Genomic DNA, 69,939 nt, shown 5'->3' on the forward strand with positions numbered 1-69,939 from the left:
ATGGGTACTTCCCTGACACCAAGGCTAAGGTCGTTGGTACTAAATCTGACCTCCTTCCTCCTATCCTCACTACCTAAATTTAAAAAACCTTGTACACTTGTTATGTTGACAAGATAATAAAATCATATGCAGTTTGTAGTGGGATGTGCATGTGAGATTAGATGAGGTTCCTAGCTAATTGATTGTTGTTTTTAGGAACTTTTTCAGATTTTATGTGTTTTGAGAGGATACTAGTATTGGGTTTGCACTCTTTGGAAATTTTGACACTTCGTTGCTTTCTTGTTGAGCCAATTTTTCTTTTAGTTACTTATGGAGTACTGCATTGCATCAATTTTTTTCACAGAAATTTTCATGAACAAGTTGACTATAGGAAGGTCTTTGGGCGAAATTAAAGCTGGATCGTTTGATTCAAAACCAGGATATCACACGATTATAATCTAAATAAGTAGTCTCGCCTGTTATTGATAAGTCATATCAAAATTTTAGTATAAAATATTACTCCTACTAATTTTAACTAATATCTTCAACTAAACACGAAAAAATTTTAGTTTCAACATTTAATATATCAAAGATAATCTATCTAATTCCTTGAATCAAGGCCTCTCTAGGTGTTACGATATGAATCAGTTCGAGCGCAATGTTGATGCTTGAATGATGTGACACAAGCAACTATTGCAACTAGTGATTTAGGATACAGGCTCAATTAGCGACTAGTTTAAAATTGGTTTGTTACACTGGGTCAAGCAAAGTTTAATGAATCCTGTGACTTCTAGAGTTTCTCTGCACAGGTGTGTATGTGTAAGGTAGTACCTGACATGTATGAGATGCAGAGATATGAAGTTGCATGCAATCAAAAGGAGAAGAAATAAATCAACCAAGTGGCCAAATTGCAAACGATTCCTTTGAAATTTGTCCACTTGGCTGGTTTGTCTCAGTTTCCATTATTACTTGAAATTTGTCCACTTGGCTGGTTTGTCTCAGATTCCATTATTACTTGAAACGTATTTAGAGTGAAACGTGTTTATTTGGCCCTACTAATTATCAACACCTAATAACTAGTATTTGCCTAATCCAATCAATAGTGGCATTCAGCTTCAAATTATTGACACGTACAAACGTACTGTTGTAAATTTGGAAGATTCATATGAAATGAACTAGTGCTATTATATATTTTCGTGTTCTTCTTTTTCTTATCACGGGACAGGGCCTACAAATGTCTTAATACAGTTTTTCTGTTACTTTCAAAGTTGACAGGTGCAAGAGAACAGACAAGATTAAGTGGCTTGGAAGGATGACTTGGAAGATTCAATTGGAAGAACACTACAAATATTATCCACGAAAATTACAAATAAATATTGAACTTCTCTTTTTGCCTTTCCTATCCAAAATATCAAATCACATGCAACGAGAGGTGCACAGCAATCTAAGTATCAACTTTGTCCGTTTCTCAGATCAAAATGAACCGAACGTTCTGATTTTTCCTTCTTTTGGTAATAGTTTCACGGTGGAAAATTTTAAAATTTAAAGTTTATGAATTGTCAAATCAATAAAATTATAAAGACAGTTTAATGTATTATTATACGATAATTTTATTATTATACGAAATTTTAATCTTACATTGCATTTTTATAATAAATTATTTCCATGAATTGAACATGTATACCTTCTTTTTAGGACTCCAAAGCTCAATAATATCAAAGATCTAAAAAAAATTATCAAATTATGTTCAAACGGCAACTAAATTTCTTTCAGCGACACAAGTAGTGATACAATCAAAATTTTTATTAAGAAGGTTCAAACCGTAAAAAAATAAACACATTTATATATATATATATATATAACTTTAATCAAATATGAATAGTATGATTTTTTCTCTCTTCGCTGAACCCTTGTTCCAAGCTAGCTCCACTAACACAAGTGGTTAGTTCTGCTCATGACAGACAGAATTCTTTTCTGACTTGACGGCACACTGCTACAATAAGTACTCCCCCATTTTAATTCACCTCACATTATTTATTTTGATTCTAAATTTATGAGAAAAAAGTTTGAAGTTTGTAGTTTAAAATAAATTCAAATATTTATTTGATGATAAATGATTTTATTCAAAGTAAAAAAAATCAAATTAATTATTTTTAATTATAAATAAATAAATAACATTCTTTTAGAATGAATTAAAAAGAAATATCATACAAATGTGAATGCGGGAGTAGTTGTATCGAAACTAGACGAGCAAAATAATAAAAAGCACTTCCACGTCTCTTATTTTCCCACTGCTTTTAAGATTCTTTAAATCGATTCAATTCAACTTTAAACACATGACTTTGTGGACGGGTAAAACTTATACGCATTTGGTGTATATATCAAGTCAATATATGTATCCCATGTGTTTGAATTTAAAATTTATGTTACTTAATCATGATTAATCAATACGTATTTTACTTAATTTAATTATATAATTATGATAAAAAATATTAATTTAATATATACACCGAATGCTTGTAAATTTTTATTCTCCGGGTACCATAAAAAAACCAACTTTCCATTATAACACAACTTTGACCATCTTTAATTTCCTTCCTTCTCTGCCTTTCTTCTCTTTTTCCCTGCCGTGCGGTGCATTGCTGAAACCAAAAACTTATTCAATTCTAAATCAAACACTTGGAGAAATCCCAGTGAACTATTGTCTCTTCTCGTTTTCTCTCTTTCTCCGCAAGGACGCCGATCTGATGTAATAAAGCTTTCGATATATAATGGGTTTGGTGTATTCTCTTTTTTTTTTTAGAAAAGTAAAAGAAAAATCGAAAGAAATCCAGAATGCCAAGAGTAGTGGAGAATTATTTTACACCTCAAATTACTTGAGAAATTTAATCTACACCAACATACTTACTATACATACAAGTACCTACTTTAACTACTCCTTAACCACCCACTAATTTCTTCTCTCTATATAAAATATTGAGACGCCAGTCAGTCAATTAATATTCTTTTCGATTAGTCAACTTTCTTGAATACATTTTACACCAGTTATCAATCAATATTCTTCTATAATATCTTCTAAGTTTCTATTCAACCCCACAGAATTATACTATGTCAAGTATGTTGAGTTCACAAGGCTTTGTATTGGCGACAGCCATGGCGGTCTCTGCCGGCACCGTGATTTTATTCGATCTTTTCCGGGTCAAGTACTTCCCGTCGATCCATCTTTCCGATCAACAAGACTACCCACATGATGAAAAGCAAATTCTCAAGTCATGTTTATCTTCAGGTACCTACTACTCACTCGCTGTGAAAATTTATCTTCAAATATTTTCGTAATCATACTTTTTTTTAAATCAAATTATGACAATCTGCCTTCAAAATTTTTTCAAGTTCCAAATTTCACTTTCTCTATAAAACTTCAAAAACTCAAATGCTCAAGTTTTAATTTCAAAATCCATGATCAAATCTTGATTTTCTTGTTTAATTTAATCTAACGTTTATTTAGCTGGGAAGAACAAGGAGAGAGCAAGGAAGAAAAAGAAGAGAGTACATTTTGCAGCTGATGTGAAAAGTTCAAGCGGGAATGGGGAGGAATACAGAAGAAAACAGATGAAGAAATGTACAGAAAGCAAAATTAATTCATGTGGGAATGAGATTATGGGGATGCCAGGTAATAGGGTGGCTTTGTATACTGGGATTCTCAAGGATCGGGTTCAAAGAATGGGATTCTCCTATTGATTAATTTGTATTTTCGTCTTCGTCTTCGTCTTCGTCTTCTTGCAATGCAAAATCCGAGGAATTAGTGACAAGAAATTTTACAGGTTTAGCTGGAACGTGTAAATAATATTGTGTGAACATATTTTCTGGAATCTATATTCAGTTCATGAAATTAGGAACTCCTTTCTTACTTGGTATATTTATCTGGAATCTTTTTTTTTTTCCTGAGAAATGGAATCTTCAGTTAGTGGTTATTTTGTACTTTAGTTTTGTTCAACTCCATTTGGTTAGCAAACAAAAATAAAAATGAATAGAATAACAATAATAATTCCTCCCAGGTCCTTAATTAAAGAAAGGGGATAAGTGAGTATTATTAAGTTAAAAAAAATAAAGTATAACTGTATTAGTTGTTTCAATAACTACCAAAATTATTAAATAACTTTGCAAAGTTGTTTGAAGCAAAAATGTTTTAAAAAAAAACTGAAAATTTTTTAATCCCTTTTACCTTATTTTTAAAATTTGAAAGACCTTCACTTAATTGAAAAATTTGTTTGTCCCTTTCAATTCAAGGTCCCATAATTAAGAGTGCATTTGGATTTGAGATGAAATTGAAAGAATTATTATATGGAGTTAAAAGATGAAATAAATTGTGAAACTAACGCTAAAGTGATTAACGGCAAAGAGGAAAGCCTCCGTCGGTGTGTTGATTAAGAGATATATGTACGATTTATTAATCTACCTTCATGAAAATAATTTTATTTTTTAAAACTAATTTATCACTTAATATTTAAAATTTATAGTGAAATTTAATTAAATCTGAATTGACACATGTAAAAGATTTTTAATTGAATTTAATGCATATTATAGTTCACAACACATCATAATTGGCATCAATATGATGAGATACTTAAAATTTTCTTACTTTTGAATGACTTGTGCATAAGGACTAAATTTCACATATATCTTATGTGTTATCTAATTGAACTTGTATTTTAAGTATTTTGCATTGATATTGCTCAACATAAAACATTAAGTTCACATTAACTTTTCGACTTCTTTATATTGTTCGAGTTCATATATATTCGTTTTTATATAATCATTTGTCTTGTGGTTCATTTCCAAAAGAAAAATTATTTAACGAGTTTTAAGAGTTATGTTGCAAGATATATATTTTAAAGCTAATAAATATATCAACGTTGTATTTTAATTTACAGATTTAGAATTATAATTGTGCAAATTATTGAATAAAAAATTAACAATAACAATTAGGATGGGAACAATACTTAACATCATAATAAAAAACTTGCATAAAGAAAGATAACAAATCAAATCTGACAGATTTGTAAAGAGATGGGTATGGAACGGAATATTCTATACTTTTTTTGAAATGATCATTGACTTAAACTATTCACTCTATTGCTTTTGTCGTATTTCATCACTCTATATTTGACTTTAATTTTCATTGCATTTAAATTTAATCACTGTGTACTATTGCAACATCTTAACAATTGTATGTTTAACAATTGATATCAGAGCAATTGTGGTGCTTTCTTAAGAATATTATGCTCTGATACCAATTAATATATATATTATCATTATATAGAAATATGATCAAAGGAACGACCAAGGATATTTTAGGTATTTCATAATTTATTTCTTTTAAATAAAATCAAAAGTAAGTTGCTATTTGTGCAATTGTTCAAATATTTTAGATATTTTTATTTTTCTCTGCCACATATAAAATAATATTCAATTATCTGTCTACCATTAACACCACAAATGCAATGAAAGACTTTTCTAGAAGACATAATTTCTAGACTTGAATTGAATAAATAAGAGCATCCTTTTAACTATATTCAGTTGTTAGTTCAATCCTCTTCAATAAACCTCATAGGTACGTTTCTCGATTTTATTATTTTCTTCATAATTCATTTTCAATCTTTTTCTATTTTCGTAGATATTATTTTTTTGTGGTGTTATAAGTTGGAAAGTGGATTCTTGAATTGAATATTTTCTTTCTAGTTTATTCTACTAATTTCTTTGTGGTATTAGAAGGCATAATATGAGATTCTTGAATACCGATTTATATAATTTTTTTTTACTTATTTTTCTATTGTTACAAGTTGAAATGTGGGATTCTTAAATATCATTTTTTTAAAAAAATTATTCTTCTCATTTATGTGTGTTGTTAGATGTTAGAACATGAGATTTTTGAATGCCCTTTTAATTTATTTTTTGGGGGGCTTATTTTGGTGATTTTTGTGTGTCTTTTATTATTAGAATATGAGATTATTGAATACCCATTTTGTGTTTTTGTTGAAATTCAATTAAATCTGAATTGACGCATATAAAAGATTCTCAATTGAATTTAATGTGTACTATAGTTCACAACACATCATAATTGACACCTATATGATGAATGTCATTCTCATTAATCTTCTGAATGTTTTGAATAATTAATGGAGATACTTGAATTTTTTTTTGCTTTTGGATGACTTGTGCATAAAGTCTAACTTTCACATATGTCTCATGTGTTACCTAATTGAACTTGTATTTCAAATATTTTGCATTGATATAGCTCAACATGAATTCTTTAGATTGTTGAATTTGTTTTCAAACCCCTAGCTTATTTACTTTAGAGACATACGTAAGGTTCACGTATATTCAACCCTTTCAAAAAAAAAATTGAGATAACATTGACTATATTATTGTTGTTGTTTGGTAGTAGTAGTATAATTCACATCACCTTTCCGACTTCTTCATATTGTTCGAGTTCATGTATATTCGTTTTTATATAATCATTTGCATTGTGGTTCATTTCAAAAAAAAAAAAACTATTTAACTAGTTTTAAGAGTTATGTCGCAAGATATATATATTTTAAAACTTAATAAATATATAAACATTGTATTTTAATTTACAGATTTAGAATCATAGTTGTGCAAATTATTGAACAAAAAATTAACAATAGCAGTTAGGATGGGAACAATACTTCACATCACAATAAAGAACATACATAATGAAAGATAATAAATCAAATCTGACAAATTTGTAAAGAGGTGGGCATGGGACAAGATGTTCTATGCTTTTTTTCGAAATGATCATTGACTCAAATTATTCACTCTGTTACTGTAACGTCTTGAGTCTGTACTCCGAATGCTACACGGTGCTTACGACCCCGAAGGACCACAATCTAACCCATGACTGATATCTGCTGTGAGCACTGAATAATAATAATGAAAATAATACGGAAAATAGGCTGAATTGCCAGAAGGTTCAAAATTTTAAATATTGGTAAATAATAACATCTGATAAAACATCTGAATCTAAGGTACTGTCTGAATTAGTCTAGTCTGAAAAGCCTCTAACTGAACTGTCTAAATGTGGAGTTGATGGGACAAGCCCCAAACTAACTCCAACTATTGAAATACTGCTAAACTGAAATACTGAAATAAAAATATATCCTCGATAGATAAGGACTCACTACTGCAATTTGATACTGCTGACTTAATCTGGCTAAACGCGGTCAGAATCCTGAGCGTTCGAATTTATGATATGAGACATCATAACACAAGAGAAAGTATACGTCAGTACGTGGAATTTACTGATATGATAGATGAGGTAAGACTAAATACAGGGGTTTATATGCATGAACAATAACTGACTGAATGATATAGAGTAACTGAATAGGAGAACACATAGATAACTGAAACTGTGTAAATATTGAGTATGCAATACTATACATACATGTGTATACTATATCTGAGCTTAAACTGAAGCTGAGTACTGAGTTCTGATAATAAGTAATAGATAAATCTGAGATTACTGATAATTATATTACTCATAACTGAGTGACTGTATCTGATAGTCCTGATTCTGTAAACTAAATTGAGTTCTGTACTGAGACTAAAACTGAGACTGTAGGAGAAATTGTAGGAAGTAATCATCTAACCGACATGCCCCAAATAAGATAACTGGGGTCCAACCTGTAACCCTAATTAGAAGAGTGTTAGTACCGTACCACGGGTAAAGACAAGCTGAAGAGTTACCCTCATCTGCGAGGTACTCTAATGAGAATGGTGGAACTCTCAACTGGCAGGTTAAAACACCTCATCAACCCTTAATTGGCAGGTTGATGTCTCAACCTATGCTGGCTACGTAGTTCTGGAACGCAAGAACTGCTTCTAAGGATCACACCCTTTTCTGGTAAGTAAGCCCCCGTCCTTGAGTTCACTCGGTGCTGAATCCTACTCCCAACTGAATAGACACTGAACTGATTATACTGAGCTGAACTAGACTAATACAGAGTTTCACTGAGTTCTATAACTGACTGAGTACTACTAATCGTGACACTACTGAAACTATTCTGTAACTACTGTAGCTCTAGGTAAACAACTAGATTTTCAGGTATTGAATACCCCCAGGACATGATCTTGAAAAACATAACAATAGATACTTGTTGATAATATATTCACCTAGGCATTTAGTCAAACACTTGGGATATATGAACTTGTACATGAATGGGGCTATATAATGTGTCATGATTCCACTATTCAATTCACATGAGCATTTTATCAAACACTTGTGGATCATGGATTATTCCACATGATACTGGTCAACACATGAACATCATGAATATCATAGTCAATTGTAAATTCAAGGGTTTATCATGCAATTCATATAATTCATCACACAAACCATTTTAATTTCATGAGACCTACAATTAAATCATGAATTGAAACCCAATTACTATCATGAACGTGAATACAATTAATTACAAGTATGAAAATCATAAATCTGAGATCCCGTATGTTTAAAAAGGTTTCTTGAACTTCATGGGTGGAAGTAACCCATGAATGAACACCTAACATACCTGAGAAGATGAGTTCTTGAAGGAATTCTTGTGTTTGATCTTGATCTTTAAGCTATGATTTTGCCCTTTGAAAGAGAATGTTTTAATTCTTGAGAGAAAGTGAGTAGTAGTGAGATAATAGGTTATTTAGGGGTTTAATTTCGTGTTTATACTGAGTAGGGCCATGAAAAATTCCAAATTACTCCTAGGAAAATTAAAAATTTCATCACTGGATGCCCGATTTTGGTCCTCACCATGACGCGGTGGAATCGCGGTGAGCCATTGGAATGTGGTTGGTACTGTTCATAAAAGGGATGAGTGCGAAAATGACCCTTGGCACAACTCGCCATGATCGCGGAGTCACACTAAAAAAGGACAATTCTGAATATGGACATTGGCGCGACGTACCGTTATCGCGGAGCTCACTGAAAAATGTCAATTTGGAACTGGCACTGCTCCGCAATGCGGACTTATTGCGTCGGCTTGCTGGAAACTGACAATTGCCATTTGCACCCTCTTCGGGACGAACTGATTGCCAAATTGGCACACTATTTTATAAAATATGCTATAACTCTTTACCCGGGTATCAGATTTAGGCGAATTTTATATTATTGAAAAGCTTATTGAATTTCCTACGCAATGATAAGCTCTAAATTGAAAAATACTGAATATTTAGAAAAATTTATATAGGATAACTCATGTACTGAGGGTTAAGTTAAATTAGAGAAATACGGGGTATTACAGTTACTTTTGTCGTATTTCATCACTCTATATTTGACTTTAATTTTTATTGCATTTAAATTTCACCACCGTGTATTAGTGAAACATCTTAACAATTGTTGCCATACCCTATTTTTATCTAAGATCAAAACAAGCACGACATTATGGACTCAAAAAGAATTAATTTGTCCAGAGTAGCCACCTAATTTTTAAGGAAAAATAGAAAACTTATTTATTTGTTTAACAAGTATGACTTTTTTAAATCTACGAAATCAATTTGAGTTCTAGGCACCCTTCAGAATCCACAAATGTGGTTCCCTGCCAGACTTAGGTTTATTAAAAAAGAGAAAGAGAAAAAATCAATGTTTGTAAATATAAATATAAAATATGTATTGAAATAATATAATGTGTGTGCTATTGTAAACAAAAATATATAAATATGCATGTAAAGAAAAGATTGAATAAAGAAAAATTGTTCTAAAGAAAAAGACTACGTAATATTTTAGTATAAAAACGTGAATTATTTGATTAGTTATCTAAATCAATTTAATATAAATTTTAACGGCCTAAATTTGCCTAAACACGTGATGAGGATTGCGTAAAGAATATCCCGCCCAACATCCCCAATTTTTTTTTTCACTATGATAATATTTGTACAAGTATAAGAATATAAAAATATAATACAAAATTTAAAGTCTTCTTTGAAGGTCATTCCCGACGAGTATTCCCAATAATCTGTATAAATACTTGTAATAAAAATGTTAGTAACAAATAAATAATTATCAAAATAAATTGAATAGGTATGTATATATATATGTATTTAAAATATAATTTTTCGTTAAAAGAATGGGCTTAGATAATTTAAAAAAAAAAAATTGTAAAGATCTCATCATTGCCCAAAATATTTATTTTATTACGTATTTGTATACGTAATGTCCGTCTTTTATTTGAAAAGATCTCAAAAATCAACGATTTTTTTTTTCATCGGACAAATATTTAATACTTGAAATAACCAAATTGCGACTAAGAAAATAAAATTCACTAGATCAATCAATCCAAAAGATAATAATATTTAAGTGCTATGTCTAAAATCTATCTTGTACCAGAAATGAGCAATACTAACAATTGTTACTTTTTTTTTTTTTGAAAACAAATTCGTGGCTTTATTGCAAATGAACAATTGTTACTTACTTTGTTTTAGTTAATAGCAACAATCAAAACATCAACATGTCAACTAAAGATAAATAATCACCAATAGCCACATAATCTGACTATGTTAAGAATACCGATTCAATAAAGGCTAAAGAAAAATTTAATAAACTATCCAAATAATCATTAGAAAAAGAAGTAAACTTGAAACAATTAATAGTTTGAACAAAATCTCGAACGGAGCAAACAATTTATGTCTAAGATTTAACAAGTGGTTAGATCTGATTGCGTTGTGTTGTTCTCTGGGCTGACATCGTTTTTGACTGATCTCGATGAAAAAAGAGGGGGAAAGGAGGTTGTGGCGTGGTTGTGGGTGTTCGCGATGGTGGTGCATGGCGTGGGGGTTGTTGGATCATGATTTTGTGGTCGTTTTGGTGATGGTGATGGATGGACGTTGATGTTGTTGTTATGGTGGTTTGGTGGTGAACGAGCTTCGACAGTGATGGCTTACGCGAAAAAACAGTGGATGTGGGAGAATTTTTTGGCTAGATTTGGCTCGTGTTTCCGGCTAGCAATGGCGGAAAGGAATAAAGAGGGAGATGGGAAGAAAGGAAGAATGTGGTGGTGGCCGCCGATCGTCTGTCAAGGTGGCTTACTGAAATTCGATTGTGTCGGTAGTGAGAGGAAAAAAGGAGAAGAGGAGAAGAGAAAAGAGAGATCTGATGTGTGTGTGTTGGTGTGTGCTTTGTGTATTTTGTCTATTTTTAAAGAAGTTTTAAAGAAAGTAAAAGGGAAGTATTAAAAATAGAAAATATAAAAATAAAATTTCAAATCTACTTTTTCCGAACACATCCCTTAAATTATGGATAACAGATAAAGGAAAAGTCAAGTGTCATAATGTTGATAAGAACTTGACTTGACTGATTTGTTGCTCTATGCATTAATATAATTGATTCGATTCAACTTTGTGGGTTGTAATAAATGTACAAAAATATAGGTATTGATATGTAATTACAAAAAAAATGTAAAGAATATTGAAATTATTGAAATATAATTAATTTAAAAATACTGTAAAAAAAATATGACATCATGTCGTGCATGTGTGCGGATGATTGCAAAATATTAAAAGCGATAATGAATTGATAAAAATTCTAAAATAAGAAAAATTATTAATAAGTTATAAAAAAATATGACAACTGATTGATTAAAATTCTAAAATAAGAATGATTATCAACAATTTGTAAAACAATTGTGAGAAAAAAAATTATATTTTGTATCCTTTAAGGATCAGAAAGTCTGAAGACGTTAATTTTAAACACGAAAAATAAAAATTGTGATTGTATGTTTAACAATTGTTGCTTTCTTAAGAATATTACGCTCTGATACCAACTAATATATATATATATATATTACCTTATATATAAATGAAGGTTGGTGTGCTACTATTTTGTCTTACTTAAAGGGTATTTTGGAGAATAATATTTTCAATCAACAATACAGAATATGTGGTAAGTGAATTTCCACATGGTGACTCGCAGAAATCCGATTGTGTCGGTAGTGAGAGGAAAAGAGGAGAAGAGAAGAGAGAGATCTGATGTGTGTGTGTTGTGGTATGTGTTTTGTCTCTTTTTAAAGAAAGTTTTAAAGAAAGTAAAAGAGAAATATTAAAAATAGAAAATAAATAAATAAAATATCAAATTTACTTTTTTCCAACACATTTCTTAAATTATGGATAGTAGGTGAAGAAAAAAGTCAAGTGTCATAATGATGACGAAACCTTAATTTGACTGATTTATTGCACTATGCATTAATATAATTGATCCGACTCAACTTTTGCAGATTGTAATAAATGTACAAAAATATAGGTATTGATATGTAATTACAAAAAAATGTAAAGAATATTAAAATTATTGAAATGTAATTAATTTGAAAATACTGTAAATAATGTGACGTTATGTCGTGCACGTGTGCGAATGATTGTAAAATGTTAAAAACGATAATGAATTGATAAAAAATTTAAAATAAAAAAAATATTAATAAATTAGAACAAATTATGACAACAGATTGATTAAAATCCTAAAGTAAGAATGATTATCAACAATTTGTCAAACAATTATGAGCAAAAAAATATATTTTGTGTCCTTTAAGGATCATAAGAGCTGAAAACGTTAATTTTAGATACGAAGAGCAAAAATTGTGTGTCAACAATTGAATGTTTAACAATTGATATCAGAATATATATATATATATATATATATATATATATAGAGAGAGAGAGAGAGAGAGAGAGAGAGAGAGAGAGAGAGAGAGAAAAGCTGGTTTCGACATGGGTGACTAATGACATAACAAATTTATCTAAGGTAATTTGATCATTTGCTTCAAAAGTTGATAACCACTTGCTGATATTTATTATCTAAGGATAATTTGGTCATTCACTTCAAAAGTTGATAACCACTTGCTGATATTTATTATCTATCAATCACAAATTTGCTATCAAACACTTGACACTCTTTTAACATTAACAAATTTTCTACGACACACATTTCATGTCAAATGTTGAAACGTGGCACAATGTTGGCATTAACAAATTTTCTACTAAATATAAATAATTTTTCTACTAAATATAAATAAAAATAAATACTTCTGGCCAATTCAGGTCTTTAATATTAATGCTTAATCTGTAAAAGAAAATCTCAACTCTTGCGATATTCTCTCTGTCAGGTAAAGAAAAAATCTCAATTCCTGCAATATTCTCTCCGTCGGGTATGTTTACTGATTTCTAATAATCAATAATTTGTTGAATTTTTGATTTAAAGTATTTCATCAGATATACAACTTTCAGTGTTGTGATTATTGCTTCTTTACTTTCTAATTGGGGATTTCCTATTTTAATAGTAGAAGAAAGGAAAATTTCTTATCTGGAGTTTCATTTGAAGACAAAACAGACTTTTTAATCTTTCTCCTTCTGTGATTCTTTATTGTGTGTAATATAGATTTTGTTCTACCGTGCATACAGACTACTCTGTGTTGTGTAATTGTAAGGTACGTTTTTGGTTAGTAGCTTTCATATGAAATTTAATTTCATATATAAATTAAATTGCTTATTTGGGGTTTTATTTGGAATTTTCTGAAGAAGAAAATTCAATTTGGTTAGATTACCCACTTGGGATTTCTGTTCACTGTTGATTTTAATGGAGGAAGAAGATCCGATTTGATATCTAGAGTAAGTTGCTTATTTGGGGTTTTGCTTAGGATTTTCTGATTCTAATTAAAGAAGAAACGTTGATTTGGTTAGATTGCTTACTTGAGATTTCTATGCGCTTTTGATTTTAATGGAAGGAGAAGAAGACCAATTGGTTTTCCAATTTCTACATAGATTAACCAATTTTTCTACTTTATTGATGAGTTCTCTATGAAAATATTGCTTTGTTGTTTGTTCATATTTGTAGATATAGAGATGTCAAAATAGCAGTGACAGAAATTTGGAAAAAGCATGAGCATACACCGGACTTCCAAATAAGAAGAATTTGAACTTTTATTTATTTCAACAAACATTACATTCATCTTATAAAGGCTCTCGGTGAGATAGCCTTTTCCTACATACATTTCTCCTTTGCTAATTCCAATTTTTTTAGAAACGGTTACACATCTGAATCCGCTCTTATCTAGAAGTGAAACAAAAATTAAATTCCTACGTAACTCTAGAACATACAAGACATTATTAAGTGTCAAGACCTTTCCTGAAGTCATTTTCAAACATATTTTTCCTGTTCCTTCTACCTTTGCAGTAGCGGAGTTAGCCATGTAGATCATTTCTTCTACTTGGGCCGGAGCGAATGACGAAAACGACTCTTTGTTGGCACATACATGGCGGATGGCACCAGAATCCATCCACCATTCGCGAATATTCCCCACCAAGTTGCACACAAATCATAGCATTCTTTGTTGGATTCAATCATATTTGCTTGATCCTTTTTCTTGCCTTTCTTCGGAGCACGATAATCTGTGGACTTGTGGCCAATCTTGCCACAATTGAAGCATTTTTCCTTGAATTTCTTCTTGGGTTGATTGCTTCGTTGTTCAGCTTTCTTTCTTTTCTTAGAATTGTTTTGGTCATCTTCTATAATATGTGTTCCATTAATTGTAGAATTCCCTTTAGACCTTCTCTCGGCAGCTTTATTGTCCTCTTCAATACCCAGTCGGACAATAAGATCTTCGACAGTCATATCCTTGATTTTATGCTTCAAGTAGTTTTTGAAGTCTTTCCACAAAGGTAGTAGCTTCAACTATCGCTGCTACTTGAAATGCATCATTCACAATCAAACCTACAAAATAGTTTATGTAAGTATTAAGAACCTTTTTAATTTGTTCAATTAAGGTATTTTTCAAAGATATACCTTCTGCTAGGAGATCATGTATGATGACTTACAACTCTTGCACTTGAGAGACAACTGATTTGCCATCTATCATTTTAAAGTCCAGGAACCGTGCAACAAGAAATTTCTTAATTTCCGCTCCTCTATTTTATATTTTCGTTCAAGTGTCCCTCATAATTACTTCGATGTCTTAGTTCTACTATAGATATTGTAGAGGTCGTCTTGGAGACCACTCAGAATATAATTCCTGCAAAGGAAATGTGAATGTTTCCAAGCTTCTATAATTACGAAACGCTCTTTGTCCGAGGTTCCCTCGTGCACCTCATGAGCGTCTTCGCTAGTGAACCGTTGCAGACACAAAGTGGTGAGGCAAAAGAACATCTTTTGCTGCCATCTTCGGGCTTCTCCGCCGGTGCCATTATAGGCAGAGCATTTGTGTGAATTGATGTGGCCATATTAGTTGCCCCCACAAACGTTGCCGCATCTTACATTTGACTATCGCTTGTCATTTTTTCTGTCACCACAAGACAAAAAATACTTAGTATTTTCAGAATACTACTTATAAAGGTAAGCAACTTTAAACTTTTCTTCTTGTTTCTAGTTGACAATGAAGTTTTTATGACTTCCAATTGTCAACCGAATGATCTTTAACTTGTGATGAAGTTTTTATGACTTCAAATCACTAGTTAAGTTCAGGCGGAGTAGAAAGTTAAAACTTTAATCTCCATAAACAAGCTATACAGATTTTGAAACTTGTTTCCTTAAGATTGTTATTTCCTTCTACGGGTATGCAGAATATGTATATGCAGAACAACAACTTCAACTAGAGTTCAAGTATAAATAAGAACACAATGAAGTATATCAAATACCCCCAACACAAGATCAAAATGACCTTTTCAAGAGGTGCATTTTTTTTTCAAGAAAATAGATGAAACAAAAATGAATAAGGCTAAGTCGTCCAAATTCACGGACTTTCCTTAAGGAAATAATTTCCCTCACTGTACCTGAGATTGCGAATTTTTCCTGCCAGAATAAAATAGCCAAACAAACCAACTGTAGCTGTACTTCAAATAATTGGAATATCGTCGAACTCACTTAACAAATTAACTAATCACATAGAGTATTTGTAAAGACAAGAAGAAAGTTTATTACAGAAAAATTCATATCAAAACCTGTGAATGAAAGCAGGTTTATATAGCCTGTGAGATGCCTCTTCGAAAAGGTGGCATTGGTTCACTTAAATAGTGTGATATTTCTGAAAATTCATGTCTGTTTACCCAAAAAACGTGTCCTTCTCCAAACAGACATACTAGTTCACGAAACAGTACATCAATTTGTTGAACAGACATATCATTTCATTGACCAATTGCATCAGTTCGAAGCAGTGTATCATTTTAGAAAATACTGTTTCGAAATCTGTATGCATGTATAAATGGAGGAATACTGATGCGTTTTCCTTTTGGCATTCGAATTAAATTTACGTGAAATAAACTTTGTCAAAAAAATATATCTCATTGATCCGAGCGAGCGATGATAGTGGCGCAAGACATTTCTTATTTCTTGTCTCACTTAGCATGTGGAGTAAGTGCTTTCTATTAAAAACACTCCATAGTTCCCTTCTCCCACCAATGTGGGAGAATTAGTGAACTTTCCAATTTTGGGAGTACTCCTTCTAAATTGGTGTCTCCTTTCTTCCACCATTTTTCTCTCCATTTTCCATTCACACTTTTTTCATACATATTGAACCCAACAGGTTTGAGATAGAATTATGGAGTTAGCGAATGAAATTATTTTGGCCACACGACCAAATACATGAAAATTCTTTATTTAACTATTATTTTTTGGTAACAGATTTTGGTGGAGGGGTCTGGAAGTGTTAGAACATTCACATTAAATATCATTAGTCTCACAAATATTCATGATTCCAGTGTGAATCTCTAACTTTGTATAGATGAAATGATGAGAGCATGTCGTTAAGAAGAAAATAAAAAGGAAAGGACTCTAAAATTATGTGAAATGTTGTAACGTGTAATCTAATTCATCTCAAAGTATGTTAATCAAACAAGACTTCCTTTATCGTTGACATTCTCCTTCACGCGTGCCATTAATTTCAGGGGGGCTGAAGTTAAGGAAATGGTATGGGGCATCTGACCTCCTTCCAAAAGATGGATCCCTTTCAGAAGAAAATGAGTTTTCTGGTAACTGAAATTAGTAATATTTTCCATGTATTCCTGCTTTAACATATAAGATCAACTATGTATTTTTTTCCTTTTCCAGAATGGAAGAAGATGAAGTCAGGGATGCAGTTTTAGTTACCGATGGAGATAATGAGATTGGCCAGGTTCGTATATGGTAGCATTGGATACCGTACACCGGAATCTTTATAAGTATCATGTTGTTTACAATATGTGCATCTGGAAGCAATGAACATAATTCATCTTATGTCTTCTAAGTTCCACTGGAATGATTTCATAGACTTCAGTCTTAATTTAAGAGTTCTCCGCCTCAATGATTCAATATATAGCTCAATCTATAATCAGTCTCGTTTGACGTAAACTTTACCTATACATGATCTTGAACAGATGGTTATATTGTCTTTGATAATCAAATGAACTCGAATCAAAGCTCTGGTAAAGGATAAGCGGGCTATAAATGAAAGCTTTTGGTTGGTGGCATTCTTATATATTTTTTAAGTATCATTTATTTGGTTGTATTTTAATACTTAATCTTCCTAAGCTGCTATGAAGCCAATAGTAGGTGAGAATATTGAAGATTTTGTATAATCTAAAGTAATTTAATTTGTCTCTTTTTTTCAAGGTCTGTTTGTTACATTATTTTGTGGTGTATAACTTACTATTATAGTTTAGGAGTACAACATATGTGTAAAGATGGCTCACAAATACCATGACAATAAGTTTAGCTTTCAAAAGTGAGTGGCTAACAAGATGCGGATGCACAAGTCTTGTGTGCTTATGAAATGACTGTGCCTCTTGGTTTGGTGGATGAAGTCGCACTTTTTCATGCCAAGGGTGTTGAGATTGAAATTCAGTAGCTAAGTTAATTTTTTGGATCTTATCATTGGGAGTTGTTGCCATTAGTAAATATCTGAGGCCCACAAATTAATGCATTTATACATATTGGGCTTGTTATAATATTAGTAAGGGATCGTTTAGTGTGAGGGATAAGAAAAGATAATTTCGAGATAATTTTTTAGTATCATCTTGTTTGGTTACAAAGTTTGGAATAACTTATCCCAGATACTTCAATGCCATATAAGCTTGGTCAACAGTCAGAGGGGTTTAAAATATTATATTTTGATGGGTTGAGGGGTTCAGATGACAAATGTATAAGTTGGAGTTTCCACTTTACAAACCAGACCAAGTACAAGGATCCACCGAGCTATTTTGCTTATTTATATTTATTGTAATATAATAAATATCTAATATTGCAAATTGTCGTATGACAACATTAACAAAGTTAACTTATAAAAAAAATATGGAATTTAATTTAAATAATTAAAAGACTTGATTCAATAAAGGCAAAATGACCTTCTGAACCCTGTACTATGTCGATTTTGTAAGTTGGACACTTCTACTTACATGTTTGTTATCTGGACTCCTGAACCCACTAAAAAGCAACATTTTAGACCCTTTTTTGGTGAGTGTAATGCACTCTCCCCCACGCCAGTTGCCACGTCTGCCACGTCATCTGCCACGTCATTTAAAAAAAAGTATTACATTAAATTCCAAGTCATTTTTAAAATGCTACATAGTAAATTAAATATTAAAATTAATTTAACTAAATAAAAGAAATTTATAAATTGTAGAATAATTTGAATAATCATGTTTTTATTTTTGCTCACAAAGTAAACATCAAATCCATTACAAATAATTCAAATTCTTCTCCAACTAATTTAAACTTTTAACTATAAATTCATATATACAAACATAAAAATAAATTGATTTTTATATTTGAATATTTTTAACAAATTCACTATTTTTTTTCAATATTCACGATCACTCACTTTCAATTTAAATTTAAATTTTAATCCCCAAAAAAATTAAAAGATTTCAAATTTAAATTTTAATTAAAAAAAAGAATTGAATTGAGAGAAAAAAATAAAAATAAAAAATAAAAAGTGAACGTTGGGGGAGGGGGAGGGGCTGGAAGAGTGTTGGGGTAGGATGTGGAGGCTGGAAAGGGATGGGAGTGGGGTGAGGATGGGGCTGGGAGGGGTGTGGGGCTGGGGCTGGTGAGGTGTGGGCGGGATGAGAACGGGGTTGGGGTGGGGTGGAGGGGATGCGGTAGGGTAGAGTGTAGGGAGTGGGGACGGGCTGGGGTGGGGGTGGGGGTGGGGAAGGGCGGACGGGTGTTGGGGTGGGGTGGGGGGCTGAGGATGGGGTGGGACGGGGCTGGGTGGGGTGTGGGGGTGGGGACGGGCTGGGGTGGGGTGGGAAGGGAAAGAATATTTTTTTAAAATTTTTACAAAATATTTTTAAATTTATTTTTTAATTTTTAAAAATATTTTTAAATTATTTTTAAATTTTTAAAAATATTTTTAAATTAAAAAAGATGGAGGAAAAAAAGGATCCTTTTTCAATTTTTTAAAATTTTTAAATTTTAAAAATATTTTTAAATTTTAAAAATATTTTAAAAATTTTAAAAATATTTTTAAATTTTAAAAAATGAAGGAAAAAAAGGACCCTTTTTAAAAAAATTTAAAATTTTAATATTATTTTATTTTTATTTTTATTATTTTAATGTAAAATTGGTCAAAAATGACCCCCACTCGCACCCCCTGGCGAGTGGCTGCACTCTCTTTGTCCTAATCACTATTTCAATCCCACATAGGCAAGGTCAACGGTCAAAGGGTGCGAAATGTTGTTTTTTGATGGGTTCAAGGGTTCAGATGACAAACATATAAGTAGAAGTATCTAACTTACAAAAACGACATAGTACAGGGGTCCAGAAGGTCATTTTGCCTTCAATAAAATACTTTTATAGATGTTCCTTCATACTATACCATACAAAAGACATTGAAAAGTTACTTTTTGTTTTTTAACTTTAGTAATTTCCTTTACCTGAAAATACATGTTAAGAAATGTATATTGATATTTCTTAAATGTGTATGAAACTTTAATATTTCATGTCAAATTAATTATTTTGTCCTAAATTCTAAAAAAATATTTACTATCCCATTTTTGGTTAAAAAATTCATCATAAAAAACTGTGAAAAAGAATTGCTCTTATTTTTCATTATTTATTATCATTAATATTTGGAGAGTTAAATTATATTTTTAAAAATTAAATTTTCAATCATTTTTTGCTATATATAAAAAATAATTAAGCATGTACTAAGTTAGAATGAAAATATCAAAATACTTTATTTACTTGTTCGTGATAAATTTTTTAGAAAAAATAATAATTTCAAATAAGATTAATAAACATTTCCGCAAAAGAGAAAGAAAATAACTTTGAGATCAGTTTTGAACTTCCTGTAGTTTTTTATAGTATCACTATCATTTTTCCATGACTCATTACTTTTGTAGTATTTAATAGGCCATATAGTTGTTTAAATTTATCAAAATGGATGTAAATTTATACAGTTATTAAAACTTAAATTAGGCATAAAATTGACAAAAACACTTCATGCGAGAATTACCAAAATCTCACATTCTCTCTTTATATACTAATAATATATATAAAGGCCGTCTGTAGGTCTGCTTACCATGATTAAATTGAACTTTGAACAACCGTAACTTTAAAGAGAAAGAATCTGACTTCAATCCTATTGGCTTTCAACTCCCAATTATACCTGAGAATGAAATCAATTAGACTTCCACGAAAATCATACTGAAGAAATAGTTGCATCTCTTTTCTTGAGTTAGAGGGAGAAATCTCAAATTCTTACTTTCTCTTTGCCATGGTTCGCAGCCTAAGCATCAATCTTAAATGATTGTCTCTCAACTCATATTTTCAAGATTGAGCAAGATTGACTTTGATTTCATTCGTTTCAGTGTTTCAATAGAGCCCGTAATCAGTATATTTTATTTAGGATTGACTAATTTTTAGTCTTTACTAGGATGAAATTAAAGTCTTTGTTGAATTTCATCACATCCCTTAGAATGGAGTAAAGGATTGAATTCCTTTAAGTCAGAATTGAAGTATAGCCTTAAGCAATAAACGTAGTCAAGTAATTTCTTACCGATTTTAACTCTCTTGCTGCGCTTCTCAATTTTCAGTCAGAGATGTGTAATATGAGCTAAATGCCTATATTTGCTATTCCTCGAGTCTTTCTAAAGTCCCTCTTAAGAGTAGAGAATCAAGCTAAATCATTAAGAACTCAACATCAGCAAATCAGTCACAGTCAGAAGTAGGAGGTCAGTCTTGATATTATACTAAAAGCCCTATCTTTAATAGAGCAGCCTTGAAGCGGGAGATGGTATAGTAGTCTTAGGGTGAAGTTACCTAGGAGTTACGAAAGTTGAAAATGAAGACTTCGATTGAGTTGCCTATTCCTCATTAGTGTGGCATAATAGCTCGAAACCGATTGGAAGTCGTTGAGTAAGTTCCAATAGAGTTAGGGGTGTGCATCGGTCGGTTCGGTTCGGTTTTACATGTTATTAGTTCGATTTATCAGTTTTTTATTTTTAAATATGCAAAATCAATAACCAGCCAATAAGATATTTTTTATCAGTTTTCTATTTGTCAACTTTTGATCCTTAACGGTTTGATTTTCAGTTTAACCAATAAGAAATACTCATAAAGTAAAAATAGTGACAGCTAACATAAAAAAATTGAATCTTAATTGGCGCCAAACTCCCACACAATGCGTTTTTGTTAATAGGAATCTTCAAACTTGAACTGAATGTTGGTTAAAAAAAACTAAATTCTAGTTGTTGTAAGCTACTGAATACTTTAAGCTTTTCAATACGGCAATACTCGTGCTTTGCATTGTGCCTTTGTTGCCCTAAATAGATTAATACTTTGTGAATCATTGAATTGTGAATAAGTAGTGTGTGTATATATATATATATATACATATATATGATATTATAAATAAGTAATATAATTATTTATATATATAACATAAATTGAGATAAAATAATAATTTAGAATTTCCTTATTGGGTTATCGACGTTGACTCAGCTCATTTTCGATTTCCTGAATTTCTTGTGAAATTTGAAAAAGCCTTTTTGAAACTGCAAGAGTTGTCATACCGCGCTAATAATATAATAATAATTTTTAATTTTATTTTAGAGCCGAAGGCTTATCGAGTTTCTATTTATAGAGTAGAAGTAGAGTAACCCCGCCATGCTTCATGAATTTGATGAGTTTTTCATAGTTGGGTACTATCATGACTCTTTGATGAAAAATCTAACTACCTTGCAAAGCAAATGTTCCCGCAATCGCCCTGTGTGAACAATCTTTGCATAACCAGCTTCAACCGTTATGCCTAATCAATCACTGTTAGGATAAGCGAAATCGAAGAGGTTAGCTAGAAGGTAAGGATAACATGATGAAATAGTTGCGGGTCATTTGGATCATGGGTCAAAACTACTTGGCTAGAGGCCGCTAAATATCATTTGGATGTGCCGCAGCTATATGGGCTTAAGCCTCTTTGATGGTTTGGGCTATTTTGGATGGACTCAGATCCTTTGCATTCTTTCATGTGAGTAGACAACTTTGAATAGATCCTGCGGGATTTCTTGCATAGACTTGGGCTTGTTTTGATGACGGGTAGGCTTGTCATGCTTTCTCCTTTCTGTGGTCTTTCATCGAGTAAAGTGGGCTTGACAAAATGCGAATCACATGCTTATAAAAAGAAGATGGAATCACTTTAAGGGAAAACGATTCAACTACTAACGTAAGTAGTTGTCTATTTCGCGTGTCCTTCCTGTACTGACTTACGGTATACCGCTGTTAGTGAACACTAAGGTTTTTGTGGACTGGCAAAGAGAGCAGTACAGGTAGATAAAAAGAGATGAATCAAGAGGGTTAGGTCTTTTCCTAAGGAAGGACAGAGCTGTCGAGTGAGGACTGACCGATGGGAGTCCATGATGTAGCTGGGTACAAATAACCCAGGAAAAAAAAGACACGTAAAAGCCAGTGGGATAGACGGATTACATGGTTTGTACTGATCAGCTTTGAGTTGTCGAGTAAGGATTGCTCCATCTCTTAATAACGGGGCTTTGTAACCTGGTCTTATTAGATGTTAAACGAGAAAGGGAGTACTCTATGATGTGTGTTGTATTATTGTATTAGCTTATGATCGATCCACACGACGATACCAAAGGACTTTTATTTTCGCTTAGAGGTTTCAAATAGAAGTTCTCTATTTTGCAAAACAAGGCAAGGAAAGTGTCCAATTTCATGTCTTATTATTTTCAACAATTCATACTTGTAGCAACGAAATGTTATATATTTGATAAATGATTGATTACAAATATTTAGGCTATATTTTTTTTCGTATAAATAACATAAATACCAACCCTTTTGGAAGTAATTACACTCTCTCCTACATTTTAATTACTTTACTCTCTCTCCTTATTAAAATATATAATATAACCGACATATACATAACATTCTGTGTATATTTTGGGATTTTTGTAATATGTTCAGGGAGTTGAGATTTTTTGTAATATTGAAAATATAAATTGTGTATTTGTGTAATTTTTAGTTTTTTTTTTTCTCTATCTATAAAGGCCCAGAAATAACTTGTATATATATATATTACAATTTCTTTTCATTTGGGGGTAGAAAAGATGAAGGCAAACTCCTATAGATTTTTGCTTTTTCTTTTTTGATTATCTTTGATTTAATCTTTGTTAATTTTTGTTTTCTAGTTTAATGGTAAAAGAACTTGTTAAATCATGGAGATGCAGGTATATCAAGTGAAATATCTTTAAGGATAGTGTCAAAATTCAAAAATTAATTTTCATTTTTTGGCATAATTTTTAATAGCATATATATTTCATATTTGCTAAAAATGAGGTGGAAGGGGTAAGAAAGAAAAAAATTAGTAACAGGGGCCAGCTGCGAAAAGAAAAAAATGTTTTGATCAATAGGCACTGTGAGAGAGAGAGAGAGAGATTGCTGTGACTTTCTTTTCAGGTAAATTCCTCTACTCTTTCACAGAGGCAATTTTTTTTTCCTCTTGCATGCATTTTATCCCTGCCATTACTTTCTTGCTTTGGTTTTTACATTTCTAGCTACCTTTTCCGGTCAATTAGGGTTCCTAAACGTGTGTCAATTTCTTAAAATTAAATTACTGAGAGGTATTCGAGGCGAAAGCTATTTGGAGGAATCAAGTTATTTAGTCTTTGTGGTAAAATTTGGATATACTCAGGATGTATGACCTGGACCACTTATTTTGTTTACAATTCTGTTATCTGGATTTCTAGAAGCTTGCTTTCCGGAAAACTTCATCAGGTTTTATGTGTTTTAGTTTCCTTATGAAAGAATTGAAAATCGTTATTGATAGAGTGATTCTAGTTATTGGAAAATTGGAATACTTATTTTGCCAGTGTAGTCCTCTTTAGATGAGACCTTATTCTGATAGGAGTATTTCTCAAGTGGAAGTTCCATACGTGCTAGATGATCTTCACTGTCAGTTAGAGCACTGAAGTGTGCAGCATCTCTATAAACATACTTAAGTTCAGGTAGCAAGGAAGAAAGGATGTAGAAAACAATTGAGAATATCAAATTTTGCAGTTAAGTTCTGTTTTACAGGAAAAAAAATGAGTTTATGGACCTTACAGTTTGAGACACTTTGCAAATTAAAGTAAACTTGTTTTTTCGGAATTGTAACTCTGGTGAAGCTAACATACATTCTTGCCAGTCACATATGTGATTTGTTACTAGTCTTTTCATCAAGTTATACAAATCCAACAAGTCTTTCGGCTGTCTCTCTTAAAATATATTTTTTGACTAGTTCTAAATGAGAAAGGGAGTCTTGGAGTAACTGGTAAAGTTGCTGCCATGTGACCAGGAGGTCACGGGTTCAAGCCTTGGAATCAACCTCCGGTAGAAATGCAAGGTAAGGCTGCGTACAATACACCCTTGTGGTGGGGTCACCGCGCATAATGGTAGCTTTAGTGCACCGGGCTGCCCTTTTTTTAGTTCTAAATGATCTTCACCTTTTCTTTCGTGTATTTTAATGTTGTCATTTGACCAGCTCTTAATTATTGCTACTGTAATGTAAACTGCATTTTTTCTGATTTTGAGCTGGTACCTCCATTTAACGGAATCCCTTCTCACGAATTTCATATCAGCAGTCTCATCCCAGCTAACATCTTTTCCAATTTCGTGGATTATCACCAAGGTCTTCTTTCTACCGTTCACTGCTAAAATCCTGCTACATCTACCATGAACATTAAAATTTTGGAAGACGAAGTACGAGTATATCTGATCAATGTTCCTCCATCTCCTACAGATTTTCCCGGTACCTCTTGGAGTGCAAGTCTCAAGCATTTGTAAAAACAATGATGTTGAATCTATGAGCAAATATCTTATGGACTAAGTTCTTGTTCCTCTCTATGAGCTTGCACCAATTATCACCAATTTCCTTGATTTTGAAGGATTCATCTCCAGCCAAAGAAGACAACTCTTTTCAACATGATGGCTTATTTGCGTTGCCACTATCATCACCTTTCTCGTTGTTGTTGTTCCCTTCGTAAGTGAAGCCGGGCAGGCGCTTTAAGAAGGTGCCAGTTGACTACTAGTTGTATTGGATCTTACATCGGTTCTAGCACTTTCTCTTGATTCTATTTTTGAAGATCTTTCCTTGCTCTGAGGAGTGCCCGGTTTAACCAGAATCATCTCGTTAGCTAGCTTTTAGAGTCATCCCGGGATCTTTGGCTTATGCCATGTGCTCCAAACTTGAACTCAACTTCCTTTTTTCACCAACTTCCGCTTCTCGCTTCTCACTCAAGAAACTGGTGAAAGTCTTTTCCCTTTGCTGTCAAGGCTTAACGTACTCAATGATTGTAATAGAACTAATAAAACTTAAGAATGAAATAGGCTAGAACTTATGAGGACAAAGACTGAAAAAACTGTTTGATAGAAGAAAGAGAATGGAAACAGATAGAGTAAGCTGAAAGGAGAAAAAAGAGAAGAAATATTTAATTGGAGTATAACGTCAGGAATGACACAGAAAATGATCGGAGAGATTGATTATTGATAAAAAATTAGGTTAGAGTTGCCAGAGAAGGAGGTTGGTCGACAATTACGTTCTGCAAGGAGAGAACCAGTCTTTGTATTTCACTTGGTTCCGCATTCCTCTATCATATACTTCAAGTTGGTGGGGCTTTTTATAAAGTGTGTTACAAAGTCCCACTCCAATTAGAAGCAGTCAATGATAGCACTGCACCGTTTCCAGGTTACCAGTTTAATATCACAGAGAGTTCAACTTCAGTAAGATCGTTGATAAATGTAAATGTGATGAACAACATCAAAGTCAATCTTGTTTTGGAGGCCTAGTTTTCACCTAATATTACTTCATTTTTTTTCTGTTCAACTAAAGATAATATTTTCCCTATTTTTTTTATTTTTTTCATGTTTAATTGATTCTAACAGTAACAAATATCATTTGTAACAGAGCAGTGGTTGTTTGTAATCCTACAATAAGTCCAAATTAAGTTCCTCACTTCACGAACCAGTGAAAGATCAGAACATCAATATCAGGTGATAATTAAAGCTAAAATATTGGAGGACTTTTGGAGAGCCAGCACGTGTGGCATGGACAAAAGTGTAGGTAAGTCGTTGGTAATCAACTCATCCGTTAGTACATCTACACCGACACATGATGGTTATGCGACTGCAAATCCAAACAACCCTGCTGAATATGTAAATCATGGTAAATTTGATTCTCCATTGTGCATCCATGTTTTTTCTTGTGTTAACTTTGCTGTTAGGCGTACCTCGGTGTTTTGTGGAAAGCACACTTGCTGGTTTATACAAATGGTTGATAAATAGGTTAATTATGTAAGTGAATGAATTTAGATATTTGATCTTATATGGTGAAAGCAATAATAAGGTTTTACTGTTAAATTTGGTCACGTCTGGTTTTGCGCTTGTTTTGGGGCTGTGGAGTATTTTATCTGAACTTTTGAAGAAACTTGTGATATGAAAAAGAATAATTACTACTTAGTTTTTCAAATATCAAATATCCTAACCATGGTGATGTTGATGTTCCAGATTAAGTTCTGTCATGCTTTTGAGAGTGATGAAGATAATAGGTCCATCTCTGTTACGTTCTATTTTAGACTCCATATGTTGTTTTAGGCATTTGGCCTAAACGTAATGGCTCTCCTGTCATCCTCTTTTAGAGGTCTATCTCACCAATTATTTCTTGTACGCATTTTCTGCAGGACTACACCTCTGGAACCAAATCAGACAGCAGTGGATAGGACACAAGAAAGCTGTCAACCAACCGCATCAGCTTTGTGAACCTATACTAAAGTGAGGTTATGTGCCTAAGATTGTTGATGGATCCCTTTTTGTCTGCATTTCCTCTAAGGAATTTTAGCTTTGCAGTTGGAATGCTACGTACGATAGTTTGTTTGGGAGCAACAAGCCATTGCCCGAGCCTACCCCGCTTGCTGTGAGTGTGCATGAAAGTTAAAGGAGTCGATGCTCCTCATATTTCTGTTCGAATGACACTATGAATTCTCATATAAAACCTGCAGGAAATGGTAGATTTCCTTATGGATTTCTGGGAGCTAGAAGGACTGTACGATTGACATATTGTTGGCAACGACTATTTTGTTGATGAATGATGACCGATGTAAATTTGATTTGCTTAGTGTCTAGGGAGTACAAGTTTACTGATTGAGTTTCTGTATTGAAATGTAATCTAACTCCAGGCAAACTCGGAGCATTTTTTTACCGCAACCTAATTTAACGTGTGGCTTAATTTTAAGGAACCAGAAATGTTTAGTTACAGTTTGCTTAAGAGAGTTATGTAACGTTTGCCTGTTTGAACCAAAACTATTCATAGCGCTTAGAGGAACCTATTTTACAAACTGCAAATTTCATATTTAGTTAATTAATAAATTACTCCAAATGTTTTTCAAATGGATTAATATTTCCATGAGATAATTTTTTGATGTTTTCTAAAGTAATTTGAGTCCTTCAAATTGGAGTTGGTACTGCTTTTACTACCTGATTTGTTGATCATTTTGACAAATAAAGCCTACAGCCAAACCAATCGGTATAAATCTAAGCTTTAGCAGTGAAGTACTGGTATGTGAAACGACACAACCTTTTCCAGAGAAAGCTAAGTAATAATTGTCATGTAGCCTGCTCGTATAGTCTTGTATGTGAAACAGTTGCTACTTAATATAAGTGCTTACTTTCGTTATTCGTCTCAAATTATGTGTCGTATTTCTTTTTCATGCGCTCTTTAAAAAGAAAATTTTGACTTTATCCTTATTTATGTCTTGAGTTATAATCTTTCTTCATTGAATATTTACTCTATTCATGTGTCATCATCCCATAATTAAGGTATTTGTAATTTTAAAAAACAATTACTCCCTCTAGTTCAAAATAAGTAAATTTTTGAGCTATTTTTCAATATCCAAAATAAGTGAATTATTCATTCTTGAAGAGACGTGTTAGAAATTTCTTTCAACTTTTATCCTTCATTTACACTCTCTTTCTAGGTTATAAGTTCAAAATGACCTAATTGACTTTATTTTAAGGCAGGGGTGGAGCTACACTAAGCCGAGCGGTTCATCCGAACCTCCTTCGGCGAAAAATTATACTATTTATACATAATTAAAATTATTTTTTATGTATATACAGTAGATGTTGAACCCCCTTCGATTAGTTCGTAGATATACTTCTGAACCCCCTTAACGAAAATCTTGGCTCCGCCACTGTTTTAAGGTAACTGAGATTTCAAGAGCAATTTGACAATATTTAAAAGAGAAATGGGAAGTAAAGTACAATTTATGTCCTAATTTCTTTTCCTCAATAGGTGAGCATTGAGACAAAAATTCACTTATTTTGGACTAGAGGAAATATTATTTAGGGTAAATTGAGGAAAAAATAATTACTTTTATCTGGAGATTTAAAATAATAAATAATTTGAGACAACTATTTTAGAAATCACGATAGATAAATTGAGAGAAGGGAGCATTATAGTCGTGAGATAAGGATATAATAATCTCGGGTAAAATTTGGCCGAATAAAATTTGGAATTAACTGTACCTCATGTTTGGATTGAGCTATTAGCTAATTTCTAAATTATTTTATCTCACCATTTATACTAAAATGACTAAATTACAATCTTATATCGAAGATGAGACAAAATATTCACATAAAATATCTCAATCCATGAAATATGTTATTTATCTTTTCTGGCATACTAAAATAAAGGTCATGAAACCTTTCCAGCTTTTCACATCTATACTTCATTTCGGGAGACAGTACTAATTCGGAGGTGAAATGGAAGTCAACAATGAACTTATTTTTACTATATTTTGGTCACAAAGTATAGGTGCATGAGTTCAAAGATGAATTAACTCCTCCAAGGACTAGACAGTCTACGGTCAGTGTTGGTTGATCCATATCATAAAAAGTTGTTCAATTTTGTGTAGGTGAACCTCGAAGTGTGATGTGTTAGTATAGTAAAGAGGGCATTTCAAAAATCCTAGGAAGTTGTTAAAATTTACCCTTTGAAATTGAATAGACAAGGATTAAACTTACGAGGTTTGATAGAACGCATCCTACTATTTGCAACAAAAGTTCAATTAGCATCATTTTTCATAGATTTATTAAATTAGTACTATTTTTATCCTACTTTCTCCACCCAATTTATGTAATTCATTTCGAATGTGCATGAAATGCAACGGAAGTGAACTTTTAAAATTTGTAATCTAAAATAAGATATAAGACATAGAGAAATGAATGGTTATAAATCCTATGGTAAGTTTTTGAACTTTCTTTTAGAACAAACCCAAAAATAAGTATTTATCATGACATAAATTAGTACAAAGAAATATTTGTCTCTGAAGCTGTGAAATAGACACGGGGGCAGTTTGACGTTACTCTATCCTGCCATTTTTGTTGATTCATATTTGGCTTGACACATTCTTAAGAAACAATAAATAAAGAGATATTAACTTTTACTATGTTACAGTTCCACTTATTAATTACAAGTCTTCTAAGTATTATAAGAAATGAATGTAGTAATATTTAATAACAGGGTAAAAATAAATTCAAAATGATAAATTATTCTTTAATTTTTTAAACTGAATAAGTAAAGATGGAGATGCTCAAATAGGTCATAGCAGGTGCAACATTTCCGAGGAAGATGCGGAAAATTAGGAGTAGTCATCAGTGTACTATAATTTCAATGTGAAATGTCAAGTGATTTGGGCAGCAGATCATAGTATTGTCCCTTCTTCAGGAAACAGTTCTCCATCTTGTCTCACCATAAATACCAACCTTTCATCATCCCATATGTATATTGCAATACTCATCTAAAGTAGAAACAAACTTTCATTATTTTGCTAGCTGCTATAATTGAGAGGTTCACAAGTTATATACCTATGGCCCTATCAATCTGGAACTCCTTACTTGGACTTACATTCGCTCTTTTTTTGTCTCTACCATTTCTTCCAGCTTGCCAATCAGGTGAACTCTTCGATTTTCTTCTTCTCTATGCATGGTAAGACTTGTTTCTACTTGTATAAATAGGAAAATTTCATATGTAAACGAGATGAACAAAATTTACAGTCTGTATTGTTCGATCGATAACAATGGCGGATCGGAGGAAGTTAAACTGAATCACCTTTGTCCTGCGCAAAAAGATAAAACAATTGTTTTGTACATACACATATAAAATATTGAGTCCAATCCCCTGACATGGATTCGTATATTAGACTTAGTCGTTTTTGTTACGAAACGTTTTGAATTCCTTTATTTAAAATCCTAACGAGGTACTAATATAATTGGAGTTGTGTTTGTACAGCGAGTATGGCTAGGCGGATGGCGATAGGGTCAAAGCCACCAGCTTGTGTAAACAAGTGCATGAGTTGCCATCCATGCAAGGCAACTCTAGTCATTTCAGCGGGCCAGAAGAACAAGGGCGGCCGCCCTAATAGTTATACTGATCCATCTAGAAGACAAGCTGATGATACTTATTATCTCCTCTCTTGGAAATGCAGATGCAGAGATCAGCTCTTTCAACCTTGATTCAGTAACTAAGCCCTATAAGCTAGACATATTTAATTATATACATCATCATGGGTACTGCAGCTAGTGTTTTAGTAAATTAATTAAACACTGATTTTGTACTGAATCTGGATGATAAATATATAAGGATACATGCTTAATTAATTACTTGAGTCCTAATTGAGACACAGAGTTTATGACAATTTAGCGTACTAAGATGGAGGGACAATTAATTTGTAATATGCAGCCAACCTAAATTTTTCTGTCCAACAAGAAATACTAGTTAGACACCAAAACAATTCGATATCTTGCCCCTCCAAATCACCAGGATTTTGGCTCATCAGTGTCATCACACAGGTTTTCAAATTTTAAAATCAAGTTAACTAACTAAATTTAAGTCCTCAGATAGAACTTAGTAGACGTTTGAACATAGATTTCAAATATTTTTTACTTTTTTCTTTTAGAATTCATGGAGTTAGAGATGAAAATGAAGTTGTATTTGGTTTTCGTTTTTGCAAAGAATATTTGGATTACTGTTCATACTTGATTGTAGTTAAATACAATTTCAAAGTTGAATAAGTAATTAATAAGTTATGTTCCAAATTCAAATACAACTTCAAGTTAAATTTGAATTTTTCACGGCCAAATGTTAAACTTCACATATATAAGTTGAAAAATTATTTCAAAAAGACTGATTTTTATAGCCAAGCGAATCCTTTTTTATTTTTTATTTTTGTGTGTGTGGGGGGGTGGGGGGGAGGGGGTTCAAGATAATATGGTTAATAGCATTACAACAAAATGGAATGGAGCACTGGAGGCATTATGCTCATTCAATCTACACATCTCCGATTTGTGTCTAACCAAATTAGTAATTCCTAATTTGTATATCGTACATGAACAAACAAAGGAGGATCTTTAATACAAATTTATTGTTCGTATCAAAACGTGATATTATTTTTTGTGACATGAAGACTTGTGCTTCTTTATCCTGAAGTGACGTGATTTTTTGGATGGATGCCACGGGGTCCATCATTTTTGTGTCATCTTTTTAAATGTAGAAGTTATGCTGGCTCTTCTTCCTTTTTGCTAAACAGATACTTGTTATTATCCGATGATCCGTCATGTGTCTGTTGCTGGTGTAGTATCTATTAACTCCATTATCTTGCTTTGAAGGGGGAATTTTTTCCATGAGAAAGAACCGAATGTAAATTAAGCACAATTACTATACGTATATTTTACTTATTAAAAATATTACTAAGAAGAAATATAATATAATTGCAACAAATAAACCAATGTTTACAATTATATGATGATTAAAGTTTGAAAATATTTAATTTAGAAGCTGATTTTTTTTTTTTTATTTGTTTCGCTTCTACACTTTAAAGTGAGTGTATCTATATTTGTTGCCATGTCAATATTCAAAGGATTCAAAACTGTAAAATTATCAAGTTTACGTGATTAATTAGAATAAAAAGAGCGATTCAAATATGCACCTGATGAATAATGTTAAAATTCAAGAGGTTTCGAGATATTATACTTGAAATTATTCCAAAATCAAAATAGTTATACAATAGAGTAAAAAATTAGTCCCAAAAGAAAGAAAAAGAGAAAACGAGAAACAAGAAAAAGACCATAAAGAATATGGTTTAATAGATGAGATCATTTCTTTCTTAATGAAAGATTTTGATTTTAAAGTTTTAGGTATGAATTTTTTTTTTTTTTAATAAAAAAAACTACTTTCGAATGAGTTCTATTCCATGAATTTAAATTAGCAAGACTTTATTGTAGACACAAAAATTGAATGAGAAGCAAGAATTCTTTTTTTAATTCAATATAAATTTAAATTAATCAAAATATATATATATATATATATGTTGAGTCACCGAAAAAACAAGAAAGAGATAAATGAAAAAGGTAAACGTGTCAAAATTAAGGAGATGTGTAGCAAATTAGTCCTAGTGGTGCTACTTTTGTAGGCAAATGAACCCCCCTTTACCAAAATTCAGGTAACAAAATCAGCAAAAATGAAATCGTGGCTCGCTCTCAAGAACATTCACTATTCACCGCCAAATTTTTCCACTTCCGCCGCCAATTCCGTAACGCCACCGCGCCTCTGTTCGCCCTCCACTTCTTCTAACCTTCGATTCTCTTCCTTTATGATAAATTTACAAAGCTCAATAACCCACTCCTCTTCTTATCCTAATACGTCTTCCGGCCGCTGCCGAGCTACTAGTGCTGGACCACCTTCGCCTCCACAGACCGAACCACCTGATAACGACGAAAACTCATCATCGTCTCCAGGTAGTCGTAGCTCATTTTTGTGTATTTCTATTGCAATTTTTGTTCCCTCAGTTCACTTTTACTTTATCATGTTTCGCTTAGAGAGTCAAACTGCATGAATTTTGACATCTTATTAATATGAGAAGAATTGCAACTTATAGTATTTTTTGTATTGTTTTGTGAATATTAAATTTTAAAATTTAAAATATTGAATTAATATAATTCAATTTAGCTTCAAAGATTAGTCAAATTAAACTCGTGTAAAGCGAAACATGATACGTGAAAGTAAACGTAGGATGTAGTAGCTAGCATCTTTTAGTAACAATTGTACTATGTTAGAAACGAGATTCATATCGTGAACTATATTCTTAGACCAGGTTTTAGTTTCAATATGTATTTGGGTAGAAAGCACACCGTCGTTTTTCTTTGGGTAGTAGGAATCGCCTATTTGACACCGGGAGGTCGCGAATAAATTGGGGATAAGAGCCATATCTGCTTAGATGTGTATTATATCTGTTAACAATTAGATTGATTTATCACCAATTCCTTGTAAAATTTTGTAATAACTAGCTTTTGAAAAGTTTGTCATATATAGAATATTGCCTTTAGTTTCAACTGATTTCATCAGACAAGTTGAAAAAGTGTGTTCGAGTCTCAGATTGTGTCTGTGGAACAAGTTGAAAAAGTGTGTTTGGGTTTCATATTTACAAGGATAGAAGGTGTTGGAAAGTCTGATGCATCTTGGCTTAGGGTAGTATAGTTATATGAATCCTTCAATACCCCTGTTACATTGACACAAAATGGATGTGGCTGTGTGATATATACCGGATTTTATCTATTAATATAGAGTGTGTTGACTATCCAGGAACTAAGAAGCATAGGGTGCTTGTGTTGTTTGGTTTCACTTGTATACATAAAACCAAACTTACATACTCTATATATACATACATAATTGCATAACTATTAGAATATTTTTTCTTTGTATGAGATATGCTTATGGAATAAAATATTAGGTGCTTGTAGAATTTGGATATACTTATTTTGGTTCAATATCTTTTCAATTAATTATTGTACATTTGATTTCTGTATTCAGCACACCTGAACTCCTTTCCACGCCCCTTATCCTGAGTGTCAGGTGATAAATCATCCCACCCATAAATTATACCTGCCCCTGTCCATTTAACATAGCTCTACGGCATACAGTGTAGCAAATGATATGCTAAATGGGATAGCCAAATGTTGGTCTGCAGGATACAACCATCAGAGTAAACTGAAGAATATGGATGACGAACACAATAAATATGCCATAACTTGGAGGTTATTGGTTGGAATGAGCTGAGTACTATCGTCATTAATAAATTGTGGCCAATGCACTTTTATTTTCAGATTCCCTTTAACCATTTCTGAAATGATCAGTTCGCATCATTAACAGAGATAAGGCATTGCGAGGCCAAACAACCCGTACCGTATAGTTATAATGTTTCATTCACATTGTATCAAGTTGAGTAATTGTCCAATGAATAATTTGTGTCACTTGCTCAATAACCTGAAACAAATATTGTTACATCCTTTTATCGTTCTTCCTTTCTTTTTTGTATGTTATTTTGGGGTGTGTAAAATGCAGGTAAATATATCAGGCAGCTGTTTTATCCGTTGTAATGATATGTTCCAATGACAAGGACTCATCAGTATTAGTATTGGCAGGCAAAAAATAGTAAAATTTCGTGCTTCGCCTGAAATGTTATTCTTTTTAAGTTTAATGGCTTAGCATAGCTTTTCTGCTTTGCTATTGTTTTTGGGTCCCATGGTAGAGCTGGTTTGTGCTCTGAATGAAGGGATCTCCTCGTACATTATTTGTAAATTGATTGTACGAGATGCTGATGGTCAAGACTTGTGATAATTTGGAAAGTTATGATGATTGAGTATGTCAAGAACTTTGACGTTGTTTACTTTTCTTCTCAAACTAATTGAAGTCTCCTTTTTCTTGAGCATATGCAGTGACAGTGCTCATATTTTTAAGGATCCTTGACAAATGTTTAAATTTCTTAACCAGGTATCATGGCATCTTTCTCGAAAGCACAAGACACCATGCGGATATTTTTTGCTGTGTTATTCTGGATGTCACTTTTCTTCTGGTATTCTGTGTGGGATGGAAAGAATGATGGCAGACCGAACAAGGGTTCTCGATTTAGAAGATAAAATTGTAAGAAAATTCTTTATGGTGTCATGTACAATTAACTCCTGATGTTGTCTTACGCTATAGTGTATAGCATGGGAGCATAAGGGAAAAAAAGAAAAAGAGGAGAAATTTAGTGTCTAAAGCTGTTTAGAGTTGCTGAAAGAATGGAGATAATTCTCTCTACTTCACTAAAAGGTAGTTTAGAGCTCCTTGTTAGCCAAGCTAGCATCAGTTCATTCATGCTGTGATTTTACTCCTTTAGAGCCTTGAGAGTAAAATCTTCTGTACAATTATATGGGATTAGAGTCTGTGGCAGTGCTCCTTATATTCTTTCATCTTAGGTAAAATAATACGTTTCCCTGTCTTGTTCAAGAACTTACGAGCTACTCCATGTTTTCTTCCATCTTGAATTGAGGAATACCTTTTCCTGTCTTGTTTAAGAACTTATGAAATAGAGTGTTTTTTTGTAAAGCAAAGCAAAGTTTTCTTCTCTCTATTTCGTGGTGTGTGTTGGTTTGAATTGAAAACAAAACCTTAATAATTATTTGTTTTTGCTATCTAATATCAGAGCTATTGGACTTCACATACTGTTTTAAAGTAGTTCCCTTAAGGAAGTTTTGAAAATATCAGTTCCACAAATACCAATGTATCTTCATTTTCTGAAGATCACAAGCTTCATTATCTTTCCTTACCTTTTTAAATCTTGATACTGATCTAGTAAGCCAAGGTTAATTCCTTCAGCATATCTGCATGGTATGAGATAGGAAAATCGTGTGGTAGTGGCTTTCATCCTTGTGAAGGGAAAAGTTGATTTGTACTGCGTATCTTAGGGCAGAACATATTGTTTTATTTGTGAAAGAAGAATTTTGAGCTATTGAGATCAAATGAGGTGAAGCAATTATTTGCGCCCTTTGTGAATGTGGTGTGTACTTTCTTTTCTCACAGAGCTATTTTTGCTCGTGATTCAACGTAAAATACTTGCTCATCTTCCTGGTTTTTGAGTAATGTGGTTTAGTACTCTTATTCAAATAAGACTTGCTTGTAAGACTATAAATACCAAGTTCTAGATGTTGCTGTTTGAATGTGATAAACAAGAAAAACAGCTTGGGATGTAAGCTGTACTGGAGTTGCTTTATTACTTCTCATTGTGTCTGTTTAATATCTCTTTGCCTGTAGTTATAAATGAAATAAAAAAACTTTACGCGTCAGACAATTATTCTTCTCTTTTCTGTTGCTTCTCCTACTGTGAGTGAATGGAACTATAAGAAATTCTTGATGACCAAGCAAGATACGTGTTTTTAAGTTTACATGTGCTTAGAGTCCTCAGGCTGTTGGCATAAGACCTAAGGCGGAAATAGAGTACTGTTCTTTTTGAATACGACAATGATGGTTTATTAGGAAGGCCATCTAGGAAGTAAGAGAGAAAGTTAGATTTGTGTTCCCAATACTGCAAATTTGCGCTTGAAAGGGCATAAGCTGCCTACTTTTTATTTGGGGATATTTGTTTGAACTCTTGGTATAGGGGTATGAATGGAACTGGAAACTCGTAGTGATGGAAGACAGCAGAACTTCCATCTGTACACTAAAAGCAGGACCATCATCCTCTAGTGCCAGAAAAGGGAAGATAGGTATATTCTTGCAGTTAAAGACAGGGCAGCTGGTCCCCTTCTGGTACCTTAATTTGGCATTCCCTGTTGCATTATTGATGTCTGGCTAGCAAACATCGAACGAACCAACTATTAGTCTAGTCCTAATGTGGTTCTTAATGCTTTTGATTGTCAAGTGTTTGTTAAATGGTTAGGTTGAACCATCGTCAACAGCGACCTCCTTAACTGTACTTTAGTATTGTGTTATTCGTGCATCAAATGTGCCATCAAACCCCCCAAAAATTCCAGTTATATTCAGATGGAATCTGGTGTAGAATAATTGAGAGGCTCGTGAATCTTTGGAGTGTTCAACCTGTGTAAAATTCCACGGATTTTAATGTTTCGACACCGGTCAGTGGAAACTTAAAGAAGGAAATGAAGAGGAATTTCTTGTTCTAGTCGTTGTCAACTTGCAAAAATAATCTGTGTCAATTTGCAATTACGTGACTTGTGCGCTAACTACATTGCTAGTATTGAATCATTTGTGGGGAAGGTGGAGCCACTTTGTCCCAAAATATCATCTCGTCTTCATACTTCTGATTTGATGTTATTAACTTTATGAACCTTTCTCATTAGTTGCTGGGTGGGTGATACAGAGAATTTTAGAAACCTAAATTGCAATCTACAAGTTACAATTTCTTATACAAGAAAAGGTGTCTAAAAAGGTTACAACTACAACAAACCTAATATATTCCCACAAAGTGGGGGTCTGGGGAGGGTAGAGTGTACGCAGTTCGGTGGAGAGACTGTTTCTGATAGATCCCCGGTTCAAAATTAAAGATAGTATACAAAAGTATCAAAAGCAAGGAACATGATAAAATAACATAGGTATCTTCATCCACAAAAGATTGATTGTACATTGTCAAACAAAGAACACCAAAGTCCATCTAATTACTGGCTACGACTCATCCATACCCTTAAGCCCTCTATCCTAATATTTTTCCTAGGTGTCTAAAAAGGTTACTGTAACTAATTTGTCCCGAGTATGTAACATAAAGATGGAACAAACGCATATGCTATTGTATCATCGTCCATTCTTCTGGGCCGCAAATTCTCAAACAGTGAACACATGTGGCTGACATTGGCAAATAGTCATTTTTTTGACAATGATAGAAAAAATATCTCAAGTTAAAATGTGGAAAAACTTAAGGAAAATTTTATTGGAACTTGAACATTTATCACTTTGAATTCCATGAATTGTTCGTGGAGTTTGCAATTTCATTTTCGTACTTAAATTGTGAAAGTTTGAACTCCATGAGTCGTTCACGTAGTTTGCCTTTAGAAGGCTTGAACTTCATGAATTGCTCACGTAGTTTACAAGTCTAAACAAATTTTTATACTTAGCATGAAACCATGTCAAAATTTGACAATTCACTTGTACAAGTCTAAACAAATTTTTATACATAGCATGAACTGTTTTTGGAGTTTGAATTGATAAAAGGTTTGAATCCACAAAATCATTTATGGAATTTTGAACTAGTACCCATTATGTCTTAATTTACCTGATATTCTTTTTTAAGTTGGTTAAAATAATGACACAATTTTATATTTAATGATAATTTAACTGAAATTCTTTATTTTACTATTAATGAGATGATTTGTTGTCAATAAATATTCATGATCTTCTTAAATTTGTATCTGATCAAATATCTTCATGTGAATTGAAACGGAGTGAATGATTAGCAAACTAACCAATCTGCTACGTAATTTTTACATCAATGATCGTAGGACCACCTAGAGTGCAAAGGCCCAATCATATTTGTAGCCGAGAGAACTGGCCCTACAACAGCATGGTTAATTTCGGGAAATTATCCCAAGTGTTTTTCAAAGTGACCGATTTTTATTTTTTGTCCCTTGAATATTAGACGTTGAAATTTCGTTCTTCAAATTGTGTGGTCTTAAATTCTGTTCTTATAAATAAATTCTACTATTTATCTAGAAGTTTTATATATAAGACAGAAGTTTTGGTCAATTGTATAAGTTCACTATTTTAAAATGTCCCTTATAGTCAAGAGTTACAACATATATTTTAGCAAAAATTACAATATCTATCTTATATGTAATATATATAAATTTAAATTTTTTAATTAATTCTACAATTTATTACGTTTGTATTATGTTTAAGAATTATTAAAGGAGGATATCTTTTTCTAGAGGGACAAAATATGAAAGATTAATAATATCCGAGCATTTTAACGTAACACACCGGGGCATAGGAAACTCACTTGTAGGAGGTGGTCGTCACAACCAAAATACATCATATTTCAACATGCAAATATTACTCTGAGGCATACACCTCATGTATTATGTATATATCTCTGACTTTTTGTCGTTGTTGCATGCGGAGTATTTGTGCCAATCAACAATTCTACATTTATTCCAATCACCAATTTCTATTTTTGTTTCTATAAAACCTTTCCAATCATATAGCCAACCACTTCACACTCTTTCCTCTAAAGGAGGGCCGCGGAAGTTGGTTACTCTGCATTTTCTTCTTCTTAAAAACATTAATCAAATCTGCAAATCCATCAAACCCAAAATTAATAAAAATGCTGTTGAGAAGCTCATCAAGCCCTTTGTTGAATTCATGGAAACCGAAATCATGCGGGTCATCACCCGAATCCGACTTATTACCCATTACAACCCAACAATTGATCCGAACCCGATCGGTGTTAATGTCGACGTCGTTTGGTCCCGATGAATCTCCGACGAAGCATGCACCGAATCGGTCTCGAGATCCGGCTGTTCAGAAGAAGAACATAAACGGGTCGAAGAGAGAGGTGAAAACGATGGTGCCGGCGAAGCTGGGGTCCACAGGAGTGAGGATATTGTTATCGAATTCCGGGTTGGGGAAGTCGGAGGAGGATAAAGAGAGGGGGTTGAAGACTCTGGTGGCGGGTGGTGTTGGTGGTGGAGGAGGAGGAGGAGGTCGAGTTTGTGGTGGCGGCGGTAGTGGAGGGACCCGTGATGGAGATGGGTCGGGTTCTCAGGATTCGAATAGTTGGCATGGGTATAAGAGTACTGATGTTTATTACCAGAAAATGATTGAGGCTTACCCGAGGAATGGTCTGCTTCTTGCCAATTATGCCAGATATTTGAAAGAGGTAAATCAATTCTAAATGATAGTATTTCATTGCCAATGTTAATTAATTCAATAAAGGTTGATGGTTGTATATTTAAAGATCTCAGCGCTCACTATATCTTTGAAATTATGGGTTCACAATATTGCCATTTTGATAGGATCAAGACTTACCATCATGCCAAAAGCCATGACGGATAACGACGGCGTCATGTTCGATCATGACTCTGGTACATGCAACCCCAGCCCCTCGTGGGATTGCCATATGCAGGATGTTGACGTTACCCATCAAATTTGAGATTATGGGTTCAAATTTTGATCTTTCACGTTTTCATGTTGGGATTAAGCCTTACCATCATATGCCAAAAACTATGGTTAATAACAAGACATCAACTTTATTTCCTATCTAAGCACACAAAGCAATCGTTCTGTTCGATTATGACTCTGATCCAGGAAGCCCCAACTCCCTCATGGGGCTCGCCATATGCAAGATGTTGGCGTTACCCAACACATTTGAAATTAAGGTTTCAAAATTATGATTTTTCATGTTTGCAATTTGTTAGGATCAAGCCTAGCCTTACTATCGTGTCAAAACATATGACTGGTAGCAAAACACAAACTTTATTTTTTAACTAAGGTGACCAAGTAAAGTAAGCGTCACGTTCCATCCGGGCAACCTAGTCGCTCGTGCCCCCTGCCATATGCAGGATGTTGGAATTAAGAGTTAAAAATTGCGAAATTTCACATCAATTTATCTGTCTAAAATAACCTATAGAACTAACATTCATTCGCCTCTGCCTTATTTGTTTTTGTGTTGTTAATTCCTTTATTTACTATTACCACTATGGTTCTATTGATTCGTGGAACACGAACTATTGGTATAAACAGTTTAAGGGTGATTTAAAGAAAGCAGCGGAGTACGGCGGAAGAGCAATTTTAGCAAGTCCTAATGATGGTAATGCGTTGTCATTCTACGCTGATCTGATATGGCAAACCCAGAAAGACGCAGCTCATGCCAACACTTACTTTGATCGAGCCGTGAAATCTGACCCCGATGACTGGTATGCGTATGCTCTGCATCTCCTGTTTTAGATTTGAAATCTTTAAGTGGAACCTCCAATTGAATCCACGGGCCACTTTTTTTGTGCTATTTGTCCACTCTCTTGGAAATATCTTGGTCGTCCATTTGCCCGCACCATCACATAATTGTGACCATTTATTTAATATAAGCTTAAGCATTTTGGAAGATACACTCTTATTTATTTAGCGGAAAAGGCTTAAAAATACCTCTGAACTATTTGAAATAGCTTAAAAATGCCCATCATTAGATTTTTGGCTCAAAAATACCCTTTCGTTAAATATTTGGCTAAAAAATACCCCTTCCTTTAACGGAATTCGGAAAAGGATCAAAAATACCCCTGAACTATCTGAAATGGGTCAAAAATATCCCTCTGTTAAATATTTGACTCAAAAATACCTCCCTCTTAACAAAATTAAATTATTTCAATTATTTCGTTAATTTATATAAAGTTCATCATTTAATTTATATTTCAGTAATTTTTTAAGTGAAAATTTATATTTCGTTAATTTTCTTAAAGATTAAAAAGATGTAAAGTGAAAATACCTTTTTAGAATAAATGTATGTTTATTTTTCAAATCAAATTCAATCAATTTATATTATAATTCAAATGCTTTTTTTCATTATCTTATTTTAAAATTAAAAAAATGCTTTTATGTAAAAAAATTAAAGTATTAGGATTAAAAAGTTAAAGTTAGGGTTTAATTCAATCGAAATAATTTAATTTCGTTAAAGGGAGTATTTTTGAACCAAATATTTAACAGAGGGGTATTTTTGACTCATTTCAGATAGTTCAGACGTATTTTTGATTCTTTTTCGAATTCCGTTAAAGGGAGGGGTATTTTTTAGCCAAATATTTAACGAAAGGGTATTTTTGAGTCAAAAATCTAACGAGGAGCATTTTTGAGCTATTTCAGATAATTCAGGGTATTTTGAAGTTTTTTCCATTTATTTAGTTATATCTTTCAACATGTACCTCCCATGTGATTCTGATTCTTTTTTCATGGTCATGAGCTCTTGCCTACTTATGCTAATTAGGCTCAAGATTTATTTCTTTAATATGATATCGGAGAAGGCAGAAATGCTACTTCCCCTCATTATTTAAAAATTTTATTCATGTTAGGCCATGAAAAAGGAATCAGACTCACACGTGTTAGGTTAAGCTTTTTATTGAGATGGTCATATACTTCCTGTTAAGATTGTGGTGCGTGCTTTGTTTGTATTTTAACGAGGCGAATTGGTGTTATGTCATTATTGCAGCTACGTACTAGCCTCATATGCTCGATTCCTGTGGAATGCTAAAGAAGAAGATTTGAACGAGGCCGAGGAAGAAAAACTGAGTAAGCAATTTGGTATGCAGAATGAGAATTCAGCACCAGCCCCAAACTTCTTTAGCGCATCGTCTCATCGACCTCCCATGACTGCTACTTCTTAATTTAATAATAGCCTTTTCCAATGTTAATCAGACCTCTGCGCACATAGTTTAGATAACTAATAAGCGTTCCTAGTATATAAATAGCTAAGAAATAGAGTTGCTCTCGACTATGAAGAGTTTTCTTTCTGTCTCTTTTACAAGTACTAATAAAACTTTGTAATTTTGTGATGTCTGATAACCGGTAATATCATTTGTACACTGAGTTGCTTCTCAATAAAAGTTGTTTTTTAGTATGATGAGTGCTTCTAATTTCCCCAAAACTAAAGTGTCAGGGTGTTCACTTGTATAGCACATTTCAGGGGATTAAACTCCTCTTTAGAATTTTTTGTTGTTGATAACAGTGAGCTTAGCTGCACACGGGCAATGAGTAACTCCTATCTCCACTCCATCGTTTGAATGCGTCCCATTGGAAGTTCAATGAACTAATAATATGTTTGGTTAACCTTAGACGAACTACACTGCTGTTTTCTTTCCTCCAAATTGGTAAAACTCTTATCAGACGTAGAAGCACTATGAGCAACTAAAGAAATCTCGTATATTGGAAGGATGTATATCATCTCTGATTCCAATCATTGACGAACTTTACAAATGCATTTGTTTAGTTTCTTAATAGGATAAATTATTATAGGCCCATCAATTAGACTGCTCTTTTACGTTTGGGCCATTCTATTGGGCTTCTATTTCATGGTAACCCGTGCTAAAACTAGCCCAATATAGACCTGGGCTACCACCATATTCTCGGAAGTGTTCAATTCAGTTGAATAATGAGAAAATCATTAATTACCAGAACTATTTCCTTATTCCGTTTTTCTTACAAGGTAAATAATTAAGAGAATTAAACTAACCCCAAAACAGTTGAAAAGGGAAATCTCCACCAAAGTATTATGCACTCTAGTAATGGAAATGTAATCTTTTTGGCAAAGGAAAGAGTGAGTTATTTGTTGTTTTAGATCCGAGGCTCTATCAACAAGCCTATTGGGAGAGACTACGGAGGGAGTGGTAGAATATGTATAGCAATTTTTTGTATTTTTCATGTTTTGTGTACTTTGACTACAAAAATGGAGATTTGCGTAAGAAAGATGAGTTGCGATTCCGGACCCGAAAATGCATGTTTAAATTGAGTTAATTAGCATTTTGAGGAACGTTATCCAAACAAACAGCAAGGCGTGGCACGAGATCTGTGCTCATGTTTAACAGGACCACAACAGCAAGGCGGTGCGTCTCTTTCACCGACAAATCTAACGGTTACTATTTCGCTGTGAATTTAACACTCCCATGTAAAGCGTGATCTATTGATTGACATATAGTGCGCGTCGTTTCATTAGGAAATTCACCCAGCAGACGCCACGTCTCCAGCTCATAAATTAAAATATTATTCACTGAAAAGCTTTTAATGGACGAATCTTATCCGTCAAATTTGACACATGTAATATCAAGATTGCAGATTGCAGAGATAAAGATGTCCTGGGTAGCTTGTTATGGGGGCACGTGTGATTAATTCGTTGCGTGTTTGAGTCGGTTGCGTACATTTTGGGCGGCTTTAAGTATCCCAGCTAGCTTGTGTTAGTCTTTTTATCTTTTCTGATGCAAAAACAGAGCTGAATTTGGCTGAAACAGTGCAAGTATAGTTTTTGAGTTTGATCTTTGGAAGTAGAGAGTAATGGAGAAGAATCAAGTTTTGCCAGTTGAGCTTCCTGCACCTCCGTCTTGGAAGAAGCTGGTATTTTTCTTTCTTTGACGAAATGATTCTAGTGTTGTTCCTTTTGCTTTAGCAGTCTATGTTGGTTTCTTTACTGCGATTTCATCTTTGATTCTAATCTTTTGCTTGTCTTGAATATGCTGTACTGTTCTGTATATCGCCTCAATTTGTTTCTTATGGCTTTCAGTTTGTCTATTTCTGTTTATTTCGCTGTATTTCAGATGCTTGTCCCACTTTTTACCCCTTTTTTCCGTGACTGTAGCTTCCCGTCGAGTAATTTCTGCTAGTTTTTAGCTTTTATGTTTTTTTTACTTCATTTAATATGGTGTACCAGATATAAGTGAGTTTTCTCTTGGTTGGATTTGGGAAAGATGGGAGTTGGTGATCTGTTTAACAAGCAAGATTAAGGCAACAGAGTTTTAAAGTTTTTTTTTTCCTTATCATCTGATTGTTGAGATTGTCGAAGTCTTGAATAGTTTACTGGAGAACCGTAAAGAAAAAATCTTGCTGGTCAAATTTTTTTGGTTATGTATCAGCAGCTGATTTGTAATGTTGTAAAGGCAAGAAAATCGTCTGAGCTCTTTGCAGAAATTCCTGTCTTCCTAGTCACGAGAACCTTACCCTGAAGTGTGGGTGACAATATAGTGAAATTAACGACAATACAATAATTATAACATGAATAATAACTAAGCTATTTTGGTGCTGTGTTTAATTGGTCTGTTCAGGTGCTAGATATCTGTATCCGTGTTTTGAGTATTTTGTTAGTGATGAGTGAGGAGTTCTGTATCGCTTCCTACTTGTACCTCCCTGGGTGGTTGAGTTCTGTATCCTTTGAGGTAGCAGAGAGGTTCTTTGGAAAAAATAGATAGCCTGACAAGGGAATAACCGTTGTATTGCGTAGTTGGGCACGCTTTCATTTTTTCCTCTTTACCTGTTGATTTGCAGGCCATGCCGAAAAAGAGTGTGAGAGCGAAGAAGAATGAGATTGTATTTGTTGCTCCAACAGGTGAGGAAATCAGGAATCGCAGGCAGTTGGAGAAGTACCTGAAAACACACGATGGAAGTCCTGGTATATCAGAATTTGATTGGACTACTGGTGAGGCTCCAAGGAGATCAGCACGGATCAGTGAGAAGGTTAAGGCAATGCCACCTGTGGCTGTGCTTGAGCCGACAATGAAACGACGCCGTACAGCTACAAAAAAAGATGAGGATGTCGCAAGTGTAGAGAAGGAAAACATGGGCAAGAAAGACATGGAACCTGCCATAGAAAATAAGGAAGGTTTGGAGGAGGAGGAGAATGATGTAGAAGATGAAGTGGTTGACAAGGGGAAGGACGAACAGACAGCCAAGGAAGTAGAAACAGAGTACATAAAAGAATTAGAGATGTTTGATGGAGAGGCTCCGAAGAGGCAGAAATATAAGGCCTGCAATGACCCTCAATCTGAGGATGGGGGCAAACTAGCGGAAAACGTCACACAGGAGACTGCTGTAGAAGTTGAAATGGAGAACAAGGAGGACGAGATGGGGGCTATTAAGGGAACTGCAGACCATAAAAAAGAAAAGGAAATGTCTGATAGAGAGGTTTCAGAGAGAAAAATTGAGGCCAGCAATGACCCTCAATCTGAGGATGGGGGCAAACTGACGGAAAATGTCGCGCGCGAGACTGCTGCAGAGGTTGAAATGGAGAACACGGAGCACGAGATGGGGGCTAATAAGGAAGCTGCAGACCACAAAAAAGGAGAGGAAATGTCTGATAGAGAGGTTTCAGAGAGGAAAATTGAGGCCAGCAATGAAACTCAGTCTCAGGTTGAGGATGGAGGTGAAATGGCTGAAAATGGTAGAGGGGTGACGATCGCAATTGATGCCAACATCTGGAATGATTCGATGGGACAGGACTATTTCATGGGAATGTTTCCAGATGCTGTAATTGAAGAAACAAATGTTGCTGAAGCAGGAGCAGAAGTTGGGGAGAATCTAGTCTCTCAGACTGGTAAAGACATCAGTGCAGATGATATGAATCGTGACATTGCAGATAAGGTTGCCCCAGAAATAAATGTTGCAGTAGGAGAGACGTACAACATTCAGGACCCTGCATTTACCGGAGAAACTAGTGATTACCATGAAGAGCATAGATCGCTGGAAGAGGATAAAAATAAGAACAGGGCTGGTCTAATGATGGATAGTGGCAAGATTAACCAACCAGAGCGGGCACATACTCCACAACATCAATCCGCTGCTACCATCAGTTGCTGATTGTTGTAGCTTCTATAAAATAAATTAGGTCTTCATACTCCACAACATCAATCCGCTGCTACCATCAGTTGCTGATTGTAGTAGCATCTATGAAATAAATTAGGTCTTCGCCCAGTGCATATTTCATCCGTTTTCACTGGGATTCACTTGGGGGATTGTAATATTATGTTTAGTAGTTTAGGAATTAGCTTTTTGAGAGATCAAACTTTCCTGATCATTCTGTGGCGTTGCACCTGTGATCTGTACTTTGTGATAATCTTGTAGTCCCCGACCAACAGTGTGTATTTGTGGAACTCGTATGTTAGTTGATCGAGGTTGTATGGACTTTAGTTGATCGAGGTTGTATCGACTTATTTTTTCTTGTTTGGTGGACGTTGGCATAATGTACGTTGATGGTATAGTTGCCTATTCTTTTTCTATTTACATACGATTACTTGTACTTGGTACTGCTGAAACTCAGTATATAATGGAACAGGTGTCTTGTGTATTTGTGGAACTCGTATGTTAGTTGATTGAGGTTGTATGGACTTCTTTTTTCTTGTTTATTGGACGTTGGCATAATGTTCGTTGATGGTATAGTTGCCTATTCTTCTATTTACTTGCACAATTACTTGTACTTGGTACTGCTGAAACTCGGTATATAACGGAACAGGTGTCTTTTTAAGTAATAACGGAGTATCTTCGTACCAACTTGGGCCGTTCTTCTCTTGTTAAAATGTGGTGTTGCCCAAGATGGAAACCGTCTAAATCGTGGCTCGTTAAGAGAGTAGAGAGAGAAATTGCAACTAATTAAGAGTACAAAGTGTAAACTTGGAGATCGAAATTCCAGCATTTCAGCAAGTGGTCTGGCTATGATCAAGGAAAGGGGTCTCAAAATAGTAGAAGATATATATATTTGAATGATCGAGTCAATGAGAGTTGTTTGGAAGGACTTAATGGCTTGTAACTTGTTTAGTCGATTGCTATTTTGTATCGCGGGTTCACGGTTATTTGTATAGTAACAAAGAGTAGTAAGCTGTTTAGACAAAAATACTGATAGGATTGAAGCTATAAAAGATCTCTCTATTTTACGTTTTTTTTGTAAGGGTGAGGAAGTAATAAGCAATAGTTCCTCAGATAGTCGAGGAACTTTACTTACCAATTGCAGATCAACTTCGTAAATTGTATGGTAAAACTATGAAATCCACGTACCGTAAAAAGAGGTGTCCAAGTCAAGTCTTCAATTACTAATTGCTGCATTTGATTATTTTGGGAGTTGAATTATCCCCATTTTCTAACATCTCTTTTGGGTTCTTATTTCTAGCTCATTTCTTGTTAATGCATGAAACCCAATTGTCCCACAAAACATTAAATTCGTACTTTGAATTCCCACTACTTTTGCTATATTAGAAACTCAAGACTTAGCAACATGCAATTTAAGAGCTTAGACCAATTCAAAATCCTTTCCCTTATATATGTAGTCTCATATTGCTCGCTTTAGGCATCTCATCCTTTCCATACCAAACTAGCAACCAGCAACTTCCACAGTTGTGATACTGAGGATCCTTTACAAAAATCTCCTATCAAAAGTTACCCAAAAGGAAAGACATGGACAAAATGTTTTGCGTGATCGTCTTTGGTGTTTTAGCCGTTGCAAGTATGATGCAAGACGCAACAGCCCAAACGGTGCATGTGGTAGGGGACAGCATGGGTTGGGTCATACCGAACAATGGAGCTGCAGCTTACACAAATTGGGCTACTGGACAAACATTCAGGGTTGGCGACACACTCTAGGTACACTAATTAATTTCTCAATTTGCATTTTGTTCTTCGAGTTACCCTTCAACTTAAGCTAATTTTGAGTGCCTTATCATGTCTATGCTTCCCCTTTGTAACAGTGTTCAATTTTATGACCAACCAACATGACGTGCTGCAAGTACAAAAATCTTCGTTCGATGGTTGCAATTCCCAGAATGCCATAGGCAGTCCGATACTGACAGGACCAGCAAATATAACACTTGACTCTGCTGGAGATCACTACTATATTTGCACTTTTGGCAGGCACTGCCTAAATGGCCAGAAATTAGCTATTACAGTGTCTAGCAGCACTGGTACTCCAGGAGCCAACCCGCCTAACCAGAGCAATCCAACAACTCCTGTTGTGCCTTCACCATCCTCTTCCAGACAAGCAGAAGCTTGTCCACCTACACCTTTTGCTGCTGAACCTTCAAGTTCCACTCCTGGTGGTAGTGCTCCTCCTCCTGCTTCATCCTCCAAGACGATATTGGCTAGCTTTCTTCTCAGCCTATCCTCGATTGCCTTGACCATCTTTATTTAATTGGATCAACTAAGGATGTTGCTGAGCTTCTAATTTATTATACTTGAGTTTATACTTTATACTACGATAAAAATAACCTTGAGACGGATCCTTTTTTCTTTTTACGGTTTACCGACTTGTATTGGATATTTCTTTCCTGTTCTGGTCACTGGTTGTGACTTGTGTAAATGTATTTTGCGAGTTTTAGTAAACTTATGGGGAATGTTTTGCAATCATCTATGCAGATTAATTTTTATTTTTTGTTTTTGATTTAATTCTCTCATGTTTTCAAGTATCGAATTAGCTTAGATGTTTCACATAGACAGTAAACTCATGGTAACGGGGTAGAGTCAATTGTACTAGTATTACATTAAACCAGACAATGCCACCCGTACTCACATTTATCACTTAACTAACATAAAATGATTGTTTGTAGCATCACTAAAAATTTTAACTACTTAAGTTACATTGCTAGATTTAGTGTAAATTAAACACACCTACTGGAAGGAGTAAATGTTTAAAAGCTTATTAGTTCCACAGTTGGTGTTTAAACAGTATCCTCGAAGGTCGAAAAAGTATTAATGTAACATTCACCAGGGGTACTTCCTGCAGGTTTAATATGCATCATATTAGTGTATACATTTCTTTGAGAACAAAAAAAAAGAATCTTTTAAAATACAAAGTGATCATATGTAAACCAAAAAATGTTCTGCTTCACTGTCCTCAACATTGCAATACTTTTCTACCCAGCACGATATAAAATGATTCTAAATTATTCCCCCGTTTCGTGAACTAGCATTCGCTTCTTCTTTTCAAAGCAATCGACCGAGCTTTCACCAATCAAGATGGTGGTGGTTTCTCGAAGACCCCATCATGTTTGTTTGATTATCAAAATAGTTATAGAACGGACAGGAATAAGCAATACCACAAACAAAAAAAAACAAGAAGAACACACATCTAGAGATTTTTTCATATAAGGAGGTGGACATTGTCCCAACGAGCAATGTACAAAGTACAATATTTCCAAAGGAGAAGAAATGCCAAGGACTTGATTCCTTCTAAATCTAATCTATTCATATAAGTATTAATAATAAAGTAGTAAAAAAAAAAGAAATTAGCTTTATCATATCTCAATCTTATTTTTGGCATTTGTCAAGTTGAAAGGCTCTTTTAGTTATCCTCTTTAATTTCGGCAAACTGTGAAAGGACTGATAGTAGGAACTTTGATCTTAGACTGATGATTGTTTATTAGCTTCCCTGAAACAGCATAAAACTTGAAGGGTTACTTGATTTAGACTCCGTTAATGCTCTATATGATTTAGTTGAGTGTCAAATTGTTGGTGAATATATTCTTTATCATGTCAACAATGACAGGCGAATCTAATTCCATCTAAATGTTTGTGAAGCCATTAAGGACAACACCAATTAGCATCACACATAGTTGCTTTTGCCTAGGCCTCGTTGTTGCTGCTGCATTAGACATCGCCTTTCTCATTCACTACCCACACACTACCATATTGTCCAGAGAGGGTTGTTTTAAGCTGAAAGTTTTTAAAATGCTTAATTAGCAGCCTTAAAAATTCTGCCACTGCCTTGAACCAAACTGCCTCTATGTAACTTCTTTCTTCTATCTTTAACAAAGTTGCATAAATACTTATTATTGCAATCTTCTTCCTCAAACCATTTAATTTGGAACTTTTGTTTTAGGATCGGAGGCATCCCTGCATATTGACTCACTTACATATTCAACATGCGTCTTATTGAGAACCTTCTCGTCGTTCCTTATTATTGGTGTTCATATCCAACTCTCCACTCAATTTCACTATTTAGCCTCTAAGTGTTCTCTTGATCATAAGCATCCACAGCCTGACGAAAAAAATTAACTTCCGTATCCATATGTATCTCAACGAACTTATTGTAAATGCTACAATCTAAAGTTTAGCTATACATTACCTAGCTAAGTGTATCGTTTTATTACGGTGTCATAAATTAGAACTAAGGGACTGAATCCAAATTCGCCTCTGTATACAATCCGAAATCGTTTAATTTTATCATTTTATTTATGTACTTTGGATGCAATCGTATCTTTATCATTATCATATCATCTGGTAATCCAATCAAAACTAAAAAAAAAAAAAAAAAAAAAAAAAAAAAGAAGAAGTTGCCCTTAATTGTGGGAAGTCTTGATATGGTGGAAATCGACTTCGTAAATGTAGTATACGAAAATTAGTTACTAGTATCCGTATCGTAAAAGGAAAGGTTCAAGTCAAGTGTCTATTGACTTTCATTAATTTATAAATACTTAATATTTTGATTATTTAGGGAGTTGAATTAGCCCGCCTTCTACTTTTCTCCTTCGGGTTATGTCCTAATGGTCCAACCCACATTAAATTCATACTTTGAATTCACACCACGCTTGCTATGGTTGAAATTCAAGACTTTGCATCACGCAAGTTGAGAGTTTAGACCAATTCAAAGTCCCTTCCCCTATATATATAGAGCCATATTGCTTACTCTAGACATCTCATCCTTCCCTAGCAAACTAGCAATCAACAACTTCCTCAGTTGTGATATCTACGGGGAAGACATGGAGAAAATGCTGTGCATGATTGTCTTTGGTGCTTTAGCCATCGCAAGTTTGGCACAAGACGCATCAGCCCAAACAGTACATGTGGTTGGGGACAACACGGGTTGGGTCATACCGAGCAATGGCGCAGCAGCTTACACAAATTGGGCTGATAGAAAAACATTCAGAGTTGGAGACACTCTAGGTACACTTCATTAACTTCTCAATTTGCATTTCCCTCTATGAAATATCCTTCCAACTTAAGTTAATCAGTGCCTAATTATCATGTATATGCTGCTTCTTTTTAACAGTGTTCAATTTTACGACCAACCAACATGACGTTCTACAAGTACAAAAATCTTCGTTCGATGGTTGCAATTCCCAGAATGCCGTAGGCAGTCCAATACTGGCAGGACCAGCAAATATAACACTCAACTCCACTGGAGATCACTACTATATATGCACTTTTGGCAGGCATTGCCTAAATGGTCAGAAATTAGCTATTAGAGTTTCCAGCAGCACAAGTACTCCTGGAGCCAACCCACCTACATCATCTGCTGCTGGACCTTCGGGTTCTGTTCCTGGTGGTACTGATGCTGGACCATCGGGTTCTGTTCCTGGTGGTACTGCTCCTCCTCCTCCATCATCTTCAACAACCGTATTAGCCAGTTTTATGCTCAGTCTATCAGCAATTGCCTTGGCTGCTTTTCTTTAAATTGGATCATCTGAGGATGTTTTGAGCCTCCTAGTTTATATTACGATGTAACTATATTTATTTTTTCTTGTTTAGCAGCTTACATTGGATTCAGTTTTGTTTGAATTGCTATTGTACTTGTGATATTTTGCTTAATAAAGGCTGTTTTAGCCATCATATATATATCGTGTAAAATTGCTAATTTTTTCATATTCCGGTGATCCACTACAAATAAATCATCTTTAAATAAGGTTAATCTATTATATTTTGGTAAGATACGTATAAGATACTCCATGTTTTGAGTTCAACTTTTTTTCAAGTTTTAAATCCCGCTGGCTTCATTCGGGTGGTAAATTCATAGTAGTAATAGTTAATGGTCGTTCGCAGTCGTCTACATATACAACGACTACACAGGGCCGATGACACCTAAAAGGCGATCGATATATTATTAATTTTATGTTTTAAAAATAGATAATTTATTAAAACAGATAACAATTCATTCTCAATAATTCACGTGGAACACTATATTAACAACTCTCTGACGCGTTGTGTTGGACATGAAAAACTTCTCTTTACGTCTCGACATTAACACAACAACGGCTTTAGCCTTTAGGTCTATGTCTTAAAATCATGTTAACAAAGAGAAAAGTTCGAACCACCGTTAAAACTAGCTCACAGGGTAATTAAAGCATATCATTACTATATATAGTAATGACAATACGGATACTTTCGATCTCAACTAGTACTGCGGAATATTCTATCTTCTTCAAAGTCTGGATACGTGCCTCAATATAGTCCATTTATTGTTGTCATTTTATTACGCTATACTTAGAATTAGTTGCTGCATTCGTATGCTCATTGCAGTTCAAAATTGAATGTTGCTCCTCCTTAAGTTTTTAATTTAGACACAGCAATTAATTACGTGTTTTGAAAATTAAAAAAAAAAAAAAAAAAGTAGCTCTAATTTAATGATATATTAGTTATATTAGATTTTATTTATTTAAACAAAACTAAAATTGCTAGAAAAACGTAGACACTTATAAAAAAATTATGAAATACAAGTAATTTTAGAAATATTAAAAGAAAAAAAAGGTGAAAACCATTAAATATTTGGAAACGGAGCGAGCATTGAACGTCGTATACTTAACGAAATTTCTAATTCATATTAACAGCCCATCTGACTTTCTAAGAGAAACGCCGACCTCGAGGGCTGATGTGGGTCCCATTATAATCGTACGTTATATGCACGGCATGGCGTACGTAGAGTAGCGTACTTTGACTCCCAATCTACATGACAAAATTAAACCATGTATTATATGTTTGACTTATACAAAGTGATAATGCGATGATTATGTTATAAAATTATTTATTATTTATCCCAAATTAGCAACTGATGATATTACGTAAATTTACTTGGATATGATCATTTAGATAACTGATCGTGTAAATACTTATTTTATAATATTATCACATACCGTATAGATCAGCCCAACCCTTTCTAGAAAAGTCAATACAAAAGTCGTTAGTCCTGATTAGACGTCTGCAGTTTCACACTGTTTAGTCGTATGTTTGAAAATATGTCATAGCAAAGTGAACGGGGTTACCATTTTTCAGAAGCCATGAAGCTTTTTTATTTGAAATTTTTGGTTCATTGACCCTTAACTCAAGTAATTAACAACGTAATCATAAGGGTTGATGTGGTGGTTCAGCACCTCACCCCTTAAGCAAGAAGTGGGGGTTCGATCCCCAACTCTGGTGAATAGAGAAAACTTTGTGGTCAGTTCCCTACCGCTTAGTGCGCTGACCGTGGAATGGATGATTAGTGTCACGGCTGCCGGCTGTGGAGATACCTTGGGAAACAAAAAAAAAAAAGTAATTAACAACGTAACATAATTATTTTCCATTTTAGAATATATTCATTTTACCAATTAAGTATTTGACCTGGGAATAGCAACAACCATACAACCATGCAAGCAGAGGCGGAGTCAGGAATTCAACTCAGGGGTTCAATATATGAAAAATCTAATTGTAGGGTTCAACAACTATTATAGATACCTAAAAAATAATTTTAATCATATATAAATGATATATTTTTCCGTCGAAAGGGGTTTAGATGAACCCCTGCGGGGAGACTCCGCCCCTGCATGCAGGAGCTTAAAACTTCCCGATATAGAAAAATTACGGAGAACATAGATTAGCTTGAGGCATGTCAAACACGATCATTAATCATCAGTAAATAAAGTAGCAATTATATTAGGAATTAATGTTTGCAAAGAGTAATTTGGATCATTTAAGTCTTGTTTCTGTTTAGCGCGGGAGAGCCTTGTGGCCAACTTTCATGTGCGTGGACCCGATCGCCTTTTTTGCTATTTACAAGCCTACTAGAAAAATGATTGGGAAAAAAGAACTCTTTAAAATCAATGAGTTTCACTTTTTTAGGTGGCATTCTATTGAAATAAGAAATATAAACTTGGTGCTTATTACTAGTAATTTGGAGAAAAGCTTAGCGTTGGAGTACGATCAGGTTAATGTTGGGTTCGAAATTAATAGGACATCATGCGGAACTTAATAACTTGCACACCATAGAGGATGATAAAGAAAAAAACACATTAAAAAATATTATTTGATCAACCTACATATTTAAAACTAACATTGAAAATTATAAATTTATTAGAAAAAATCTTTACCTAAACAAGACTATTTAAGGACTACATTGTGGTCTATGAATACTATTGTGTTATGCTTTGAGAAGAATGATTTTCTATCCATAAAAGTCCAAACCAACAAAAAATGAACCAAATATAAAAGAGATCTTTTCTAATAAGAAAATATTTTTTATTAAGAAAATAATTCTAACTATGATAGAATAAGTAAAGGACCAAATTCAAGATAAAATCACAACCATTAAGAATTTCAATGGACTAAATAATCAATCTTTTTTTCCCAAATTATAGAACTTTTGATGAGTTGAAATGGCCAACTTTGAAACTTTCCATTTTGCAACTAGTCCATTCCACCGGCCCTATTGAAGAAGAAAGGCCCAACAAACAATTATCTGTCCTCGTATTGTTAGGTCTCAGTCGACTTTTCCTATAGAAAAATTAAACCAACATAAAGTTGATTTCTGATTATGATAGATTCTTTTTAATTTTTCAGTGCTTTGATCTACATCAATTATATATTTATCTGTATCACATGGATATTAGGTATTTACGATATAGGTAGTAATAATTTCAACTTTTAGTGGATTGGAATAAAAAGAAAGCCTCTTTACAGTAGCATCAGTTGAGTGGATGCCTGATGTTGAAATAGTAGGAGATAAATTGGTTGCTGTGGAGTTGGGAGAAAATGTTGTGTTGAAATATGCGACTATTGATCTATTAGAAGTCTAAACTATTTGCGACAACACACTTTAAAATCTTTTTTAATAATAGATGGTGGTGAGAATTGCCTCCCTCGCTCACATTTTAATTTGACACCTTGTTGAAAACTTGAAATATGTGACCTTGTCGCCTCTAAACTAATAAGTTGTTACAGAGAATGCACGTTATTTACTTATTATTTTCAACATGCTGATTCCATTTGGAATAAAATATAAAATACAAATTGTTAGGACAATAGAAACAGGCTGGACTTGTAAAGTGAAGTTGCCAGAATTAATGAGATGGGCTTGAGTTCGACCTATTCTTATTGGACTTTCTAAAAAGAATTTGAAAAAAGTATAATACATCCGCATCCACACACACAGCCACAAAAAATTATTATGATAAAAAAACTATGATATAATCCCCCCTCCAAAAAAAAAAAAAAAAAGAAAAGAAGAACGTATGCGTTTATTAATTGAAGAGCAAAATTATACTATCATTTGGGATAGGAGAGGGAAAATATCCCGTCTAATACATATACATAAAATATGCAAAAGTTGGTAAATGTAACGCTGGCAGAAGGTTATGCGGCCTTTAATACTGCAAAATTATGAGTCTTCATACAAACGTGTAACACATGGAATATTTCTTCAATTACTTTAATGTGTTTTTTCCTCCCATTCAATTGGATCAATACAGGGCAACATGTACCCACGAAATATTCAAACTAAGTATTGAATATCCTATTAATAATAAAAATAACGAAAGAGGGTCCTCTAACTTATTGTCTAAGATAAATTGCTTTTAGGTGACTACATAATCATAGCATACTTTAGGTGAAACATTTCCATTTTGATTAAAGGTGTGGGCCGTGTATTAACTGGCAAGTGACAACGATCCAGACATAAGGATCAATAAAGGGCAGCCCGGTGCACTAAATCTATCGCTATGCGCGTTGTCCAGGAAGGATGTATCGTACGCAGCCTTACCTTGCATTTCTGCCAGAGGCTGTTTCCAAGGCTTGAACCCGTGACCTCCTGGTCACATGCGGCAACTTTACCAGTTACTCCAAGGCTCTCCTTCCGACATAAGGATCAATATGATCCCAAAATTCATCAAGACGACAAAACAGAATGATAGGTTTTAGGAGTAAAAGAAAAATTAGAAATATTCGAATTTGAGTTATGAATCTTCAATAATTGACTCATTTAACTTTTGGAACATGTGTAACATATTCGAATTCAAATGAGTAAATGGAAGTAACAGAGCTTGAAAAAATAAAGCCTATCACGCTAGTCTTAATAATGGATAAAAATAATTTTAATTATATATAATTAGTGCAATTTTATGTTGAAGGGAATTTAGATGAACCCTCTGAGTATATGTTAGTTCCGCCCCTGCTCAAGGGACGAGCTATAATTCTAGGTATTTATTTGGTTGAATTCAATATTTTCATTCTAGACGTTATATCTGAATTAAAAAATCTATCGAGTAAATTTTAAATATTTACTACCAACCTAATAATTGAACAAGTTATAAATTTATTCACATTTAATTTTTGTAAAAATCACATCTTAAATCAATTTTACGATTTCAATAAGCACGTTGTTGCTATGAACTTCTGGGGGGACCAGAAGATGAGGGTCAGAGGAAGCTGAAAGCTCCATAAAATAGCCCATACCATATCACTTATCTAAGGTTTTGTATATTTATGAAAAATTTACATAAATATACATTCTAACTTTCTAATATTACATAAAATTCCATCTACCAAAATTAATTACAAATATCTCATTTCTTATATTTTCTCTCTCCAACCTCCATATGCATATCAATATACATATCACACCTCCACAATTTATGCCTAAAATCAATTCATGTCTGAGGTTGTTTAATTTCTGGATTTTTTCAACTTGACTAAATCAAAAATCTGTTAGTTACTTGTTGCATGTGTGTAATTCTCAAAGCTTAAGCATAGTAATAGAGTTTGGTTCAAGTTTTAGAGAAAATAGATCGAAACACAAAAACGATCCCTCCAAGATGAAGAAATCAAGGAAAATTGCTCGTACAAGCTCTAAAAAGCCCGTTGTTAAATTTTCAAGTAAGTTAAAAAGTGAAGCATCATCACGACTGCATCTACCAAAGGTATAGTAATTTGTTGTTGAATTTGTATTTTTTTTATCGATTTACGCATTCTTATATATTGTTATATAAGAGCGTTTTGTTGCTATTTCAATCTTATATATAAATTAGTTATGTAGTGTTAGAGACGTCATCTTATACATTAAATTTGTTATGTATATGGTTATATTACTTAGTAAATTCATGTTATTATTTTGAAGAGTAAATACATAATTACACCACTGATTTTGTCTGAAATTTTCAAAAAGACACCTAAACTTTAACTTCGACCTATTACCCCACGAATCTTCCTTATTTCATCGCAAATACACTATTTTGATCCTCTACGTGTATACATGCGCCATAAGCGCGTAAAAAGGTAAAAATTAACTTTTTTGACCAATTAGAAGTTGCCACGTGTAAATAATTTAATATATAATTTATATATTTTTTTTAAAATTAATATTTATTTATTTTTTAAAATTATTTCATAACCCCCCTACCCACCCATCCCACCCCTGCAACCCCACTCATCCACCATTGTCTTCTTCCCCAACTTCTTCATCACCATAACTCAACAACAACATCAATTACAACAACAACAACAACATCAATTAACGCAACAACATCATCATCACCATAATTTTAAAAAGAAAACTTGATGTACAATCTCCATTTTAATGGAGCTTTAAGCTTCATTTTAATGGAGGAAACTAGACGGGAATGGGGGAGGGAGGTGTTGGATGGGGTGGGGTCATAAATAAAAATGGAGCTTAAAGCTCCATTAAAATGGAGATTATACAGGAGCTTTAAGCTCCATTTTAATAGAGGAAACTGGACGCGGAGGGGAGGGGGAGTTGTTGGACCTGGACGCGTGGGGGAAGCTGTTGGATGCGGGGTGGGGTGGGATGGGGAAGAGGGGGGTGATAAATTAAATAAAAAGGAAAAAATGTATTAAAAAATAAATAAAATATGAAATTAAAATTATTTGACATGTGGCAGCACCTGATTGGTGCGTGCATTCACTCTCTCTATTGTGACTGAGATTCAGCGAAAAAAATGTGTATTTGCAACGAAATAAAGAAGAATCGTGGGGTAATAGGTCAAAGTTAAAGTTTAGGTGTCTTTTTGCAAAATTCAGACAAGATCAGGGGGGTAATTATGTATTTACTCTATTTTGAACTATGATACATAGTGAGTTATGTATATATTTGTAGTTATGTCATTTGCTGGACGTTTTATTTCAACCCATATGCATAAATATGTTATGTATTGGTGTTGAAACAAGACATTGTTAGACTTTTAATTTTAGGTCATATACATTACAGAGTTATGTATATGTTATGCATCAATAATGTTATTCATAGCACAATTATGTATATGGCTCTGTTAGACAAGACGAGTTGTGTGTATTTCAGCTCATATACATAACAGTTTTTTGTATATGAAAGAACGTTAGACATGTTTATGATGTGTTATGTTTTATATTTTCAAGTTTTGTTTCAGATTGTTATGTATATGTGATGGCTGAGATGTGTATTTTGCAAACCTATAAGTATAAGGGTTGGAGTTCACTGTTGCCATGTTTTTTAAATCTTATAGGAATTCATTTTTTTTTATTTCAAATTTTTCTATACGTACGTAGTAAAATTTTCTTTTTTTTTTCTTTTTAAAACTTTCTATGTCCCTTCATTTTATAAGGGTCTTTTTTCTTTGGTTCTAAATTTTTTAGGTGATTTATGTGGTAAATTTTTTTTTAGGAGTATATTTTTTAAAATTTTTTTTACATAATTAAGGAGTTATTAATCACACATTAATAAGGTATAATATTGAATAATTATTGGACTTAATTTATTTCCTTAAATATTGTTTTGGATAATTATTGGATTTGATTAATTTTTAATCATTGTTAAGGAAGTTAGTCATGATACATAAGATATACATGTATATTGACGTTTAGTTGTGTATAGGAATAATTAAAATCTGAGAGAGGGAAAAATTTATCTAAAAAACAGGGATAGAAGATAATTAAGCAGAAACTTGATGGTATTTATGGTTGTAGCAGTCTCATTTAACGGTCCACCATGATAAGGAAAGAAAGAAATAAAAGCATCAACTGAGATTAACGTTTCTTTGGATTTGATGGGGGGTTCTAAAAGTATTCATTTGTTTCTTTTTTTTGCCAATTTTTGAACCATACAATATACAATGGGGAGGGCAGTTTGCTTCACGAGATTAGGATGGGTTTGTCCCGATTTATATCCATGCGTGATTGGAAATATTAGCTAAGATCCGTATTGTTTTTATTATCACAATTTAGGACTTATTTATGCTATAACCATGTTTTCAGTTTAGAAATGAATATCCTAATTTTAAATAACAAGGCCCTTAGTTGTGATCTATGGATAATTAATTTTGATATAAGATGTTCCACAAGAAAAGCATTATAACTGCGCAGTATTTACGTTGTTGGTTGACGTTATCAAAAATATATATTTATCATTTTATTTGGGATAAAAAGAATACGAGTATTGATAGCATAAAAATTACTCATCACATCTGGCATCAGTTAGTAGAATTTCTTATTTTACATAAAAGAGAAGGAAGGAAGGAAGAAAGAAAGTAAATTAAAAAACAGTGATAATTAAGAAGAAAGACTAGGATCATCAGGGATAGGATCGGCATCGACCCGATTACCAGGCAACTCATCAACTTGGATTTGATCAAGCACAAGTACTAATCCCATGGCGAACGCACTGTCAAATCCAGGCTTTATAGACAGCGAAAAAACGTCCTTTCCAAGCACCACATTGGCACAAGCATCCACTTTCCTTCGAATTTCAGCCACCGATATCTTATCAGCATTGAAAAACGTGCAATTTCTCTGAGCAAATGATCCTTCAATCTGATACTCCTCAATTGGATTACTGTATACTTCCACCGTCACATTAGATCTACCAATTATCGACGATCTACGTACGCTGAATATCGGCTTTTTTCCTTCTTCTCTTTCACCTAAATAGCCTTCCCACCTGTTATGCAAACTCGGCCTCTGTTCGAATATTTTCATCAAAAAGTTTCGAATCATTACGACTATTGCACCTCACACTTTTTTTGGCAAATTGAGTGAAGAAGAAAAACAGTACCTTACGGCGAACAGTGAGAAGGCATCGGCCAGTAGCATCCATCAGAACGAGTTCACCTAAGTCACGAGAATCGGGACCGTAAGTGTCAACTCGAAAAACAAGGTTGCCTTTGCAGTCGTAGGCAGTGAATCCATCTCCAGTGAAGAACAGCGAAGTTTTACGAACAGTAAGATTCTTCTCTTCACTGTAAACAAATGCATCTTCAACAACTACTTTGCTCTTCATTTTTCTTCTCACTTTGAAAAAAAGAAAAACTTTGTTTTCTTGTTTTTCCTAGCAATCAAAATACTGAAATGAAATGAGATATTTATTTATGAGGTGAAAAGGCCAAAAGGAAGGTCCAAGAAGAGGTGGAAGATTGCTAGACACATGTGGTGTGCATTTATTAGTAAAGTGGATCTATTTATGATATATACAGGAGTATTAAATTATTGTAAGGGTTTAGAGTATTAATTACTCTATTTATGCATTCCGAAGTTCAAAATAAATATTTTTGTTTTTTATTTTCTTATTTCTAGCTAAAAATTATTCATTTAAAAATAAAAAGAATATTAATATAATAAAGATGTTACATTTAAAAAATAATTACGAATATAAAAACTTAATTAATAATTTTATATAATTTATAATATGTTAAATTAAATATGATATATATAATATAAATAATAACAATAATATAATAAAAAATAATATGTTTAATTAATAATGCATCTCTAAATTTGGAGAAACTTTATTCAAAACTCCAAATATGAAGTTTTGAGAGTGAAATAAAAGGTGGTTGGAGGTTGTCACCCTTCAAATAAAGAGTTTAGAGGGTAATTTGAAGGGCGATTGGAAATGTCTAATTAAAATCACGCATAGAGCAATTAGAGTAATTTAACAATGAAGCCACTAAATTCCAGGCTTCAGCTTTTAGTACATGTGTATCAATATTTTAATTTACTCAATTAAAGTTTGCTAAGTATGCAAGTTGCATTAAAATAGCAAATTTATCTTAATATTTATTAGCACGTAAGTGGGAACCAAATATTTTGGAGATCACCAACAGCCAATCGTATTATATTAAATCTCTATATAATCAAAAGATATTTACGATGATCCTCGATCTTTAGAGGTCCCATCTAAAAACTATTACTAGTTCAATATTTTTTCTAATATTAAAGGAGTTCCCATTGAGTATGATCACATATACTCTGGGGGTCCTTTGGTTTGAGGTATAAAAAATTCAAGGGATAAGTTATCTCGGGATAAAATAAAAGATCATTTAATCCCTTGTTTGGTTGGAGGGATTAATCCAACCCGAGATAACTTATCCCACCATTTTCTCCTTAGTGATAGAATAACTTATCTCATATACATAGTGGGATAAGTTATCCCGGATAATCTCAGGATAATTAATTCCGATATTAGTTATTCCGGAATAACAATTTCCAACCAAACGACCCGAAAAGACGAAGAAAATACAATTGTTTGGGTCTGGGTTACCTTTTTCCTTACCAACTTCATGTCGCCCGTACCATTGCGGAGAATAATACTAAGTGAAAAACCGGAGATTTGATTTTATAACATTTTATTAATTTATTTTTTATTTTATATATTAGAGATTTAAAGTTCTATACAATTTATAAGTAGTCATAGTAGTGAAAGTTCCCACTTGAAAAGCCAAGAATAATATACATAGATTTTGCATTAAATTTTATGATATATGGTTATAAATTTGGAGAAAAGAGTCTTAATCGATTAAAATACATTATGAATTAAATTAAATCTTTTCTATTTATCTGGCAAGTCGTTATAAAAGTCAGAAGAGGAGCCTAAATCAAAGAAATTTATGGAAACTAATTGTACCTACTTAAGGAAATATAATGCGGTTTGCTGAAGAGTGTCCATGCACACTTGCCCAAAATCTATTTACTCGTGTCTCATTATCTATAATAAACATACTATATATATAAAGTAAATATTTTACCACCGCCGGAATGTCTATGATAAGAAGATATATATAAGATAATAATATAAAAAGAGTTGGTGGATAATGTAGTTTACTAAACCCATCTATAAGAAAATAGACGTGTGTCATATGGCCAATGCAGTCAAAAATGTAAATAGAAATATCTTGTATAAGATAGGATAGTATATATCTATGTAGGGATTGATCATTCACTTTTAAAATTATGTATATTTAAAGTAAAGAGAAGATGAAAATGACTCTGATTTCCAACATGAACAAAAACACATAAGTTTTTAACTAATTATACTGGCAACCAAGAGAACGACGCATTACGTGCAATGCAATGTGTCACTAGTTTTTGAATAAATTTTACAAAAATAATACTAATGCCGTTGCTTTTTGCAACTAAAAGACACCCAACTGCCCCACCCTTTTTTTTGGCCTTTCTTTTGACCTTTTGGTTAAGAAACTTATTGGTTTAAAAACTTTTTCTATAGAATTCATTTTATGAGAAGCAATAAATTAATCTCAACTGAGTTTGATAAAGGTAATTATGAGATATGCTAAACTGGCGACTGACGGAGACACAATTTAAATCACTTCGAATAAATATGAGAAGCGGATTTTTAGATCACCAAAAAAGAGTAATTTTAATTTTGTTTTATGATCTTATGACAGAATTTTTCATTTTTACACCTATAAAGAAAATCATAAGACCCGCAAAATTAAGTGTTCTACTGAAAAAATCAGACAAGTTCACAAGGAGGATAATATATGACCCTACTCTCTTTTTAAGTTTACCATCATTAATATCTTGATTGAATTTGGGACGTATGCCAACTTATATACTCCTTCCGTTTTAAATTAGTTGGTTCTTATGAACCAACACACTTATTAAGAAATCAATAAATAGAAATATATTTTATATATTTACCTTTGTATGTTTTTTAAAGTCCAATAATTAATATAATGATTAAATATTAAAATTTGATACATATTATTCCATCTGATGCATTACGTTTAGAATATATATTGAGTATTTATAATTAAAATTAGTAATAATTATTTAATTTTGGTTTTGAGAATTGAGATCATGTATGGATCATACAATAATTTTGAAAATTACGGATGTATTTAGTATTTTTATCAAGGGTAAAATGGAAAACATTTATACAACATACTTTTTGATCTTAGAATTTGGACAACTAAATTGAAACAAATATTTTGAGAAAGAAAATCAACTAATACGAAACAACGAGAGTAGTATTGATTCGGGTAAAAAAGAAATACTTAATCCACTTTACTTATCCATTATTATAAAAATAGACCTCTACTTGTACTCGCTCATTTTAAAAATTGAGAAATAATTTACTATTTTATCATTATCACTAAGTATTATTCTTTTTTCAATATATAAAAATCTTATAATAATTAAGAGATAATATAATAAAATTAATATTAAATTTATTACTTCTTAATGGTTGCGTCACATCAAATATGAACTAATAAACAGGGGAAGGGAGTATCAAATAACTACAGTGGGCGGTGGCTTTTGTTTAGAGTGAGTTTACGAAGTCGTTTTTTCGAATTGTTAGAATTTTTTTATCGGTTTCACCTGTTTTTGCAAAACAAATTGCACTAGATTTTTACATTAATTATTCAATCAAAAATTAAATGCCACTATTATATCCTACGATAGGCTACAATTTGACAAAATTTTGGCAATAGTGACATTATTATTGTTGATAACTAGACTTGAAATACATGGTGGCTTTTAATTCTCAATATTCAAACTTCAACTGTAACAATTTCTAGATAGGGACTAGAAATACATGGTGGCTGTTTATTCTCAATATTCAAATTTCAGCTGTAACAATTTCTAGATTGCTCCATTTAAAATTGGACAGACTTTTTCTTATTTGCAGTTCAGCAGTTGTGGTACAATTTTTTTTTTTTAGGTCAACCGACTAATAAGATTGGAAAAATCTTAAGACAATAATATATGGTTGTAGTTGGGAAGCCAATTTCAAATGTGTGGAACACCAAACATGCGCGTTGCCAAATTGACCCTCTATGTTGGAATTTGGGGTGTTTTCTCATTTCCTTTTGAAAATATTATAGGTTTCATGTGATTGACATTTTAACAAATACACGTTTATTAAGTATCTATGATTTTGAGTTGATTTATCATATGATCACTTAATTAATAAGTATTTCATATATTACGTTCTATCAGGATCCTTAATCATTTGTATATGGTCTTGATTCTCAAAAATATATCAATTGTTAATATCTATTATCATATTAGAAAGTTCATATATCCCTTGCAAAATAGAGAGCAACCTTTTTTCAAGACATGATGAGAGCTCATACGCAAAATGTGCGTGGAAAGTAATACTAAAAGAAAAGTAGGCACATGCTTTTTTGCCACTTTATAATTTGACAGATATGGGATTACATATTTATAATTTTTTCGTGGATAATAATAATTTGCGACAAAGAAGAGTGAAGAAAAAAGGAAGAAGTGGTATCACATCAATTCAACATTTGGCCAAAAGAAACTTTTCTTCTTTCGGTTACCAAATATTGCAATCACTCATCTTTATTTTGTGGGCAAAAAACCTCTAACTTACGTAGAAAAGTTTTTTTACACCAAATTAACGTGATTGTTTTTTCATTATTTAGATGACATAATGATTAAAGATGATATACTTCAAAAAAACTAGATCTAAAAACAAATGAAACCAGGTCAGTAATAACAAAAAGTTGGAAAATTAGAAGATCATTCATTTGTCAATAGTAATACTACTGAGCTGGACCATTAGTCACTTATATTAAGCTCACACAATTGGAATTGTAGGCCTTCAGGGACTATGAACAAATGGCCCTAAACGAGAAAACTCAGTTGGGCCTTTACCTTAAGGCCCAGTTACCAAGAAGTATGGATGCTGCAAAGTGTTTTATGCACACTGGATTTTCACAGGATGCTGGGCTGGGCCTAGCCGGTGCTCCCTTGAGCACATAGCAGACCATTACAGGCCCAACTTTTGTTTCAGCCATTCACCAAGCCCAGGCTTAAAAATCCAAGACTCTCTTTGAGTATCTATACGAGTATAATAGTTGGGAAAATTATCCTCCATAGTATTATTAGATCTAAAATAACAAATTTTAGCAACACTTTTAGATAATTACAATAATAACAAATTACTTACAAGTTATAGCAGCTTATTAAAAGAGATAATTTTTTAAATTATATTTTCAGAAATCGTTTTTAATTATTAAATGTAAAATTAGTTCCTTATTTTAAGGATTGTAATCAATATTTTCTTTAAATTGTGTATTGATAATTATGGTAAATATATGTTAATTATTTTTTATTTAAAATATTACACTCTTACTTATCAGATAAATTTATTATTGGAAGAAGATAAATATATTGGAAGATTGCGTGTTCCAATATATTGAAAGAAGATATACGTGTTCTCTCTCTCCATTCTCTGTTATAACACTCAGGGATCATTTGGTAGAGTGTATTAAAATAATGCAAAATATGGTGTATTAGTAAATCTTGTATTTTTCTTATGCAGTATTTGGTTTGATGTATTAAAAAATATGAATTGCATATTTTTTTTAAAAAAAAATTATTTTACGTAATACCCTCAATATATATGTTGGAAAGGATGCGAAAATTTTTTTGAGGGATAATAGGGTCTTTAAGTATGTTAATGCATGCATTAGATCCATTGCATTACTAATGCCATGGATTTTGAGGTACTAGTAATACACACCTTAATACACAATAGAGTGTAAAACTAGTGCTTGCATTAGTTATACATAGGGTAAAAATGTATACCAAACAAGGTACTACTAATATACATTAAACTAATGCATGCATTAACATTTCAATACACTCTACCAAGCGACCCCTCAATGTCACCTTTCCCTTTCTCCATTATAACACTCAACTCTTTAAAAACTTTCTTGAAACTTGTGTCTTCATAAAATATGCATATTTTCTTCTTGAAAATACAAGATTGTAAAAAACGGTTTCATATTGGCGATATTATAATCATCTTTTTAGTTGAAAATTTTGGGTTTCATAGTTAACATTCATCTTCTATCCCAAAAAATACGAAACTGATATATTTGTTTTCTGCATTCTCTATTGTGCATTATGTCTAAACCAAAATTCAATTCTACTCCTTCGCGTAGAAGTCCTAGAATAATTGAAAATAGTAGCCCCATTCAACTTTTGAGACCTTCGTTTGATTTAGGTTGTTTCACTCCTTCTCCTCTATCGAAGTGTAAAAAAAAGTTGTTGAAAGTGGGTCTTACAACAAGAATCAAAATTAGTGTTTGCCCGACAAAATTGAAGTCTCCTTTGATCATGAAGCATCGAAGAAGCTAAATTTGAGCAAAAAGGTTGAGAATTCTCAAGATAAGAGGAATTATAAGAGAAAGAATTTGGATAGAGAACAAGTGTCGAACTCCTATTTTGAGGATGGAATTCCATTACTCAAACCAAAAAAACTCAAGTGTGGAGGAGAAGCACCTTCTCGAGTAACAAGGGCTAGGGCTAAAGGAAAAAATGCAAAGAATGTGTCTAACAAAAATCCTTGAAAAGTTTGCAAGGTATGATTTTTATTCTATATAAGTTTTTTTTTACAATTTTTTTTTTTTGTATATTTTGTTCTTGTCATCTTGATTTCTGATTTTAAAAAGATCATATGATTTTCATGTTGTTTTTACACAATATTTATACAATTTTTATTTCATAATAATAATTAGTTAATTCTTGTGTATTAAAATATGTTTGATTGTTGCTTTATTTAGTTCAAAATTTTTATAAATTATTGATACATTATGTTATTACTTAAAATATATGGTTGTTGCACCAATTAAAAAAATCATCTTCCAACTATCAAAAGCTAAATATTATTGTATTTTTATGTTATTATTTTTGTATTTGTAAATGTATGTAGGAGCGAAAAACATACAGTCATTGGGCATTGTATATCAAGGTTGATGTTTTCGATGATCTTATGTTAAGATGGAAAAAGGAGCACTTTGAAAGGTTTGAAAATTCTCCTTTCGGGCACTTTTTGAAGATTCAACAGCTTAAAGTCCAGCCCCAACTTCTTCGAAATTGTTGCAAACTGAGACGGAGAATAATAAAGATGATTTGTTCATCTTTAAGTTGAATGTCAATTTGTTGCATTTTGGTAAGAGGAAATTTTGTGTTGTAACTGGTTTAAGGTTTGACAAAAAAAGTGATTTTTATTCAGATTCCAAAGCTCCGAACAAGCTTATGTCTAAGTATTATCTTGGTATTGAAAAGGTGAAGAGAAGTGATTTCTATACTGATTTTGTTGCGAATGAGAATTCTTTTAAAGAAGATGATCTGTATGAAATAGATATGGTTTATTTCATAAGCAGGTTCTTTGTTCCTGATTTGCCAAGGAATTACATACCAAAATTTTATTTTGATCTAGTTGAATCCGGTGAGTACTTAAATTATGATTGGGGCAATGAGTGCTTTAGAATGTTATATAAATCTAATAGTCATGGTTTGAAGACGAATCCCTCATCATTTACCTTTGGTGGATTTCATTTGGCTCTTCAAATATGATTTTATGAATGTTGTTTGAACATGAACAAAGCTGTTGCGATTCGAAGTGAATCAGCTATGAGTCCTCGAATTCTAAATTGGAGATCATCGGATAATCTCATTTTTAATGAGTATTTGAAGACAGTAATGTTTAAGCGTTATAGCAACGAGGTAATCTCAACTGCACTTCTATACCTTAGCTTTAGTTCTAAATCAATATCTATTTCAGTCTCATTTTATACTTGTTATCTATTTAAACTAACTCATTTTTTTATATTGTATCAATTCAAAGATATTGCCTTTACCGATAAGGAAATGGTAAAGTAAAATCTTCTTGCAATACATCAAGATAGTCTCGTTCATCAAGATCAAGACAACTTTGTTCATCCATATGTCGATGATGAAAAAAATTCATCATTAAATGTGAAAGACGAACAAATCTTTGATATGAAGAATGAATTTGCAAATGTAAAACATAAATATTGTAATTACTTATTCAATTAATATTTTTAAATTTTGATTATGAATTTACTAACTATATATACTATATATATGTCATGTATGTTCTAGGTTCGAGCTGAAATATTGAAATTTCAGAAAAAGATGTGTTTTCTTTTGATATTATATTTATATGAGTATGAATGTACAGGTCATATGCATGTTGTTATTAAATTTATATGTTTATGTATGTACAGGTTCTTGATGAAATATTTAATAATCATAAAAAGGTCAGTAGTAAAGTTTAATTAGTTTAATTAATTTTAACTTATAAAGAATATATTATTTTACATAAAATTATTACATCTATTATTGTGTTATGAGTAGGTTGATAAGCATTTTACGGAGGTAAAATAATATGTTGCTGAGTCTGTCAAGACTGTTTTGAATGAACTAAGGTCTGCATGAATCAAGTCTGATGAATTCAATGAAGATTGGGTATGCATTGTAAAGTTTTTTACAGTTTTATTTGAATTTATTTTCAAAAGTTAATTTTATTTTTTATGATTATTAGAAGAATGATTCACGATTTGTGCATGATTTATTGTATATACCAAATGGAAGCAAGACATGTGAACAAAGTCCTAATGAACCTATCAAAGTGAAGGATGAATTGTCTCGTGATGTGGCTTTTGAAATGGATGGTAATGTTACATCAACTTGATATGAATTTGTTAATCCCTAATACATAGAGTTCTATATTATAAATGTAACAAACTGATCTCTACATGACTTTTCTGAATGTATTTATATGTATAGTGTGTGGTGGCATTGGTGGTGCAAAATCAAACGATAATCTTTCTCCTTTGAAACAATTGTCATTTTTTACTGAGTCACTGATGATCGCACTAGAACCTACATTTAGGAAGCTTGAAACACCGAAATTCAAATTTCAAATTTTATCACCGATCATTTTTGATAAATCTCCACTGATAATGCACCAACATTGTGGTTCTACCCATAAAAAATTCATCATTTACTTCAACAAAAAACATCCATTTGAAGACTATGTTGGATTTGAGGTTCCAGATATACTGGTTGACCAATTTACAGATTGGTGTTATGCGAAGAA

At 33.0% G+C, this 69,939-nt stretch overlaps 10 protein-coding genes and 1 long non-coding RNA gene across 20 annotated transcripts in view; 10 read left to right on the plus strand and 1 right to left on the minus strand.

Moving 5' to 3' along the window:
• Positions 1-286, plus strand: part of LOC107861953 (phospholipase D alpha 1) — a 5,541-nt gene extending 5,255 nt beyond the window's left edge. For both annotated transcript variants that reach the window (XM_016707364.2, XM_016707365.2), the window contains exon 4: positions 1-286. This exon is cut by the window's left edge and continues 363 nt beyond it. In XM_016707364.2, coding sequence (XP_016562850.1) covers positions 1-77 — 77 coding nt within the window. In that variant the 3' untranslated portion in view covers positions 78-286.
• A 2,031-nt stretch (positions 287-2,317) lies between these two features.
• Positions 2,318-3,868, plus strand: LOC107865843. The gene is made up of 2 exons (XM_016712039.2): positions 2,318-3,265; positions 3,485-3,868. Exons 1-2 carry the CDS (start codon positions 3,088-3,090, stop codon positions 3,715-3,717), a joined length of 411 nt encoding a protein of 136 aa, XP_016567525.1. The 5' UTR covers positions 2,318-3,087; the 3' UTR covers positions 3,718-3,868.
• A 12,799-nt stretch (positions 3,869-16,667) lies between these two features.
• Positions 16,668-17,652, plus strand: LOC107865844. Its single transcript, XR_001672721.2, has 3 exons — positions 16,668-16,989; positions 17,069-17,132; positions 17,374-17,652. It is a non-coding gene; the product is annotated as an uncharacterized LOC107865844 (long non-coding RNA).
• Positions 17,653-23,619: 5,967 nt separating this feature from the next.
• On the plus strand, positions 23,620-27,717 carry LOC107861954. Of its 8 annotated transcripts, none has more exons than XM_047409888.1 (5): positions 23,620-23,905; positions 26,396-26,546; positions 27,163-27,253; positions 27,329-27,395; positions 27,481-27,717. In XM_047409888.1, exons 2-5 carry the CDS (start codon positions 26,531-26,533, stop codon positions 27,532-27,534), a joined length of 228 nt encoding a protein of 75 aa, XP_047265844.1. In that variant the 5' UTR covers positions 23,620-23,905; positions 26,396-26,530; the 3' UTR covers positions 27,535-27,717. The 8 variants fall into 8 exon arrangements, with proteins under 8 accessions (XP_047265844.1, XP_016562858.1, XP_016562855.1 ...); XM_016707372.2 differs by having other exon boundaries at positions 23,621-23,905; positions 26,391-26,546; XM_016707369.2 differs by having other exon boundaries at positions 23,624-23,905; positions 26,396-26,648.
• A 2,435-nt stretch (positions 27,718-30,152) lies between these two features.
• Positions 30,153-31,112, plus strand: LOC107865846 (EPIDERMAL PATTERNING FACTOR-like protein 8). Its single transcript, XM_016712040.2, has 2 exons — positions 30,153-30,433; positions 30,771-31,112. The coding sequence occupies exons 1-2, from the start codon at positions 30,349-30,351 to the stop codon at positions 30,992-30,994; spliced, it is 309 nt and encodes a 102-aa protein (XP_016567526.1). The 5' UTR covers positions 30,153-30,348; the 3' UTR covers positions 30,995-31,112.
• A 1,728-nt stretch (positions 31,113-32,840) lies between these two features.
• LOC107861955 lies at positions 32,841-35,876 on the plus strand. Of its 2 annotated transcripts, none has more exons than XM_016707373.2 (2): positions 32,841-33,274; positions 35,307-35,876. In XM_016707373.2, exons 1-2 carry the CDS (start codon positions 32,998-33,000, stop codon positions 35,450-35,452), a joined length of 423 nt encoding a protein of 140 aa, XP_016562859.2. In that variant the 5' UTR covers positions 32,841-32,997; the 3' UTR covers positions 35,453-35,876. The 2 variants fall into 2 exon arrangements, with proteins under 2 accessions (XP_016562859.2, XP_016562860.2); XM_016707374.2 differs by having other exon boundaries at positions 32,866-33,274; positions 34,504-35,876.
• A 3,367-nt stretch (positions 35,877-39,243) lies between these two features.
• Positions 39,244-42,903, plus strand: LOC107861956. The gene is made up of 3 exons (XM_016707375.2): positions 39,244-40,182; positions 41,046-41,218; positions 42,496-42,903. The coding sequence occupies exons 1-3, from the start codon at positions 39,628-39,630 to the stop codon at positions 42,668-42,670; spliced, it is 903 nt and encodes a 300-aa protein (XP_016562861.1). The 5' UTR covers positions 39,244-39,627; the 3' UTR covers positions 42,671-42,903.
• A 1,066-nt stretch (positions 42,904-43,969) lies between these two features.
• LOC107861957 (methyl-CpG-binding domain-containing protein 11) lies at positions 43,970-47,118 on the plus strand. Its single transcript, XM_016707376.2, has 2 exons — positions 43,970-44,390; positions 45,315-47,118. Exons 1-2 carry the CDS (start codon positions 44,331-44,333, stop codon positions 46,620-46,622), a joined length of 1,368 nt encoding a protein of 455 aa, XP_016562862.1. The 5' UTR covers positions 43,970-44,330; the 3' UTR covers positions 46,623-47,118.
• Positions 47,119-47,270: 152 nt separating this feature from the next.
• LOC107861958 (cucumber peeling cupredoxin-like) lies at positions 47,271-49,153 on the plus strand. Its single transcript, XM_047409890.1, has 2 exons — positions 47,271-48,391; positions 48,498-49,153. The coding sequence occupies exons 1-2, from the start codon at positions 48,210-48,212 to the stop codon at positions 48,937-48,939; spliced, it is 624 nt and encodes a 207-aa protein (XP_047265846.1). The 5' UTR covers positions 47,271-48,209; the 3' UTR covers positions 48,940-49,153.
• Positions 49,154-51,243: 2,090 nt separating this feature from the next.
• Positions 51,244-52,357, plus strand: LOC107865847 (cucumber peeling cupredoxin). The gene is made up of 2 exons (XM_016712041.2): positions 51,244-51,689; positions 51,796-52,357. Exons 1-2 carry the CDS (start codon positions 51,506-51,508, stop codon positions 52,197-52,199), a joined length of 588 nt encoding a protein of 195 aa, XP_016567527.1. The 5' UTR covers positions 51,244-51,505; the 3' UTR covers positions 52,200-52,357.
• Positions 52,358-60,195: 7,838 nt separating this feature from the next.
• LOC107865848 (protein LURP-one-related 12) lies at positions 60,196-61,240 on the minus strand. Its single transcript, XM_016712042.2, has 2 exons — positions 60,811-61,240; positions 60,196-60,716 (listed from the first exon to the last, which is right to left on the minus strand). The coding sequence occupies exons 1-2, from the start codon at positions 61,033-61,035 to the stop codon at positions 60,309-60,311; spliced, it is 633 nt and encodes a 210-aa protein (XP_016567528.1). The 5' UTR covers positions 61,036-61,240; the 3' UTR covers positions 60,196-60,308.
• Positions 61,241-69,939: the final 8,699 nt, after the last annotated feature.

This window comes from Capsicum annuum, chromosome 3, assembly GCF_002878395.1.
Source record: "Capsicum annuum cultivar UCD-10X-F1 chromosome 3, UCD10Xv1.1, whole genome shotgun sequence".
Classification (NCBI taxonomy): Eukaryota; Viridiplantae; Streptophyta; class Magnoliopsida; order Solanales; family Solanaceae; genus Capsicum; species Capsicum annuum.

What these genes read in the sequence shown, in the direction of transcription:
- LOC107861956 (XM_016707375.2), top strand. Translation starts at nt 39,628, where the DNA reads ATGCTGTTGAGAAGCTCATCAAGCCCTTTGTTGAATTCATGGAAACCG. An exon ending in ATGCCAGATATTTGAAAGAG is followed by an intron (nt 40,183 to 41,045) that starts GTAAATCAATTC and finishes TGGTATAAACAG; the next exon opens with TTTAAGGGTGATTTAAAGAA. An exon ending in AAATCTGACCCCGATGACTG is followed by an intron (nt 41,219 to 42,495) that starts GTATGCGTATGC and finishes TCATTATTGCAG; the next exon opens with CTACGTACTAGCCTCATATG.
- LOC107865846 (XM_016712040.2), top strand. Translation starts at nt 30,349, where the DNA reads ATGGCCCTATCAATCTGGAACTCCTTACTTGGACTTACATTCGCTCTT. An exon ending in TCTTCCAGCTTGCCAATCAG is followed by an intron (nt 30,434 to 30,770) that starts GTGAACTCTTCG and finishes GTGTTTGTACAG; the next exon opens with CGAGTATGGCTAGGCGGATG.
- LOC107865843 (XM_016712039.2), top strand. Translation starts at nt 3,088, where the DNA reads ATGTCAAGTATGTTGAGTTCACAAGGCTTTGTATTGGCGACAGCCATG. An exon ending in CAAGTCATGTTTATCTTCAG is followed by an intron (nt 3,266 to 3,484) that starts GTACCTACTACT and finishes ACGTTTATTTAG; the next exon opens with CTGGGAAGAACAAGGAGAGA.
- LOC107861954 (XM_016707369.2), top strand. Translation starts at nt 26,531, where the DNA reads ATGGACAAAAGTGTAGGTAAGTCGTTGGTAATCAACTCATCCGTTAGT. An exon ending in CTTTGTGAACCTATACTAAA is followed by an intron (nt 27,254 to 27,328) that starts GTGAGGTTATGT and finishes TTAGCTTTGCAG; the next exon opens with TTGGAATGCTACGTACGATA. An exon ending in CCGAGCCTACCCCGCTTGCT is followed by an intron (nt 27,396 to 27,480) that starts GTGAGTGTGCAT and finishes TAAAACCTGCAG; the next exon opens with GAAATGGTAGATTTCCTTAT.
- LOC107865848 (XM_016712042.2), bottom strand. Translation starts at nt 61,035, where the DNA reads ATGAAGAGCAAAGTAGTTGTTGAAGATGCATTTGTTTACAGTGAAGAG. An exon ending in TTCTCACTGTTCGCCGTAAG is followed by an intron (nt 60,717 to 60,810) that starts GTACTGTTTTTC and finishes ATATTCGAACAG; the next exon opens with AGGCCGAGTTTGCATAACAG.
- LOC107861955 (XM_016707373.2), top strand. Translation starts at nt 32,998, where the DNA reads ATGAAATCGTGGCTCGCTCTCAAGAACATTCACTATTCACCGCCAAAT. An exon ending in AAACTCATCATCGTCTCCAG is followed by an intron (nt 33,275 to 35,306) that starts GTAGTCGTAGCT and finishes TTTCTTAACCAG; the next exon opens with GTATCATGGCATCTTTCTCG.
- LOC107861957 (XM_016707376.2), top strand. Translation starts at nt 44,331, where the DNA reads ATGGAGAAGAATCAAGTTTTGCCAGTTGAGCTTCCTGCACCTCCGTCT. An exon ending in CTCCGTCTTGGAAGAAGCTG is followed by an intron (nt 44,391 to 45,314) that starts GTATTTTTCTTT and finishes GTTGATTTGCAG; the next exon opens with GCCATGCCGAAAAAGAGTGT.
- LOC107865847 (XM_016712041.2), top strand. Translation starts at nt 51,506, where the DNA reads ATGGAGAAAATGCTGTGCATGATTGTCTTTGGTGCTTTAGCCATCGCA. An exon ending in CAGAGTTGGAGACACTCTAG is followed by an intron (nt 51,690 to 51,795) that starts GTACACTTCATT and finishes TCTTTTTAACAG; the next exon opens with TGTTCAATTTTACGACCAAC.
- LOC107861958 (XM_047409890.1), top strand. Translation starts at nt 48,210, where the DNA reads ATGGACAAAATGTTTTGCGTGATCGTCTTTGGTGTTTTAGCCGTTGCA. An exon ending in TTCAGGGTTGGCGACACACT is followed by an intron (nt 48,392 to 48,497) that starts CTAGGTACACTA and finishes CCCCTTTGTAAC; the next exon opens with AGTGTTCAATTTTATGACCA.